Raw genomic sequence first — 68,869 nt, 5'->3', positions numbered from 1 at the left:
CCAGCTGATCTTGGGAAGCAATTAACCGTATATCTAGTTGTTTCTTTGTTACTCTTTCACGGACAAAATGAAAATCTATTTCAATGTGTTTTGCCCTTGCATGAAACACAGGATTAGCTGACAAGTATGTTGCTCCCAAATTATCGAACATAATTACATGAGGAATTTTTATTTGATACAAGTACAACAGGAGGATAATACACCAACCTTGCATAATCTGCATCAAGGGCTATGGCTAGTGAGCAATCTGCAATTGCATCTAAAATTTGACCCATTGCTTGATATGCTGCTGCACGGTTACAAAGGCAAACTGCTAAAAAGCGTAGTGACTCGCCATTGCTCATCAAAGCAGTGGTATAATATTCCACAGCCTCCAAATATTTACCAGATTGAAATGCCTCATTTCCAGCAGCCTGAAATGCAGCAAACAAGAATCTGATGACATGGGTAACATGTACACACATGATGATTCTTGCAAATTTTGTTGAATACCATGGGTAACATGTACATGCATGATGAATAACAACATCACGAGAGCAAAGACAAAGCTGGATTATATGGATAGATAGAGTAGTGGTCCAAAAGAATAGGGTGCCCCTATCATACCATCAGCCAAATTGTAGAAAATAAACAACAAAGCCAACATACGACATACTTGAAGCCGCAATAGCTCAGAGATGGTCATGGAGAATGATGAAATCGATTATGAGAATGCTTCCCATATTGGCACTCCCTCACACACACAACACCCTCTTGCTTGCAGGTGGAGGAGGAAGAAGATGAGAGAAAGAAGGACTCAGGAAGAGCACACGAAGTGGAGCTGCTTAAATCTTGTGAGCTGCAGTTGCTCTCCTCTTTTATAGACACTCTTGGTCAAGGTGAGAATTTACAAGGCATGGCTCTACAGTACATTGCAGCCCCTACCTCCTACTGCTACAGCTATCTACTATTACAAGTCAATGTTGCCAGATAGTAATATGTAGCTACTACTATATGCTACAGCCATCTGCTGCCCAAGTCAAAGGACCAGGCATGGCAAAGCACGGTAGCAGGAGCTCCCACTACTGCTCAAACATGATGACAAGCATGAGCATGGGTAATTATCTATTAATTCTTCCCCTAATTGCACTGCTCTTGTTTGATCTCCTCAACTCCAATCTTGGTCCTCAACTCTGTGAGTCGAATGCGCCCAAGTGGTTTGGTGAGGATGTCCCCGAGCTGTCGAGCTGTCTAGACATACTCGAGCCTGATCTGTCCACCATCGACGCAATCACGAATGAAGTGCTACTTGGTGTCGATGTGCTTGCTTCGGTCGTGGTGGACGGGGTTCTTTGCTAAGGCGATGGCGGACTGGTTGTCCACCATCAGGACGGGTGCCCGAGCTTCTTCTCCGGTGAGCTCTGCCAGCAGCCGCCCAGCCAAACTCCCTGACAACATGCCGTCGCCGCCGCAATGTACTCTGCCTCGCAAGTGCTCAGCGCGACGACCTTCTGTTTCATCGATTGCCAGGAGATCGGGCACGCTCCAAGGAAGAAGAGCACACCAGTCGTACTCCTTCGTCCATCAACGTCGCCCGCCATGTCGCTGTCGCTGAACCCAATCAGCTCCAGCTCTCCTCTGCTCCTCCTTGGGTAGACGAGCCCGTAGTCGCGCGTCCCTGCCACATAGCGGAGCAGATGCTTGACCGCGGCGAGGTGATCCTCCCGCGGCTCCGCCATGAACCGGCTCACGTACCCCACGGCGAACCCAATGTCCGGCCGCGTGTGCGTGAGGTAACGCAGTGCGCCGACGATGCTCCGGTAGCTCGTGGCGTCCACCAAGGGGGCAGTGCTGTCCTTTGACAGCTTCACCTTCTCCTCCTTGGGCGTCTGGCTCGCCCTGCACTCGCCCAATCCGCTCCGCTCCAGCAGCTTCCTCGCGTAGGCGCTCTGGTGGAGTGTGATGGCATTCCCGGTCTGCTCCACCTCAATGCCGAGGTAGTAGGTGAGCAGACCGAGGTTTGACATGCGGAACATCGACTTTATCTTCTCCTTGAACGCGTCGATGTCCCGCTGCTCAGCTCCGGTGACGATGAGGTCGTCGACGTACACGCCGACGATCACCAGGCCTCCCTTCGACCGCCGTGTGTAGAGGGCGTGCTCGGTGGCGCACTTGGTGAAGCCGAGCGACGCGAGGCTGCCGTCGAGCTTGAGGTTCCACGCGCGCGGTGCCTGACGCAGCCCGTCCAGGACCTTGCACAGGCGGAGCACCTGTGCTCCTCGCCGTTAATGACAAATCTCGGCGGCTGCTGCACGTACACCTCCTCGGCGAGTTCTCCGTTGAGGAATGCCGATTTCACGTCCAGGTGATGGACCTTCCAGCACCTCGCCGCCGCCAGTGCCAACAGCAAGCGCACGGACTCCATGCGCGCCACCGGCGCAAAGACTTCCTCGAAGTCGATGCCCTCGCGCTGCACAAATCCCTTGGTGACGAGCCGCGCCTTGTGCCGCACCACCTCGCCGCGCTCGTTCCGCTTCACCTTAAACACCCACTTGAGCCCAATTGACCGGCAACCGGCCGGCGGATCCACCAGCTCCCACGTGCGGTTCTCCTCCACCGCCGCCATCTCCTCCAGCATCGCCGCCCGCCAGCGTGCCACCTGTTCTGCTGCGGCGAAGTTTGGTGGCTCCTCTGCGCTGCCCAGATGCAGCTCGAGGTCGTCCAGCACATGGGCCGCCTGCCCGGACGGACTCCCTATGCCAACGATGTCATCAACCAGACGAAATCGGAGTGGCTCGCCGGAGTAATCGGCGTCGATGTTCGGGGAGGCGTGACGAAGCGAATCGACGAAACGGTGCTCGTTGCGGCGGAGATCGGAGTCCCCTGCCCCGCGGTCGAGGGTGTCCTCTGCGCCTCGCTCGAGGGTGCCCCTTGCGCCTTGCTCGAGGGTGCCCCCTGCGCCTTGCTCGAGAGTGTCCCTTCCGCTTCGCTCGAGGGCGTCACTTCCGCCTCGCTCGAGGGCGTCCCTTCCGCTTCGCTCGAGGGTGTCCCTTCCGCCTCGCTCGAGGGTGTCACCTGTGCCGCTCTCGAGGGTGCCCCCTGCGACTCACTCGAGGGTGCCCCCTGTGTCGCACTCGAGGGTGTCCCCTGCGACTCGCTCGAGGGTGTTGCTTCCCCTTCGTCGTGGGCCAGCTCCCCCGCACCGGAGTACACCATGTACTCGACGGTGAAAGAGCTGCTCAGTCCGCCTGGCATCGCTTCCCCATCGCCGGACTCCCAGCCCCAGCACGCCGCCTTGTCGAAGACGACGTCGCGGGACACGGGGACCTTGCTGCTGGCCGGTTCGTAGAGCCGATAAGCCTTGCTCCCGCGCTCGTACCCTAGGAACACCATGGGAGTGCTCCTGTCTTCCAGCTTGGCGAGGTTGGGCATCGTCTTCTTCACGTGCCCGACGCAGCCGAATGTCCTGAGGAAGGACACGTCCGGCTTCCTCCCATACCAAGCCTCGAATGGCGTCGTGCCCTTCAGGCTCTTGGTGGGCGCGCGGTTCAGGATGAACACCGCCGTGCTCACCGCCTCGCCCCAGAACGCCGCCGGCATCTTCTTGGCCTTCAGCATGCTCCTAGCCATGCCGACCACCGTCTGATTCCTCCTCTCCACGACGCCGTTCTGCTGCGGCGAGTACGGCGCCGTGAGGTGGCGTTCAACACCCTATCCCGCGCAGTAGAGGCCGAACTCGACCGATGTGAACTCGCCACCACGATCTGTCCGCAGCACGCGTAGCTTCTTCCCCGTCTCCGTCTCCACCTGCGCCTGGAACTCTTCGATCGCCGCCGGCGCCTCATCCTTGCTCGACAGGAGGTGCAACCACATGAAGCGGCTGCAATCGTCCACTAGGAGCAGGAAGTAGCGCCGCCCGCCGTGCGTTGCCGGCGTGATTGGCCCGCAGAGGTCGCCGTGGACGAGCTCGTGGGTGTCGCCAGCGCGGTAACTCACCTTCTTGGGGAACGGCAGCCTCCTCTGCTTCCCGGCAAGGCAGCTGTCGCACAGCTCGCCGGCATGCTCGATCAGTGGCAGCCCTCGCACCATGCCTTGCCGCGCCATCCTGGCCAGAGCATCGAATCTCAAATGGCCGAAGCGCGCGTGCCAGCGCCACGCCGCATCGTCGCACCTTGCCGCCAAGCACACCGGGCGCGCAATGCGCAGCGCCAAGGTGTAGAGGCAATTCCTGCCGCGCTCGACCTTGGCGAGCAGCTTCCGCTCGCGGTCCCTGATCCGGAGCACGCCGACGTCGATCAGCACCTGGCAGCCTCGCTCATCGAGCTGGCCCATGCTGACGATGTTGCTCCGGAGCTTGGGGATGTAGTACACATCCGTCAGCGCCTTGTGCTCGCCATTCTTGCACTGGAACACGACCGTGCCGCGCCCCTGGATGTCGACGCCGGAGTTGTCCCCGAACTTCACGGTGCCGACAACTCCGGTGTCGAGCTCGGAGAAGGCCGCGCGGTTTCCGGTCATGTGGTTGCTCGCGCCGGTGTCGAGGTACCACTGCTCCTCTGCCTCCTCCTCTGCTCGCCCGAGGTTGACCCGCGCGCGCGGCTCGTCGAGCTCGACGCACCCGCCGCGGTCCTCTGCCTCGGTGTTGATGGCGCAGACCTGTGCCATGAGCAGCGCAGGCTCTTCCTCGTCATCCTGGGTGAGGTGCGCCCGCTCCTGGCGCCGCGGCTCCTTGCAGTCGCGGGCCCAGTGCCCGATCTTGCCGCAATTGCAGCAACGATCCTTGTCGGCGGCATGATCTCCGTCGTCCATGCCAGCGCCCTCCGCCTTCCGCCGTGGCTTGCCGCGCCGCCTGCCGCGCGTGCCGCCTCTGCCGCCGCTGCGCGAAACAGAGGAGCCCTCCCCTGCTTTCTCTCGCGCAGGCGCGCTGCCCACTGCTCCTCCGTGAGCAGTAGCTGGCCGCCGGCGGTCGTGCGGGCGGGGGCCTCCGCGCGGTCCTCGACCGCCTTGAGCCGCCCGGTGACTTCCTCGATCGAGAGCGTGCTCATGTCGAGCAGTGTCTCGATCGAGAGCGCAATCTGCGCGAATCGCGGCGGCACAACGCGGAGATACTTCGCCACCGCTTCCTCTTCGCCGATGTCGACGCCGACCTGCGCTAGCTGGCTCACCAAAGATGTGAGCCGCAGCGCGAAGTCCTCGATGGCCTCGCCATCGCGGAACGCGATAGCCTCGTACTCCCGCCGGAGCTGCTGCGCCTTCGCCTTGCGCACGTGGTCGCCGCCGAGCCGCATCGTCTCCAGGCTCTCCCACGCCTCCTTGGCGGAGTCCTTGGCGCCGAGCGAGACAACGTACTCGGCCGGCACCGACTTAAGAATGGCCTCCATGGCCGACTGGTCGTCTTCTTCGTCAGCGGTGCCCACAGTCACCGCCGCCCACAGGCGCCTCGCCTTGAGCATCACCTTCATCAGCACCACCCACTCGGCGTAGTTCGTGCGAGTGAGCATGGGGTACTGCGCCGCCGACGTCCCGCACCGTCTTCTTCACGACGTACGTCGTCTGGCGCCCACGGCCACGCTCCTGAGAACGCCCGCGCCCATGCTCACGATCCAGGGAAGCCATGGCCACCAAGCTCGAACACTCAAGCTCTGATACCACTTGTTGGCACTCCCTCACACATACACAACACCCTCTTGCTTGCAGGTGGAGGAAGAAGATGAGAAGAAGAAAAACTCAGGAAGAGCACACGAAATGGAGCTGCTTAAATCTTGTGAGCTGCAGCTGCTCTCCTCTTTTATAGACACTCTTGGTCAAGGTGAGAATTTACAAGACATGGCTCTATAGTACATTGCAGCCCCTATCTCCTACTGCTACAACCATCTACTATTACAAGTCACTGCTGCCATATAGTAATATGCAGCTACTACTATATGCTACAGCCATCTGCCGCCCAAGTCAAAGGACCAGGCATGGCAAAGCACAGTAGCAGGAGCTCCCACTACTGCTCAAACATGATGACAAGTATGAGCATGGGTAATTATCTATCATCCCACACATAATCAGTGTTCTCTCAAAATCAGCAAATCATAAGCAGTGATACATGGATCTTAGAAAAAACCCAAACCAGTACATTGGTAACAAAATATTACCTGCATTCCATGACTTTTACTTGGTCATACTTTTTTAAGAACTTGTGAGCCTCATCAAGCTTTCCAAGGAAGAAATATGACTTAGCAATAAGATATTGACGCCACAACTTCACAGAGCAAGTATTATTGTCCAAGTTACTGCTTTCCGTATTCTCGTCAAGACACAAACATACACTATTCCTTTCTGCAAGATAAAGAGTTTCTTCGCAAAACTGAATTACCTCATCCTGCAACTGTTAAGTCCAACCAAACTAACAGTTAGGACAAAAAAAAATTACTAGCGGAAAGAGGAAAAATAGTAATGATGTGCAGAAGGCAAAATAAGAATAGTGTAAATACAGACCAGTAACAGTGCTTCTGCTTTCATCGCCATCAAGTTATCTGAATAAATACTTATGGACAAAGCATCAGAGATCACTTCTAACTCACTGGGTATCTTGTCAAATGCCTTCTTTATAAGATACTCCTTGGATTGAAGAATAAAACCAGATATTTTCTGCCAAAGAAAACACAGGAACATAATGATTGGGTTATCAATTTCCAATATATAACACCTTATTTTGATACCATGTTTTCTAAGAGATTAAAATGGTTAAGCAGGATGCACAATCAGACAAGCAATATCCAATTAATAAGACATTCAGTAAGAAATAGATTCATTCCAGAGTTGTGGATATCTACATCAACCTGGTACATTGCTCATAAGTAGGTTTTCTTTCATACTTCTGCGAAGTCACAGTTTTCCAACTATAGCACTGAGTGTGACAATGAAAAGTGGGATCAAGCCCCACTTATCATTATCACAGCCAATGGTATGTAGACAAAATTCTTCCAGTCGTTTGCTGACAATCTTCCTGGGTACAGTACTTATGTAGACAATGGAAATAACTGATCAAAGAGTATTTAGTTGAGAACATTTAACCTAGTACATTTGGTACTTAATCTGGCATGATACCGGAAACTTAGTCTGGACGCTACCTGAGTTTTTTGTAAACCATCAGAAGCCTCTTTTACAATTTTACAGTCCAAGCTTGACAGATGGTTAGACTTCAGACACATCTCAAAAGCCTTTTGTGCTTCTTCAACATCCCCCAGGGCAAGTAGGCATCTAGACCCATTAGATAAGCCATAAGCATACAATAAGTTGAAATAATAATATTGTTGAATGTAATGTATAGTAAGGGTGCTCCACATTTACGACAAACTAAATGAATCATTAGTATTAATTATCAAGTGGATCTTATCATAAGATAAAGTTTATGAATTACTTCTGCCATAAAGAGTTTGCAGTAATAGCTCTCTAGATTATGCATAGTTATTGGGACTGGACCAGACATTGAACCGATGAGGCTGTCGGTTCACGGTTTGATTGGTCAGATCGGTTAGACCGCGGGCTCAAAGCGGTCTAATATAATATATATTTCAACTAAAACACAAGCCAACTTGTGGTCTGGTGGTGGGCTAGCAGCTTGCGAAGCCCCAGGGCTGGGGTTCGAATCCCACAGGACAGCCTTTTTGCTTGAATATAAGCAGCGCCAGCTCTTTCCACACGTCATTTGTGTGCGCTACCAGCTCGGGTTCCGGTCTGCGGTGGTTTTTCACCGGTTCCTCTTCCAGTTTTCTTCCGGTTCACGATAAAAACTGCCGGTTCAATCGGTTTTCTCCGGTCTGCTTGCACATCCGATCTTTTAACCTGACCAGACCGGCGCAGGTTCTGGTTTAACCAGTCGGATCTGCCGGTCGGGTGCGGTCCTAATAACTGGGAGATTATGGGCATAAAAGTAGAAAGGGCAGCAACACCTTTCCCAAAGTCAACGGCATGCAGTCATTCATCATGAGCAGGAGTTGGACATGATCGGGCATCATCTGATCTTAAACTCAGTTATAGACTAACAGTTGCATGAAATATTTATTTTCTTTGAGACCTGGATGTTTAGAGCTGTGGAGACGCACATTAGAGTCGAAAGGGTTCAGACTTAGTAGGACCAAGACCGAGTACATGATGTGCGATTTCAGCGTGACTAGGCATGAGGGGGGAGACGTTAGTCTAGATGGGTAAGTGGTGGCCCAGAAGGATACTTTTCGGTATTTAGGATCGGTGCTACAAAAGGATGGCGACATTGATGAAGATGTTAGGCATAGAATTTCAGCTGGCTGTTTGAAATGGCGTCAAGCTTCTGGCATCCTTTGTGACAAGAGGATGCCACAAAAGCTAAATGACAAGTTCTATAGGACATCGATTCGCCCGGCAATGTTATACGGTGCTAAATGTTGGCCTGCAAAAAGGCGACATGTCCAACAACTGAGTGTAGCAGAGATGCGGATGTTGCGGTGGTTTTGCGGGCACACAAGGAGGGATAGAATCCAGAACGAAACTATTCAGGATAGGGTCGGGGTGGCACCAATTGAGGAGAAACTTACCTAACATCGGCTGAGATGGTTTGGACATATCCAACGGAGGCCTCCTGAGGCGCCAGTGCATAGTGGGGTTCTTGAGCGGGTCGATAATGTAAAGAGGGGTAGAGGTAGACCTAAACTGACTTGGAATGAGTCGGTTAAGAGAGACCTTAAGGATTGGAATATTTTTAAAGAGATAGCTTTGGATAGGAGCGCTTGGAGGCTAGCTATCAATATGCCTGAATCATGATCTTTTTTTTTTCTTTTCTTTTGGGTTTCATCTCTAGCCTACCCCAACTTGCTTGGGAAAAAAGGCTATGTTGTTGTTGTTGTCGTCGTCGTCTTTGAGACCTGGATGCGATACTCCTAGTAAACTTGTCAAGAAAGTAGGATGTTTCCCTGATCTTCCAACAAGACAAAAGCATAGTTACATTTAATTTGTTCCACTTGATAGTTATAACATTAATTATGATAAAATTCCAATCTTTTTCCTATTAGTGTGATAGTCCATTGGACTTACTTGGCAGCTCTGACTTGTGCCTTGAGAAAGCTGGAATCAATATCAGTAGCCTTTCGACAATCAGATAGGGCCTCTCTCATCTTACCCAGAGACATCCGAGTAGCTGCACGATTTCTGTAGCACAGCATTAGTGCTTTCTAGAATCTTCATTTGGAGAAAAAGAATCAATCCCATGGGTATAGCATTCCTCAGCCTCAGTTAACCTTCCTTTTGTGTATGCTTGGTTTCCCCTAGAACAAATTAAGCAGCTCAGCTTAAAACATCGAGTATCACAAAGAACATACAGCTCGACCCCAAACAGACAGTAAAATAGTGTGTCTGAATGAACAGAGCGGCTACAGAGCCTTTGCTAGTGTAATGCAAACAGTAAGCCATTCAATCTTCCTCAAACTATGTTTCTCTTTGTATTATTTAATGTTTATTTATAAATACTACTAATGCAATACAACTCATAGAAATCTACATTTTTACCAGCAATCCAGTGAAAGGTTGTGTGATCTATATCCTTGAATTAAACATAAAAAGATATAACTGCTGATAACCAATGTCTAAACTGTAAAACGGTACATATAACATAAACATCCAAATGGCTTTTTAGGGTGTTCTGCCTCTACTTGCATGGTTTGAGTGGTTTCACCCTTTTGGAAATGCATGCTAGCTACATAAGCAGAAGGATGGAACGAGTAGATCATGCAAGTACCTTAAACGCCATGTTTCACAATTGTCCTTCTTAGAAGCTCCCACAGGAGGGACAGGTTGTTGAGGAGGTGCAACCATCTCTCTCTCAAAGAAGAAATCATAGATAAACAAGCCCAGTGAACTTTCAGCCACTGCTGGAACCTGAGTCACATCCCTACAGGCAATTCTCATCCTCACATAATCATTCCTATACCTTGTCTTCTCATCAATTTCCAGAGTTTTTCCCACTAATCCTCCAACTTTGGCAATTGTCCTCAAAGATCTTTGATCTGGTGGGATGCCTGAAACTTTAAACCAAGCATGCTGCAGCTCCCCTTTTGCCCCAATAGGAGACCAAGGACTAATCGTAATCTCAGCTTCAATTGTCTTCATGCTCAGGGCTCTAAAGTGTCCCCAATCTTGCACCATTTTGGCATTGGGAAACCTCATGGAAAACTTGTTTTCAGAGATTTTGGTTAGCCTTCCATATCCATCCCTTATTACTAATCACATTTCTAAACTCATTCTCAATTTGTTTGGCTGTAACAGACCCGCTTACAACAGAGATAATAGCGGTACTGGCTTTTTCCTTAGCAGCTCTACTGTCAACATTCTCTTCAATGTAGAAGAAGCTTTGGTTTTCGACTTGTGCAGCACACAGTTCAGGGGCACAGTTCCACAGAGGCTCTCTTTTACATTGAAACGATATATGGTTGTTCAAACCACACAGCTCACAGTGCATCATTCTACGATTGCAATTCTCAAATGTATGGTTCTTCAGGCCACAGTGCTTGCATCCGCAGCCGGAAGTAGGGTTTTGCTTGCCTGTCAAGTCTACTTGATCAGCTGGCTGGCGAGGTTGCTTCTCTTCTCCCTTGGGGATCTGATCTTGCTGCTGCGGATTCTGCGGGAGCGGGACATCTGGTTCCTCTTCTTTACCATGCTTCCAGTCTGGGCTCATCCCTTCCCGATGCCCCCGAGGAGACCTCTCCGCCGTGGGCTCAAGCTCGTCCCCGCCATTGTCTGCAGCTCGATCCCAACTCGATGAAGAACCCTCACCACCCTCCCCAGTTCCCCTGCCCCTGCCTGCCCCTGCCTCTCCCACCAGGCGCCGCAGCTTCCGATTCACCACCCCTCCCACCAAGGGAGTCACCCTCCCCGCCGCCGCGTCAGCCACCAGCACCCCGATGCCCCACTGGTTGCCAGACGGGTTCCGGCCACCGGGGCCATACCTACCGCCTCCAACCCCACCTCACCTTCCGCCACCACGATCCGGTGCGCCAGGGACCATCCGCACCGGTGCTGGAACGAGAACCGCTTGGAGTAGGATTTCTCCGGGGAACCTTCGCTTCTCTCTCTTGCTTTTTGTAAGACCTCCGACGATTCTTCTTCTCTTTTTCTTCCGCTTCTCTTTTTTTATTGGATCTATACCATTATAATTTTACAACTTCTAAATTATACCACTACAATTCACCTATTCCGAACGATGCCATTACAATTCGTTTGAACCCTCAAACATGCTATTTTATACGTATTTGATTCTCCTGGACCCACGTGCAAGCTCTGGTATTTTCGTATGGACTAAAATGCCCCTGCTGCCTCTCCACCTCCACTCACTTACTTATGGGCCCCACATGTCAGCTTCTTCTTCTTTCCTTTCTTCCCCAGCCGCTGTCGCCGCCCTCCACCCCTAGCGCGCAGCCCCCGGCCCTATGCGCGCGACCCGGCCGCGTCGTCAGAGGTGGAGAAGACGGTGGTGGTGGGGGAGGCGAGGCGCCAACAGGTTGGGTATCGGCGGCCGCGAGATCTGGGGCGGGTCCAATGCCGGCGAGCCCCCGGGGCCGCGCCGTTCGGGGTCCACACCCACGCTCTGCCGCGCCGTTCGGGGTCCATGCCCGAGCTCGGCGTCCTCCATCGTCGGCGCCCCTCCGCCCCGCCGCGCAGAGCTCGCCCATGCGGAGCCCTCCTCCCAGATCCGCCCGCGCTCGCCGGCGCCGCGCCCGCCGCGAGCAGAGGAGGGCGAGTCCGGTGGGCGAGCAGAGGAGGGCGGCGCCGGCGGAGGCGCTCGTGGAGGAGGGAGCAGGCACGCGGAGGGAGGACTCACTGGCGTCGGGGAGGTTGAGGGCACGGACTCGCCGCCCCAGTAGGCAGGTGCAGGCACCGGCGTGGGGATGAAGAAGAGCAGAGAAAGGAGAAGAATGGATGGGGAAGGGGATGACATGTGGGGTCCCGATGTCAGTGAGTGGAGAGAGAGGATTACAACAAGGGCGTTTTGGTCTATACGATAATACGGACGTCTACTTGTGGGCCCAAGGTCGTCGAAGACGTAGAAAATGGCATGTTTGAGGGTTCAAACGAATTGTAATGGCATCATTCGGAATAGGTGAATTATAGTGGTATAACTCAGAAGTTGCATAATTGTAATAGTATGGATCTAATTAACCCTTTTTTGTAAACCCTGCTTCTCCCTCGATACAAGAGGCGAGTCCGCGAGTCAGTCGCCGGGTGGTTTTTAGGCTGTCCGCAGCATAGTTATTCCCCTGCCCCTTCTCGGAGGCCGTCGAGCTCGCCCGCCCGTGGTGGCGTGGAGCTCCCCGCGCCGGGGAGGGCCGAGCAGGAGCGAGGAGGGCGCGCCGCCGGCAGGGGGTCCGTCCCGCCGGCGCCGGCCGAGCTCGGCGAGGGAAGGGGAGGGAGGGAGGTGCCGCCGGGGAGCGCCGCCGGGGAAGGGGGACGCGGGCATGGGAGGGAGTGGCGTCGAGGGGCGGATCTAGCCGCGGCCGTCGGAGCTCGTGCCTCCGCCGCGCCCCGCCATGGCTCGGCCGCCGCTTCGCCTCCGAGAGAGAAGGGAGGAGAGAGACAGAAGGGGTCATAGGTGAGTGGGGTGGGATAAAAAAATAGTGTATGACATGTGAACTCCGTTCGGCTGGTTTGGCTGCGGCTGCTTTTGACTGGTTAAATAGTATTACGTGAGAGGAAAAGAAGCTGAATAAAACCGAAAGAAGCCGAAAGAAGAGAAGCGAACAGAGTATGGATGAGATAGAGTATGAATTGGTACAAAGAAACTGAATATGGAGGAGAAAATTTCACTGACCAGAACGAAATATTTCTTTTAAATAATAAATTTAGAGTATAACAAGTGCGGACGGCCTTACGCCAGGCGACCAGGCGGGCGGGGTGAGCAGCTGAACGCCAGCGTGGCAGTGTCAATCTTGTTGTTTGTTGGTCTGACGACAAACACCGTGTTCGGCTCCAGCCTCCAGCTCCAGCCCTATAGTATTTCTCTCTCATATCGCTCCAGCACTATTCTCCAGTCACCAGCCAGGTAACAGTATTTTTCTCTCGCACTATTCCAGCTCCAGCGTGCCGAACACAGTGAAACATCCTTCGTGCCTCGCCCTCGCAGCAGGTATCTGATAATGGGGAAACTGCCAATTACCGCTACTGAATTCCTCGTTAAGGCCGATCAAAAAATAAAAAAGAATTCCTCGTTCAAGGATTTGCACAATAAACCAAGAATGGAGAATCGACCTTGAAGTTGTTGATGTTATTCTCAAGATCTGAGAACCTTAACCACTCAAGTTCTTTGGAGCAAAAAGTGTGCAACCCAATCGACAGACATGCACAGAAGGCCAGTCGCAATCTTCATTCAAACTGTATAATTTAATTTGTTACTTCCTAATAGTAGGGTGCACGTATGGCATCGCACGTGTCTGAAGAACAATGTTGAAAAAAAAATAAACACATTAAAATTTAGCTGCAAGAAGTATTTTTGAGAAACTATATATGATGAAAACAAACATCGAGATCTCAATTGTGATAAAAATACACAAAATATTGGTAACATGAAAAAAGTATATAATTATAAAAATAGCTAAATGGTATCTATAAGATGGTGTATAATGGTATGTACGAGTATATAATTATAAAAATATATTCGAAATATGATACAGTTACGAAAACGGCTGCTTTTTCAATAATGCATTGCATTCTATTCGCTGCAAACAAATTGAATATAGCTCCAATTAGCTTTAGCCAAGTAGGAAACGAAGTCGTGTTATTCCCTGGGTCCTCGACGCGACGTTTGGTTTGCCGCATGCTTTCCCACCGTCGCTGGCCATGCCTCCCCCATCCGCACCGCTGCTCGCCTCGTATACGCGTCACTGCATGCCTCCTGCATTGTCGAACGTTGTCACCGTCCATGCATGCTGCTCAGTTGCCGTCGTCAATAGTCATAAGCCACCAGCACCGGGCGATCATGTGCAACGATGCAAGTGTAATCAACCATAGCCATGTGCATGTTTATATGCACATGACCAAACAAGACCATCGTCATTTCTTCTGCAAATCTGCCATGCACAATGCCTCTAAGCTCAATACAAGTTGATGTCATGTCTATGCAGTAAACATAACTTTTTCTTTTAGCAAAATAATTATGATGTTCGGTGCATTTCATTATATTCAAATTTTAGAAATCTTGTGATCTTCACTATCTTTGATCCGTAAAATCTTTCTTCTTTTATTTTAACTACAAAATATAATCCTTGCTTTATTTATTTGATTGTTTCTCAATTATATTAACCATGCCTGTGTGCTATATATTGATACGATAATAACTAAAATTTTAATATAATAGAACACTCTTTATTTATATACTCAAACAAATGTATACAAAAATTCAATGCAAAAAATATCCCGCCACTGTGGCTAGATGTCGCATCAGGCATGCCACCCCGGGTAATTTCAATATTCCAGACATGTGTTTCAATAATCTCGGTAAACCAGATTTTATATTTATCTATGTACTCTATGACGCTGCCATTCCTAATCGGGTACTTTGCAAATCATATGTTGGACTAAGCTTGCATGTTCTGGGTCAGATAGATCCATTGTACACATCCCTATATTTAGGGTGATAAGATCTATGAACGCAGCTTAGCAATCAATGCTTTATATAGATGTCTTAAAGGTGCCTCCGATCCATCAACCAAGAATACATGTCCTTTGTTCTTCATGGCATGATAAATATTTCCGCAAAATCTGCCCTTTGCTTCGCTAAGTATGTCTATAATTTTCAAATGCTCTTCATCAAATTCAATATTTTGTTCCCTGTTAAGCTCTCTATAATGGTCTCTTGAGCGTTCATCTATTAATCTATTAGAAAATAAAATAAAGCATATACAATGTCAGCTTGACATGGGTACACAACAAAGGAGAATTGAGACTTTGGAAGGTATATTTGTTTAACATAGTTGAAAATACAATGCCCATACACACCAGCTTCCCATCTGAGTAGGATGTTCTCTAGGCTTCCATAACACTTTAGCCTTGTCCCAAGTGAAGTACTACCACCGTTCTATATTGTAGTTCGTTTGACTTTTATTACCCTAAATTTGACCACTTGTCTTATTCAAAAAAAATTGTACAAAAAATGCCAAATTTAAGTCATTTTTGAAGATCTTGTATTGATAAAGCAACCCACAATACAAGAAGTGATATTTTGCATAAATTTTTTAATAAGACAAGTGGTCAAATTTAGGTCAAAAAAATCAAACGAACTACATTTTGAAATGGAGAGTATTACAGAAACTCTTGTACAAGTATCTGCACAAAGCAAGAAGCCATTCCATTCAGATAGAGAAAGCTCTACCCACATTTACTTTAAAGTTATATTATGTTATCCGAAAAAAAGTTATATTCATACATGCCACGAATAGAAGCACAATAATTTAATAGCCCATCACACATCACTTAGATGGCACATAATATGCAAAACTCACATGAACAAGATCATGAACATCATCATAGATCCACATAGAGCACATGAGTTTATTCACGTGCAATGATTTTTTCAGTACAAGTGCACGTCCAAAACGCACGTGTTAATATCATCATGATGAGTTAGAGAACTCCATCATGATAAAAGCAGCAAAGACAGCTAAACCATATATACATCATAATTCATAAACACAGTGTTTCCAAATGATTGACTTGTCAATATAATTGCAGTGTGTAGCTGAAGATTTACCTGAGTTAAATTTCATAATTAATCCTAATCATCTCCAATCATAATTTAAGAGATGTCGTCATGGGTGATAGTGTCTGCAAGTTAAAATGGATTAGATATGCAATAAACCTATTAGCAATTCATGTCTAGATCACTAATCAGTTGATCATGGAAGCAATCACCTCATCCTCTGACCAATCAAATGAATATATGCTACAATTTCTTGCTGGACAGGAGTGGGAAAAGGAGGCTGAACAAGTGGACAGAGAGTTGGCTTTTTCTTCCAGGAAAAGAGCCCGTCATCGTCGAATAGAAAAACAAGATAACTCAAAAATTCACGAGAAGAAATATCTAGGCTTGGAGGAGGATCGAAATTCTCACACTTAGCGCAACCATCGATGCTGCCTCCGCCACTGATTCCTTGTTCTTGTGGTTGAAGGACCAGACAGCTGCGGCACACAAGCACCACAGAGTGGCCACGCGGAGTCCAATGTTATGGCAAGTGGGCCGGCCACAGGCCCAGGCCCAGGAGCACTGTAGAGCATGAACAGTGCACGCGGTTAGGGTTATCTTATTTGGATTAGATCTGTTTGCAGGCGCCTTATGTCTATAAAAGGCTGCCATGAGTCCTAGGGTTAGGTAGGCAAGAAGTAGAAGAGATTAATCTCAGAGCCTCCAGCGTGAGGGCGAGATCTCGACTACCACCTTGCCGTTCGTGTTTATCATCTAGTAATCAATCCACATCAACTTGGTATTCAGAGCCTCCGATCTTGCGACACCATCCGTTTTCCGCCGCCGCCACCATAAATCCCACCTAGTTCCCACCCCTCAATCTGATCTAGCACCTTGCTAGATTAGATCGGTTCATCGATGGAAACAACCACCGCAGTCGCCAAGATCCGCATTCCGACATTCGATGGCAGTACTGATCCACTGCTCTGGTTGCACCGCTGCAACCAGTGCTTGGACGCATGGGAGACACCGGAGTTCCTGAAGTTACGGACTGTTTCCTTCAAGATGACAGGCCCAGCACTACGGTGGTTCGACGAGATTGAGAAGACCGTCGGCATACCTACGTGGCCGGAGTTCGTTGGCGCGGTCCGCCGACGATTTGCATCGGCTCCGACATCTGCACCCCCGCAGGTTGAATTCACTGCAGTGTCGTTGCCGGCGGCTTCATCTCCCTCCGTCGCCGAGATCCTCGCCAAGCTCGGCTCCGTCTTCACATCTCCATCAGCACCCTCGTCCGCCGTGACAATCAAGGCAACTTCGCCCTCTCCGGCGCCGTCGTCTGCGGCTTCTACTACCCGTCCGGCAACAGCAACAACAAAAGAGCCGCCATCCTCATCTATCATCGCAGTTGAAGATGCCACACATGTCGGGGCTGCTGATGGGCCAGGCGCAGGGGTGGCTGCCGCTGCATCACCCCCGACGTCGACGCCTCCCACGCCGGCGCCCCCCACACCGGTTGCACCGGCCGCCGTCGTTGATCCGCTCGTGGGACGGGATCAGCAGTCCCCGCCCGTCCTGGGTCCATCGCCGCCAGTCGTGGATCCTCATCGGCGACGTCTCCACCCTTCACGGATCGGGCTGGCCTACCCGTCGCGGTGCCGTCCGCGCTCCTCCTCGAGCCGTCCGTCGCGGCGGCCGTCCTCCACCATGGTGGATCCATCCCCGCCCATCGCACCCCCGTCCGCGGCTATCCGCGCTTGTCGCGCGGCGCCCGTCCGCGCACCTCCATCTGTGGCCGGCCGCGCGTCGTTCGCGCACCTCCATCCGCGGCCGCCAGCACGCCGTTCGCGCACGCCTCCGCCCGTCTGCGGCCGCCCGCGCGTTCGTGCGCGCTTCATCCTATGCCTGCAGCTCGTCCAAGCCTTCAGTCGCGCCCAACGCTGCTCCTCGTCGTCGTCCTCTTGTGCCCAGAGCCACCCGCCGTCGGTCTCCAGACGCCGGATTTCCTATTGCCGATGCCAGTCCTATCCAAACAGAGCTTGCTCATCAGGTGGCTAGACGTCATCCGCCTCGTGGACCAGGCTGCCTTGGCCTTTTTCAGTTTCCACGTTTGGGCCGGGCCAGCTGGACCACGATGTATCATGGTGTGGTTTTTCTTGCAGCAGGACGTCTTCCTTCTCCACTGCCATAACATCGTGGGCACCTTCAAGCTGGGGTGCACCTTGCTTCAGGCAACAATGCTCCATCCGTCGCCTTCAAAATCTCATGATTTCCCAGCTCGAGGACGAGCTGTCTTCGAGGGGTGGAGAAGTGTTATGGCAAGTGGGCCGGCCACAGGCCCAGGCCCAGGAGTACTGTAGAGCGTGAACAGTGCACGCGGTTAGGGTTATCTTATTTGGATTAGATCTGTTTGCAGGCGCCTTATGTCTATAAAAGGCTGCCATGAGTCCTAGGGTTAGGTAGGCAAGAAGTAGAAGAGATTAATCTCAGAGCCTCCAGCGTGAGGGCGAGATCTCGACTACCACCTTGCCGTTCGTGTTTATCATCTAGTAATCAATCCACATCAACTTGGTATTCAGAGCCTCCGATCTTGCGACACCATCCGTTTTCCGCCGCCGCCACCATAAATCCCACCTAGTTCCCACCCCTCAATCTGATCTAGCACCTTGCTAGATTAGATCGGTTCATCGATGGAAACAACCACCGCAGTCGCCAAGATCCGCATTCCGACATTCGATGGCAGTACTGATCCACTGCTCTGGTTGCACCGCTGCAACCAGTGCTTGGACGCATGGGAGACACCGGAGTTCCTGAAGTTACGGACTGTTTCCTTCAAGATGACAGGCCCAGCACTACGGTGGTTCGACGAGATTGAGAAGACCGTCGGCATACCTACGTGGCCGGAGTTCGTTGGCGCGGTCCGCCGACGATTTGCATCGGCTCCGACATCTGCACCCCCGCAGGTTGAATTCACTGCAGTGTCGTTGCCGGTGGCTTCATCTCCCTCCGTCGCCGAGATCCTCGCCAAGCTCGGCTCCGTCTTCACATCTCCATCAGCACCCTCGTCCGCCGTGACAATCAAGGCAACTTCGCCCTCTCCGGCGCCGTCGTCTGCGGCTTCTACTACCCGTCCGGCAACAGCAACAACAAAAGAGCCGCCATCCTCATCTATCATCGCAGTTGAAGATGCCACACATGTCGGGGCTGCTGATGGGCCAGGCGCAGGGGTGGCTGCCGCTGCATCACCCCCGACGTCGACGCCTCCCACGCCGGCGCCCCCCACACCGGTTGCACCGGCCGCCGTCGTTGATCCGCTCGTGGGACGGGATCAGCAGTCCCCGCCCGTCCTGGGTCCATCGCCGCCAGTCGTGGATCCTCATCGGCGACGTCTCCACCCTTCACGGATCGGGCTGGCCTACCCGTCGCGGTGCCGTCCGCGCTCCTCCTCGAGCCGTCCGTCGCGGCGGCCGTCCTCCATCATGGTGGATCCATCCCCGCCCATCGCACCCCCGTCCGCGGCTATTCGCGCTTGTCGCGCGGCGCCCGTCCGCGCACCTCCATCTGTGGCCGGCCGCGCGTCGTTCGCGCACCTCCATCCGCGGCCGCCAGCACGCCGTTCGCGCGCGCCTCCGCCCGTCTGCGGCCGCCCGCGCGTTCGTGCGCGCTTCATCCTATGCCTGCAGCTCGTCCAAGCCTTCAGTCGCGCCCAACGCTGCTCCTCGTCGTCGTCCTCTTGTGCCCAGAGCCACCCGCCGTCGGTCTCCAGACGCCGGATTTCCTATTGCCGATGCCAGTCCTATCCAAACAGAGCTTGCTCATCAGGTGGCTAGACGTCATCCGCCTCGTGGACCAGGCTGCCTTGGCCTTTTTCAGTTTCCACGTTTGGGCCGGGCCAGCTGGACCACGATGTATCATGGTGTGGTTTTTCTTGCAGCAGGACGTCTTCCTTCTCCACTGCCATAACATCGTGGGCACCTTCAAGCTGGGGTGCACCTTGCTTCAGGCAACAATGCTCCATCCGTCGCCTTCAAAATCTCATGATTTCCCAGCTCGAGGACGAGCTGTCTTCGAGGGGTGGAGAAGTGTTATGGCAAGTGGGCCGGCCACAGGCCCAGGCCCAGGAGTACTGTAGAGCGTGAACAGTGCACGCGGTTAGGGTTATCTTATTTGGATTAGATCTGTTTGCAGGCGCCTTATGTCTATAAAAGGCTGCCATGAGTCCTAGGGTTAGGTAGGCAAGAAGTAGAAGAGATTAATCTCAAAGCCTCCAGCGTGAGGGCGAGATCTCGACTACCACCTTGCCGTTCGTGTTTATCATCTAGTAATCAATCCACATCAACTTGGTATTCAGAGCCTCCGATCTTGCGACACCATCCGTTTTCCGCCGCCGCCACCATAAATCCCACCTAGTTCCCACCCCTCAATCTGATCTAGCACCTTGCTAGATTAGATCGGTTCATCGATGGAAACAACCACCGCAGTCGCCAAGATCCGCATTCCGACATTCGATGGCAGTACTGATCCACTGCTCTGGTTGCACCGCTGCAACCAGTGCTTGGACGCATGGGAGACACCGGAGTTCCTGAAGTTACGGACTGTTTCCTTCAAGATGACAGGCCCAGCACTACGGTGGTTCGACGAGATTGAGAAGACCGTCGGCATACCTACGTGGCCGGAGTTCGTTGGCGCGGTCCGCCGACGATTTGCATCGGCTCCGACATCTGCACCCCCGCAGGTTGAATTCACTGCAGTGTCGTTGCCGGTGGCTTCATCTCCCTCCGTCGCCGAGATCCTCGCCAAGCTCGGCTCCGTCTTCACATCTCCATCAGCACCCTCGTCCGCCGTGACAATCAAGGCAACTTCGCCCTCTCCGGCGCCGTCGTCTGCGGCTTCTACTACCCGTCCGGCAACAGCAACAACAAAAGAGCCGCCATCCTCATCTATCATCGCAGTTGAAGATGCCACACATGTCGGGGCTGCTGATGGGCCAGGCGCAGGGGTGGCTGCCGCTGCATCACCCCCGACGTCGACGCGGAGAAATAGAAAAACAAGATAACTCAAAAATTCACGAGAAGAAATATCTAGGCTTGGAGGAGGATCGAAATTCTCACACTTAGCGCAACCATCGATGCTGCCTCCGCCACTGATTCCTTGTTCTTGTGGTTGAAGGACCAGACAGCTGCGGCACACAAGCACCATAGAGTGGCCACGCGGAGCCCAATGTTATGGCAAGTGGGCCGGCCACACGCCCAGGCCAGGAGTACTGTAGAGCGTGAACAGTGCACGCGGTTAGGGTTATCTTATTTGGATTAGATCTGTTTGCAGGCGCCTTATGTCTATAAAAGGCTGCCATGAGTCCTAGGGTTAGGTAGGCAAGAAGTAGAAGAGATTAATCTCAGAGCCTCCAGCGTGAGGGCGAGATCTCGACTACCACCTTGCCGTTCGTGTTTATCATCTAGTAATCAATCCACATCACCCAACAACCTCTTCCCATTATCTGCAATATGGTAGCTGAAATTAGAACATCATATTATATATAGTTGGTTGAAGCACATGATAAAATTCCAGATAGACGACGAGCCATCATAATATATAACGACACGAAAAAATACTGCTACTCAGATTTAGTCACACAGCACTATCATTATTCCATATCATATTTTATTGCTAAATAACTAAGCTTACACAGTGGGTTGCAATGGAAACCCAAAAAACTGATGACATTACGATATTTAAGCCTAATTATTTTCAATAAAAATAGCTGGTCCCTTAAAACAAGCATATATCTAGTGTATTAACAAGGAAAATTTGGTTCTCAGATTTCAAGGAAGTAATTTAAAGTAGTGTTTCACAGACCATGACCAAATTTTACTGATAGCTAGCAAGCCAAATTAAAGAGAATTAATGGAGATGCTTTTGACTCATAAATTGATTTCTCTCTTTTGTACTCCACGAGCATACAAAAAATATCTGAGTTTAGATAAGATATCATATCGAAACCCATGCTATCTCTGGATGTACATCTATATCTGAAATTATCATTCCTTGGCCAGAAACAGATTACACAAATAAGAGTTGAAGTCCATGTTATTAGATAGTTTAGAGCAGTCAATATGCAAAGTAAAATGAAAGGAAAAAAAATTTGATTCATCTATAGTGGGTAAAATCTCTATTCCTTGCCTGCATGGCTGCATCTAAATTTAATTTTGATTCATCTATAGTGGGTAAAATCTCTATTCCTTGCCTGCATGGCTGCATCTAAATTAAATAAGCATACATACCTGATAGAAAACCTTCGAGTCCAAATCATTCGGCCTATATTTCTCTTGTACGATATGAAGGGAAGAAAGCAATTTGGAATGAATCAGAGAAAATCAAACATACCAGATAGTGTCTGGGCACTATCTGATATGCTTAACAATAAAATGAGCATTCATGCTCCACTTCAATCAGATGTAATCATAGGCAACTGATGGCAAAAGTTTTAACTAAAATGACAAATAAGCATTTAGTTTTTGACTTGACAACTCAAGCCTGGTTAGGATTCAGAAATCATTGCAGCTCTCATCAAAGATTCTTTTTTAAATCATCACTGGCACAAAAACAAAAGGCTTTGCTGTTGTTGTGATGACACAAAAAAATAGCATTACCAATGGTAGACTGAACATCATACACCCAAATCAGTAAAAATTATTGCTTCAAAAATAAAAGTTCACATTTCAGGCTTTTAGCTGGCATGGTATTAGCCAATCAAAGTACCTCAAATTTAGTACTTTTTGGTTCTCTTAGTCAGTGAAGGCAAATGAGGCCATAGCTAGAGGCTTGGGAAAGGAAAGTCTTGATCAGAATTGCAACAAAATAAAACCACCAACACCAAAGAATAAAAACTTGAGTGGTGCTATATTATTATTTTTTTCGAATGCGCAGGAGAACTGCACATCAATATATTAAGAAGAACGAAAAGGGGGGTAAAGAGCCCCCAAAAACAAAACTGACATCTAATAAGTGAACAATGGGACATATTCCAAATTGATCCTCTTAAGTTTTGAATATCAGTAAGAATGAATAATATCTGATTCACAAACCATGGCAACATACAGGATTTGCAACTTCTTGGTGAAAGTGAAAGCCTTGCTTGCCACCATCTGCCACCTACAGCAAATGCAAGCAAACAACAGCCTGTGCAAGTTACAATTGTAGCTGCTCATTTTGCTTCTACGTGTATGTACTAATTTCCCTTCAACACCATATCAATAAGAAAAATCAAGCAACTAATTGATGTTCCAGAGATTTGAGAAAAAACTCATTGTCAATGCGCCCAGGTGGCGGCGAAACAACTCACCAACAACATCAAATCAGTAAAAAGAAAAGGTTGAGATGCACTGCCATGCTGGGAATCAGGGCAGCTCTCATTTTCCAGAAAAAAGAGGTACAAAAATAGGTTTCCAACTACTCAGCTACTAATACCATAACCCTAAATGATGATGATATCCTCTAGATTTTAACCTTGGAGCATCACTATAGATCAACAGAAATCCTAACGTATGCAAAAGATAATTCTCTAATGCTTCTGGTGGCAGATAAAAAGGGACACTTGAAATTTTCAATACAAGGCAGTGAGCATCAAAAGACAATGATTAGGGAAATAATCCTTTTTATTTTGCAATCCTTGAGAAAAAGGCTCACAATATGATTGCAGTAAAAGAGAAGACAAAACAACATGCAAAACCATAGGATTATTTCAATCTTTTCAAGAAAAGTTGTATACCTCAGATTATTCCATCCTTAACGTACATTCCAGGATTGATCAATCAATGGGTAAAAGCCCTTCTCTGTGCAGCTGAGAGGCCCCAGCTAAATTATGCCACAAAAGAAATAGAGAATCACTTACAAAATTTGCTCTACGTCCCATCGACGCCTCGCGGGTCGACGGCCGGCCCCACCTTGTATCGATGCTGCACGGAGCAATGGCAGCCCACCTTTCGGAGTGGCCGCGCGACGTAGAGCAAATTTCACATCATTTTCATCAAAATAGTTCGGTATGAAAAATGACTCATGTAAGAATTGTCAATAGTTGGAATTAAGGTCACATTAGGAAACGTCTTAATCCCAAAATCTGAATGAAATAACATATGTTTCTTCCCTGACTCCTAATAGTAAGTTCCATACAATCAGCAGGAACATATATAAAAGAATATCAAAATATATTAAGTTTGTACAAGATATGTCCTAGTTTTGCTAATATTTTTGCCTCTGGAAATTTAAGATAAATGTTTGCTGGCAACCAAGCATTACATATATTACTTTCAACTGCTACAGACTATTTTTATAGCCTGGTGTTCTTGAGTTAGGCTGTAACATAGATCATGTTAGGCAAATAAGTTGAGTTATTCAGAAACTTTTCCAATGACTGAATGCATGTGTTGAGAGATCCATGGAGGATTTTCATCAGCAAGTACATATAGGTATAAAATTTTGTAGGCATAAAAATGGGAGAACAATTCTCCAAGAAACACACTGATGAAATTGCTCTTACCTCTGCATGAACCTGAGAGCTGCATCCAGGATCTAAATGTAGATCATCCCCACAAGCGAAAACATCAGAATACATATATTCACCAGCACCATTGGTTGCTCCTACTACCACGAGATTAGTTGTGCAGAATGGGTGTAATGTCTTACTCTTCATTGGTACAAGAGTTAGTTATCCCAGGTGGGTACTCCTATTGAAAATTCATTTCAGGAATGGGGAACCATTTTCTCTATAAACGAACTGAAGGAAGCAAAACCATAAATACCTGGGAGGGCAAAGCTGGGACGGCCGTGCTGTTTACAGTCCGGAATCCATAAGTCCAATATATGCATACTGCCCTATGCGATGCGACCGAGCTTCGCTTCAGAAAGCAGCACCAATGCACTCTCTTTGTCCTTGGTCATCCATTTACACGACTCTCCCACGCACAACACACGATGGTTAATCATCTGACCTGATAGAGCATCCAATTTCGACACCAGTGACCCGATGAGGAACGTCGTGTTGACGCCAGTGTCCGGGCCAAACTCTGCTTCCTCCACGTACTTTAGGAGCCACCATGCCCACGCAATCCTATCAGGCAAGCCAAATCGGTGAAAAATCTGATGAGAAGCAATAGCTGCGTTTGTCGAAATCGATGCAATGACGGCCAGCCTCCAAAAATTACCGGTCCAATCGAGAGACTTGGAGAAAAAAAGCAGTATATAGTTTCTTAGGCTAAACGGGTAGCTCACCTGATCGAGGGCGGCGGACACATCGAAGCATGAGAGGTCGAGGCCATAAAAAAACAATAAGATGGTGCAGGCATTCTTTTACATTATCAATTGCCAAATGAATAAAGAAAGCATAGTGAAACCTCTCCACCAAACAGCAAGGAACCAAAGAATAAATATTAATATTTTATAGTAGCAAAAATGCATCAATTGCTTCCTGTTCTAGATCCACCCACCACAGCATATGTTCAAACCTAACCATCTGATCAATTGCATAAGCTTGTGTTGATTATTCTTTGCCTTTCTCCTACAATTAATAACGACCTCAAGTATAGCCTATTATGATCATCATCTCACTAATTAAAAATGTGCACTTCTCTTGCTCAGTTATGATTGATGGCTTCTTGAGAAGTAATTATTTTTTGCACTCTCTAAGGAAAAGAGACTAAGCAAAAAAATGAAGCCCGACTCCTGCAGTTTCACATGAAGGCTAAGATTCTTTTTGTATACATGTGCTGAAGTCAACCTCCAACCTCTCAAGAAGTGAGCTTCAGCAAGAAGCATCACACTGGATGCTCCAAATAGCTCCAAATATGACTATCAAACTGAAATGATCGGGTTGGCAGCAATCAAGTATTTACCTCGATTGTATGAATGTTGTTTATATACATTTATTTGAATCGTTGCTTTCTTGAGTTCCGGATTTGCACTCTTCACCACATCATAATGCAAATGCTCCTGAAAGAGGAAAAATGAAGTATTTTTAACATGTGGTCACACTTTAACGCCAAAAGCAGATAATAGAAAAGCACCTTGTACTCCAATGCATTTATTCCCTTGCAGACGAAGTCAAACAACGTCTTTAAGTTCTCTGGACTTGGAGCGGTGACAAATATATTTAAATACCTAAGAAATCAAATGGTTAGAACTAATAATATAGCGCATTGAACTAAACAATGGATTTCAACAGGTTAACTTTACCTGCTATAGCTCCAGCAATGGCAAGACCAAGGGCTGCTGATTTACCACATCCACGAGGAGCAAGCAAGGCAACTGTACTCCTCAGGGTCTTATCCAGAATAGAGCTAAGGAAGTTGATGACAGCGTTACTCTGCAAGTGAATTTAAGTTTCAACTTATGACACAAGAAAATTTTGTACTACAGTAATGGAAGAGATACCAAAAAGGTACCAACATCCTGACGACGGTGCTTAATCAAACCCCGATAACGTTCAAAATTAACAAATTCCTCTAAATCTTCCTCTTCTTCAGACTTTTCTTGGACTCGAAAAGGACGAGAGCTCGGGTCTCGGATGAAATCAAGTAGAGCACGACCATCAAATCTTCTCATTAAGACAAAGGATATTAATTTCATTTTCATGTTTTTACAAATGATATATTATAATCAGGAAAAGTTGGTTACCTGTCAATCAAAACATCTTGCTTTCCATTCCATGGTATCCTACAAGAAAGCATGGTCAATCAGTATTATCAGTCAAGTCATGCCAACAAACTATCCTTCTGCAGTCTGCACCATCACTATATTGATTAACTGACAATGCCATGGTTTCAAGGTTCATGAATCAAATAAAAAATCTACACTAAGTACACAGAGCTAATCAGGATATCCATGAAACAGTAAACACAAAGCACGGCGCCGCGATCTGCATCAGTTACACCGAACTTTCAATTCGTCAGAGGCCATACAATAAGATTAACCCAGCCTCCGCTACGACCAAGCATCACACGCCACCGAGAGAGAGAGAGAGAGAGAGAGAGAGAGAGAGAGAGAGAGAGAGAGAGAGAGAGAGGCACGCACAATCCTTGCTGGCCCTCGGTGGCTTGGTACAGGGCGTCGTCGCAATAGAAGCTGCATCGCAAGCCGGCGCGGCGACCGATGGCGACGGCGAGGACGAGCCCGCGGGGCGGGGCGGGGCGCGGCGCGGCGGCCATCGGCTTCGGCGACGACAACGGCGAGGAGGACCCCGAGGACGTCGCGGTGGCGGCGGCAACGGCATCAGCGTCGAGGAGGACCCGCGGGGCACGGCGCGACGGGGAAGGAAAGAGGAGGGGCGCCGGGGAGGGGAAGTGGGGGAGGAGCGTCGGGGTGGGGAGGTGCCGGGCGTCATCGTCCTCCTCGCAGAGGGGCACGGGGTGGGGAGGCAGGGGGTAGCAGCAGCGCCGACGGCCGCGCTGGCGCCGAGTGGGGGCCGGATGGGAGGCGACAGGATGCACCATACCGGCGGCAGGCGTCACGACGCTGCGAGGATGCCTATGCGTGATTGCAGGGAGCCATGGAGGAATCACGGAGTGGCAGAGGAGAAACCCGCCCTTCCTGTCAAATTTTTTTAGCTTACATGTGAGTCTCAAAATAGTGGTTTGTAAGATGAGTATGAAAGCTAATCTTAGTGAAAATTGTTTTAATTCTTATGAATCCTTATAGTATAGATAGATACATATGAGTCTCAAAATGGTGGTTTGTGAGGTGAATATGAAGACTAATCTTGGTAAAAATTATTTCAATTCTCATGAATTCTTATAGTATAGATAGATATGAATCTATAGTACACAAACAACATATCAAAAAGCATGTGTTTATACCAGAGGGGCTATATTTTCAAAAAAACTAACATGCTTCCACCACAATCACTCTCAAACTGCACGATATTAAAGTAGACAAATCAATAATTTCATTATTTATGTCATGGGTTTTGTCCAGTCCTGGCCCTACCCGGCCATACCCAGATCAAGACCAAAGTTCGAAGTGGCCTGGTCCATCCCATTGTCCCTGCACGGCTGCACCTTTGCGTTCTTCGTCCCGTTCTGATTTGCTGGCACATTTTGGGGAAGAGAGCAACTTGGTTAAGTCCAAGAGTTGAAATTCACCAATCAGCACGCCTATTGGGGCAGCCGGTCAAGGGCAGTACCGGTTGAAATAGTAAGGTTCAAGGAAACGCTTGTGCTTTGCATTGGCTATCCAGTTATATGTGCTCTATGGCCAGCTAATGAATGGCAGCTACTCACCAATACACAAACGCATGTCGCCACTAAACTTACAAAAATGTCTCTACTTGTTAAAAAGAACACTATATCAAATTTGATCTTTTGAGTTCTGACACGACACCGCCGTCTTCCTGGATTTTCTCGTTGTATATCACCTGTAGAACATGGAGATTACTATTAGTTATTAAATCAGGTGGTTTCTTTTGATTCGCTCTTAGATTGTTTACCTTGTCAATGATGCCATATTCCACAGCTTCACTGGGGCTGAAGTATTTAGGCCGTCTGATATCCCGAGCGATCTCTTCTGCTGGTTTACCAATGTGCCTTGCCAGCAGCTTAACCTGAACACAAAGTCAGGCAGTAAATTCTACACTCGAAGAAACAGCTTGCCTCCTCAGCTCTTCATGGGGAACTATCACAAAATAACTTAGTTTAATGCAAGGAAACAAATAAGCCACAGGATTGAGATTTTCTTTCCAGTGCAAGGCATCCAAGGCTGTATATCAAGACTAGATGTGAAGGTCCAAGTTTGTACTGACATTAGGGTTGAGAAGTGGTTCTGGTTTACATAACATTAGACACATGTACTGTTCTCCATGATTATGGTCACTACTCACTACATAGGAAGGGCTTGGCATAAGATAACTTCCAGGTAAGCAAATTTCACAAGCGAATTGTGGTTGATAGCTAAAAGCCTAAAAATGAAAAATACTGCAAGTGAAATGCAGTGAAAACTAGTGTTTTTGTTTTGGTGTGAACTGCCTACATTAGGAAACTGAAAGGAGTTACTTCAAGACTTGAAAGTTTGATCACCATATTAACAATAGTGGCATGGTTATTTTCTTTTTCCGCAATAGATCTTATGATCACCACTGAACGGAAGAAATAGTTTGGGATTGCACAACTCTGTATGTTCCTATCCTACATTAATGAACTGGAGCAGTAAACACTAGAAACAAGAAAGATAAGCTAATTCTGATCACTTTAAAATCATCGTATGCACTCCGTTCGACTGCACCACTTTAGGCTGCTGGACGGCTGCCTTGGGCTGCTGGACTGCTGCCTCTGGCTTGATCAGCTTCAGCCGAGAGCAGCCTAAAGTATGCCAGCCCAAATGGTCATCAATTCATTATCTCTACAAGAGATGGAAAAATACCATTTCTATCTTGACATTTCTGATCTCTTTTCTTGCAATGTCAACATCTGTTGCCTGACCTTGAAAACGACCAATCGGCTGCACATTACAAATCACAGTGGTAAGATAATCTAGTCTATCATTTTTAACAAGTAAATGTCAATGATATTGGACACAGTTTTGTATGTTCGTAAACAAAGAAGTATGTGCAAGTGCAGCATGGTCTGGGAGTAAGTGTAAGATCGTAAGACATTCTGTTAACGAATCTTATCAGTTGTGTACCATGTGCATTAGATTCATTTAACAAAGAAATTAGAATGTATAAACATCAATAGAAAAGGAAATGACCTGTTTTATCATTATCGTCGAGGATGGAAGTGCAGCGCGGTTACCTTTAGCACCAGCAGCTAAGAGCAAAGCAGCTTCTCCCCATGCATTACCGACACAGAGAGTGAAAATTGGAACTTTTACATACCTACACTAGGATAGGGAGATTAGTGCTCCATGGAATGAGAACTGGCATTAGCAATGGAACATTTGTGCATCCATAAATGAGAAATTAGCAGATTAAAAGTAAATAATGAATGTTAAGAATTAGTTGAGAAGGCACACTGACTAGACGCAAGGGGATATTTGCACAGATTCCACATGTTCACTTTCCAATTGCATGTATAACATTAAAAAGAAAACAGAGATAGCATCATTGCCAATGCCCACTGGTTTGCTAACATGGCAGTTGAGAATACCACTGGCTTGAGATGGGGTACTAACACCATCCAAATTTAACAAAAAGACAACACTGCAAGTTGATAGTGAAATTGTGTCAACACTGCCCTTCTCTTCAACTCTGCTGGCCTCTCTCATGCAAGCCTTGCGGCCAGATCCTAGTGTCATGGGGGAGGCCAGTGACAAGTGACATGGCATTGACAATGTGTGAGAGAGAGGCATGACGGCTGGAGGAAGATAAGGAGGACTCGCCAGCCAGAGCGGATATTGGCTTCGGAGGAGCCTGTTGCACTGATGATCTAGGAGGACTCACCAGCCAGAGCGGATATTGGCTTCGGAGGAGCCTGTTGCACTGATGATCTCGAATAAAACCAGGAGTACAAGAAAGCAGGAGAGATCAGGAGGGCATTTCTGACTTTACATTTTTCTCTCTCATTTTTCAATTATTTTAATTTTCCCAACATGACTGCAGCTCATAGAATGCCAAAGCGGTGGTAGACAGCAGTTCGATCTCATATTTATCAATGGCATTGATGCCAACTCGATTTTTCTTTAGTAGCATACACAAATTAGGGGCTACGAATAGTGGCACACATTCAATTTTCCCATGTTATAACTTGGCTAATATAACAGAAGAAATTTAATAACCTGAATCATCAACCATGGATCTTTGTGTATGGTCCCAATGGGATAATATCAGAGGGCTGAAACATACTTGTTTATGGGCAAAGTAAGTTATATGCATACATCAACACGAACTTGGCGAAGTGTTCTACTGTTTGAGCAGAGACTGGTTTCTAGTGGGGCCAGTTGGTAAGTAGGCATGGCCGCATGGGATGTGAAAATAGGTAGTGGTGTGGACTTAGATATCTGTCGTTGGCTCATAGTAAAGAGCAACGATTGACATGGAAGATAAAATGTTTGAATGGTCTCAACGTTTTACAGGCCATCTGCTTGCAGCCACAAAAATATGCATATTTCTTATAATGAGCTAACTATCATATATAAGTTCACATCAGAGAACATGTGCAAAGCATCAGCCAAGTGAAAAATATGCATATTTCTTATAATGAGCTAACTATCATATATAAGTTCACATCAGAGAACATGTGCAAAGCATCAGCCAAGTGAAATCATTTCAAGGGGGATTAGGGGTAGTCATAGGTTTGCAAGGAAAAGAAAAGAGAATAAGTACATATGTCAAAGCTGACCTCATAGCATCATATACTGCAAGAGCTTCTGTCTCATAACCTAACTTCTCACCATTCTGAATAAGGAGGAAGATACACACATTAGAATGGTATGAAGATTGAAACTAGAGCAAGAATTATAATCTGTAATTGTTAGAGAGAAGATTGTACAACAAAATTTAGACAACTCGTGTATAAATAGATTTCCATAGCTGAACAAAACTCTCATCTAGCTAAGGGCTGAAGAACAGAAACTCCACAAGCTAAACTAAATTGGCATGCCCAATTTAAGCCTAGAGGAAAGTTTTTGGAGCCACAAGTCTGCACTCATTCTCTATAAACAAGTAACAATCGACATGCTACGAGGAAATCAAAGGGAAGGTGACCCAGCAGCAGCTTCGAACCTTGGTGGTGCCAGTGGAGTTGATGTACAGGTAGATGGGCTTCTCGGCGTCGTCGTACTGGAGGTAGAGGAACTCGGCGAGCATGAGCTCCGTGACCGACGGCACGAGGCACATCCCCAGGTACACGATCCGGTTCTTGTACAGGAACGACGCCAAATCCGGCGGCGGCTGCTCCCACGCGGTCCCCCTCAGGAACGGCACCACCTGCAGGCGACAGCAGAGACACCATTTTAGGCGTCAGCCCACTCCAGGCGCACCGAAATCCGCTCGCCGGCGCTCGGGCACGCGCAGCGTGGGCCGTACCATCGCGACGACATCCCTGGCGCCGCGGCCGCCGTCGGCGGCGGGGTCTCGGTGGGGGCTCAGGAACCGCGGCCTGGCGGCGGCGAGCGCGCGCGGGCGGGCGGCGAGGCGGAGCTGCGATGAGGGCGAGGCGGGGAGGGAGCGGGGAGGGGAGAAGAGCGCGCGCGCGTCGAGGGCTACGCGGGGAGGGGACAAGGCGGCGGCGGCGGCGGCCTCCATGGCGAGGCGGCACGGCAGTGCGGGAGCCTGGAGGGGAGCGAGCTGAGCTGAGGGGGCGCGGCACGGTCGGAGTGCGGATAAGCCCCCGCCGCGGTCGGGTTTTGGTTTGGTTCGGCACGATGCCTGGGCCGGCCGATACTCCATCCAAAAAAAAAAAACTAGCTGCTCGAAAAGTCAAATATTTTAAATTTGATTAAATTTATATAAAATAATATTAATATTTATGTTATAAAATATATACTATTACATTAATCATGTTATATATGTTCATACTAAATATTTATTTGGTAACATATATGTTAGTAAATTTTTGTATAGATTTGGTCAAACTTGAAATTATTTGATTTCTCGAGAAGCGAGAGTTGTGTTTTTTTTTTGGGACGAAAGAAGTACCCCTCAGCGGTGGTAGGGGGTTTGGTTTGGTTCGACACGTTTGTGTAACTGATTGTTTAACTGGAATCGCACACTGTATCAATATATCCCCACAAATATGTTGCTCGGATTTTTAAAATATAGTTTCAATAATAGAACCAAAATAAAGGTATACCAAATTTAAGATTTAATAGATCAATCATATTTTATTGCAACACTAGCGGAGATGCACGTATTTAATTTCCTTTCCATCGAGCAATAATGTCAATTTTTTATTCCAAAAATAATACATGTCTTTCTTTTTCTTCCATAAAACAATGATGTCAATTATTATCCTTCCAAAATAAATAACAACACGAATTATGGGTGAGTGCATGAAAAGGAAAGTAGAGTGTGTGACAAAGAAAATTAATATGCGGATACAAGAGATGGGTAGATAAATGCTTGGTGTAAAAAGTGTTAGAATTTTGGTGAAAACATTTTTCTTCTATCAGTTTCGTGGGTCTACACCCTTTTTTGTCAAACCTTTGGCCTGACAAGTGGGACCTCCGTGAGGGGTACGGTGAGCCTAATCTTGGTGAGAAAAAATTTCAATTGTTTCAACTTTTATAGTATAGAGATAGAGAAGAGATATAGTGTCTACCATGATCTATTACAAGATGTTTTTTCCTATAAAATGGCCATTAATTTCTCCCTTTAAAAATCTTTATTTTTTTGAAACAGAGTCTAGATCCAGATGCTCATATCAACATACGCACATTTGCTTTTATCGGTATATGCACAGAACACTACCCCTATTAGCACTTCTAAAACGTTGAGTATACAGATCTTGCGATTAACGAAGTCACCATATGTTTCTTGGTGTTGATGACCAAATTGCCTACCATTGAAAAAATAGTGTGGTTAAATTTTTAAATAGATTAAAAAAATAGATGGAATTAGAAAAATACAAATAATATTGCCGAGTCAAGAACTCGAACCCGAACAGACAGGTCCCGACACAAGAAGTCTTACAAACTAAGCTATACTCAGTTTAGTGCTCTTTAACTAAATGAAAAATCTAAATCCAGAGGGCTCTCAATTTTTTACCTTTCATTCACAAGAGCCCTCCCGATACTATATTAGAAAAATGAGTGGATATAGAAAGACAAAAATGGAAAAAGAACAGAGAAGAACCAAATCTAAGAAAAAATAACAAATCACATTGGCAACTTCAGTGAATTCTTCTCTGTTGATGACTCCAACTCTGCTGATCTCTTCTTCTCCGGCGACGAACCCAACTCTAACGAGCTCCAATCGGGTTAGGTTTTCAGGTTGGGTTTGGATTAGGGCTGGAAAAAAAGCTCGTTAAGCTGGCTCGGTGGCTCGTTTCAAAATTGCTCCGATTACGTTCGTTCTTTTTTTAAAATAAAGATTAGTTGATTTGGAACAAAAGTCAATTTTGGCAGGCTCGGCTCGGCTCGGCTCGTTATGCTCGATTTGAAGTTGCATATCAAACAATGCGGGAGACTATAATAAATACGAATATATTGATTTCGAAGAAAGCTCGAAAACGGTCGAGGCTCGGCTCGATTCCACCCCTAGTTTGGATTATGATTACAGGTTGGAGAAGAGATTAATAGATATCGGTTATAAAGGGAATGTCGGGAAGCCGCCTGCCTAGCAGCTGTGGTGGGTTGTGGGTGGAACAGTGGACGGATATGGTGCCACCCATCATAGTGGTGGAGGAGGCCAGTTGGGAGGGTTGGAAGTGGGGGAGCTCGTTCAGATAGGATAGTGCAGGCGTGGAGGCGGGAGGATGGAGGCCGATGGTAGAACGGAGCGGGAGAGGTGGGTTCATGAAGATGAGGGATTTTTGTCGCAAAAAGGATAAGGGAGTTGGGGCAAATGGATAAGGGATTCACTGGATGTCTAACGTGAGAGCGCTCTTCAAGTAGATGTCTCATTTAGCTAAATTGACGACACTTCTCTTTTTATGCTAGTGCCTGAAACTCTTAAAACATACTATGCTTGTGAAATTGTGTCTGGTGTGAACTATCATTTTTAATAAAGTTTTTGCCACTTGATCTCACCACCAATTATTGACACCAAGTAAAAAAATTAGATTAATTTTATTCAAAATATAGTCGAGATTAAAATTGTTTAGGGTCCTAGGATACAACTTTAAAAGTAGTCCCTTTCTTCTAGTACATTTCTAGATATTTAGATATAGGTTATATCTATATGTTACAAAATCTATAAATTTTAAAAATTAAAATAATCTACCATTTGGAACGAATGAACTACAAGTCTTAGATTTCATTATAGATTAATAAAGTTACTCATATTTTATGAAATTGCTTAAATGTGCAAATTAGTAACCTTTAGGTGCACATTCAATCCTCTATAGTGTAGATATTTGTGTTAATTTTTTTAAATAAAATATTATTTTAGAGAAGCGGTACAAACATTTAAACTAAAAAGAATTAAAAGTGCACATATGGTCACCAACTTACATCCTTAGAATTGCTGTTTGAGTACGAATTGTCCAACTGTATGGATCTGAAATCACTTCAATATCCACTTATTAGAAGTTATATACTAACTTTTAAAAAACGAGTTTGGAATCCTTGGCGAAAAGGAGTTCTGAATTTGTTGGAACTGACGATGCCGGTCGTCTGTTCAATTATCCCGGCCGTCGTTCGGGCGCATCAATTATCCCGGCCGTCCACGCCAAGGCCCTGGGGTTTTGCCGTCCTTCGTCTTCCTCCTTCCGCCGCACCCGTCGCAAGATTCACGGCACGCTCCGCCTTTATTCATCCTCCCGTCCTCCGAGAGCTGGAAGGCGAGCCAAACCCAGCGCGCCGCAGCGATGGCCACCCCGGACGCGGAGCAGCCGGCGCCGATGGAGCCCGCGCGGTGGCGTAACCTGGACATGCTCCTCTCCCGCCCCGGGAACCTCGTCGCGGCATCCTTCGACCCTAGCCCCACCGTGAGTGGCCCTGGCCCCCCGCCGCCGATTCCTCCGCTGTTTTCTCGTGTTCTACTCGTAGGTGGCTGATTTTATCGCTTGATCCGTGCGCGCAGCTCCGGGACCTGCTGGGGAGCCTCGTGGAGGTGCTGGTGGTGGGCGCCGGCGGGCTCGGCTGCGAGCTCCTCAAGGATCTCGCCCTCTCCGGCTTCAAGAAGCTGCACGTCATTGACATGGACACCATCGACGTCTCCAACCTCAACCGCCAGTTCCTCTTCAGGTCCGTACGGCCGTCGCGCCCACCCGTTCCTCATTGTGCCTCCGCGAGTGGATTGTCATTTGTTGATTATCCGCGAGGGAAATTTTGCCACCTGACTCAAAACTGCAGTTTTTGCTGAAGACGCAAAAAATTGAACTGATCTTTTCAGCAGGACACTATAAATTTGTGTGTATTTGCAACTAGACTCGATTTAGTGTCCTCCAGCCAGTGTTTAAGAATTTCATCTAATCTAGAAGACACTATATTGTCTTAGTGAGTTGGGAAAGAAAAGGTCTTTGTTCGCTCTAAATTCAGGTTGAGTCTAAAATTTGGCTTGGTCACATTAAGCTGATGCCTGACTTGACTTAGCCCTGCTAATGGGCAAGAATCCAACCCATTCCCACCCCGATCCAAAGTAAATATGTTTTTTCTTACTCCACCCCACCCCATTCCAAATCAAATTATCCCCAGCCCAACCCACCCCACCATGTCTTGGGTTGCCATGGGGTTGCTCCCGTGGGGTTGCCATGAATAATTATACAATAATTATCCAATATTATCCCACCACCTCGCCGGCGGCGCGCTCCCGCATCACGCGATGCGCGACCTCGCGCGGCGCCTCAGCCCGCTCATGCTGCTCCGCCTCCGTGAGCTCCCGGTCCTCGTCGCCTCGTCGGCCGACGCGGCGCGCGAGATCATGCGGGCCAACGACCTCGCCTTCGCGACGCGGCCCATGAGCCCCACGGGCAAGATCCTGCTCGGCGAGGGCAGCTATGGCCTCGTCTTCGCGCCCTACGGCGACGGGTGGCGGCAGCTCAGCATGGAGCTCTTCAGCGCGCGCCCGCGCGCCGGGTCCGGTCCTTCCGCGCCGTGCGCGAGGAGGAGGTCCGCCGCCTCCTCCGGTCCGTGGCGTCGTCGTCGGGGTCGGCCTCCTCGCCGGTGAACCTGAGCGAGATGGTGTCGGCATACGTGGCCGACGCGTCAGTGCCCGCCATCATCGGTATTAGCAAAGGCGGCCGCCCGCGTGGTCCACTTCATCGATCTCCTCTGCTGCACACTCACAGCTCCAGTATCATCGCCCAAGGCTTGCCTCCTCATCAACACCAACGACATTGTTGGTCGGCTGCTTGTTTGGCGAGTCGGGAGCGATGACTGGCAGCACGCGAGGACGGCTCATGCCGGGATAGGAGCCATCGACCAGATCGTGGTGTTCGGGGACAAGATCATCGCCTTGGACTTCGACCTGAGCCTCTTCACCGTGCACTTGGGCGACGATGAGCTTGGCAGGAGCATCCGACCCCTACTCATCGTGGAGGAGGACGATGACGGCATGGTCAACAGGGAGGCGCTTCTGAACGCGCGGCTGGTGGTGGTGTGTGGAGACAAGCTCGCCTTGGTTGGCTCGCCGAGTCCTGATGACTGGGACACCCTTGTTTTCTTCCACCTCAACGGCCTCGGCTCGCCAACGGAACCGCCAAGGTGGTCGCCGGTGCCGGAGCTGGAAGGCGCGCTCTTCATCAGCGGCGGTCAAGGGGTGTCCTGTAAACCCGTTCCAACCCAACCCAACCCGATTTGCTAGCAAACCCATTCCATACCAACCCATTTGTCCTGTAAACCCATTAACTCCCATCCAAACAATTCCAAATAACAACCCAACCCAAAAACTCCAAATATTATCCGACCCATTAGCAGGCCTAACTTGACTATGGCCTCAACTACATGATGTTTTCATATTATCTTTCCTTTTTTATATGTATAAATTTACTAGCCATATTTCATTGTCTCAATGGGAGTTGGATGCCCTCTTGTACAGAGTTCAGGATGTTGGGAAGTCCAAGGCTGAAGTGGCGGCGAAGAGGGTTATGGAGAGAGTTAGTGGGGTGAACATTGTGCCTCATTTTTGCAGGATTGAAGATAAAGAGATAGAGTTCTACAGTCAGTTTCACATAATTGTCCTCGGCCTGGATTCAATTGAAGCTCGAAGCTATATCAATTCCGTGGCATGTGGCTTCTTGGGTATGTTTTTTCCATGTCACATTTTATGTAGATATATATTCTATGACATAGGAAAATGAGCTTTAAATGGAGACTGCAGCCCTGGGTCTACAACACGTCCTTGTTCCTTGTTATAATTGCATCTCTTACATTCCACCTGGGAAATTGCGGTAAACTCGTTTGCTGTTCATTCACCATATTTATGAATTAATATTAACAAAGTTCGACAAAAAAAAATGTGATAAAGATTAATGGCAATCACTTTTGTTCTGTCTCCGCTTTAACCCATAAATAATCACTAGTCAACTTTCCAAGCTGCTTATAATTGTTCAAAAATGTTATTTTCATGCTAAGTGATACTTAAGGTGCTGTGCAGATAAACTCAAGGTTTTAGTTATGAGTTCACTTGTTTGTCCTCAGTGCAGATTATCTCTGCCCATTATTGTTGATTCTGACCTTTGTAATATTGTTTGTTTACGTTTCCGTTGCTATGTTGTTGCTTACACTGTATAAATCAAAATATGTTGTGCATGCATGGCATAATGATGCGCCATATATTCATTTGCACTGCAGAGTATGATGCAAATGACAATCCACTTGAGGAGACAGTCAAACCTATGGTAGATGGTGGAACTGAAGGCTTTAAGGGTCATGCAAGGGTCATAATACCTGGAACAACACCTTGCTTCGAATGCAATATATGGCTTTTTCCTCCCCAGGTCAAGTTCCCCTTATGTACCCTCGCTGAGACACCAAGAACTGCAGCTCACTGCATTGAGTATGCTCATCTGATCAAATGGGATGAGGTACTATTCTTTTCTCTACATGATTTCTCTTTCAGAACCCAACCCCCTCCCCCACCACCACCCAACACTGCTAACAATTAAATTTACCTTTGTAGGTTCATCCTGGAAAACCTTTTGATGCTGATGACGCAGAGCATATGCAGTGGATTTATTCAGAGGTATCTATGCTGCAAAGTCATGTAGTTCATTTTGTCAGTATTGAGCTTGTCAATCATTTGACATCTATACTTATACAGGCTTTAAAGAGAGCAGAGCTTTTCGGTATTTCTGGTGTTACATATTCTTTAACTCAGGTTTCTTTCTTTCTATTGACCAAGCATTACCTATGATTTAGTCTATGATCTCAAAATCTTTGCTTCTCCAATAGTATGTGTTTGTCAATTTTGGCGATGATGGACAAGGTCTCGTCCAACTTTTTATTTTTCTGAAATTATGATTCATGTCATTTAATCTTTATTGTATGTACATATGTTAAACAATCCAACTTTGTTTTGCAAAAACAAAATCTCTATTAAATTTTATGTTGAAAGAGGCTACTAATGCAGGGCTGGGTATGTAAGAAAATTCCACTCTTGAACTCACTGTCTATGGCTGCTTGATTGATATAAAAGCCAAGGACTGAGAATAAGAACTGTTCCAAATTATGGGCATAGCTTCTCTAAGTTCAGTTAAGTCATGGATTTACTTATATTTCAAATAATTTTAAGTGTGGTTTGGTAATGACTGGTTAACTGCATGTGCCATACCCTGATTTTGAATGAAGTTTCTACTGATTATTAGTTTATCTTTGATTGTGCTATCACAATTGTGTTTCTCTGTTACTGTGTAAAAAAAACACCATCTAGTTAATTAGGGCATTGGTTATTATGTCCATGGAATGACATGTTCCAATTTGATATTGGCACAGAAATAATAATCCTTTCCATGGTTACTAGTATCTGGAATCCTAATCTTTATTTTATCAGTTGCATACTCTTGCCAATTTTCTTCTATATTCATTATGTCTGCTAGTTTGAATTCTACATTAATTGGACATCAGAACTCAGCTTTTAATGTGATGCATAGTTGTCTACTTCTTGAAAGGTCTAGGACAGTGACATTCATAGTATTGGCTTTGTTTTATGAATTTCAGGGTGTTGTCAAGAATATAATCCCAGCCATTGCTTCAACGAATGCAATTATATCTGCTGCTTGTGCACTGGAAGCCTTCAAGCTTATTTCTGGGTGCAGCAAAAATGTCTCAAACTATCTCACGTGAGTTTCATTGCTTCATAACTTATTCTTACTGAAAAAGTTGGTTTCCTCAAGTTTAAGGACTAAATGAGTTTTTTAAATATATCATTACAAATGTTTTTGTTCTATCTTTTAACCAAATCTAGCGCTACCTGAAAACTTAACTAACTGCACAATCTTGGTTCTCCAAACGATTTTTTTACTATGCATATCTGACCATTAAGGAATACTAGTATCCTATGTGTTATCTCTTGGAATTTTTTATTGATAAACTCTTGTACATTTTTATTTAATAAACAATTGGTAAAACACTTTTGATTTGGGCAATAAGCTGATAGAGCAATTCAATATAATTCCAATTACATCTGGCGATAAGTAATGCACATGCAAATTTTCAAAGAAGCAATGGTCCTTAACTAGATAGATGTATTATCCGATAGATCATCAATCTTCAATAATTTGGTTGCACATATTCTGATACCTCAGCATAACATTAAACACCAATCTGTGAGCAAAATTGAAATAGATTCGACATGCAGTTTAAATAGGAAAAGAATCAACAAGAAAAGGTTCAAATGAGCAACAAAATACATGAATTTAAATGAACTTTAAATTTATCTTGGATGCTATAATGTAATCATTGTAACAGTTTTGTCAACCTATGTTTCTGCGTATATGCTACTACTCAACGCTACAATCTGCATGCTGATGACGAGACTTGGACTGAACTGATCAAATGCATGCAAGCTCGTGCAACCTGTGAATGCAAGTAGAATCTGAGCTCTATGCGGATTGTAGCGTTGAGTAGTGGGATGAGTAATTGAGTAGTTAGCTTGGACTCTTAGGTGCTATATCATCAGTGTTGTTGAGGCTTTGCTATTTAATTGGTCTGGGGGCTGTCAGAGTTAATGGAAGATTGTCAAGGATGAAACTGCATTCAGACATTTCAACCGTTGTCATAGTATGTCGAGTGTTTTTTTTTGTAACCAAAGCTAATGTATATTTGATGAATCTGTGGCGTGTTCTTGTGTTTAAAGAACTTGAGTGATTCCGGATTCCCTAGGCTGAGAGAGGAATAAGTTTAAAGTAATTCAGCTCCAGGGTAGAGGTCTTAATATACGTTGGTCTGTGGTGCTGAGGTTTTCCCCATTGCCACTATGTATGCTTAATATTTGACCTGATTCGGTGGAAATTTGCTGGTATCTTCTTTCGCTATATTTCTACAAACCACATGTATTGTTATCCTGCTAGGTGCAACTGCTGTTAACTTTTCCAACAACTATATCTGAATTTGATGCATTTCTTAATAGGGCTACAAAAATGCAACACAGCTCAGTTTGTGAATGAGTGAGTATTATGTGTATTTACAGGTACAACGGTCTGGAAGGAACTCATATTAAAGTAACTGAGTTTGTCAGAGACAAAGATTGCCTTGTATGTGGGCCTGGTACCCTTATTGAGCTGGATACATCATCTACTCTTGCGGAGGTGAGTATTGCAAACCCATCTCAGGCAGAGGAAAATTCTGATTGTTGGAGCAATTTTCTTTTCCTAGGATTGCCTTACTAAAATTCCTGCATATTCGGTGCCACGTCATTTGTGTATGTTAATCTGTTTTAGATTGACTCATATATTTCTAGTACATGTTATGGATGAAGTTGTGAAAAGGGCATATATATGAAATATTTAAAGTATGAAAAGTTACAGTTCTATCTAGATTGCACACACATGCGTTGTACTGTTTTTTGATCATATAACAACCACATCAATATGACAATCACATGGCTGGGTCCTAAAACTGATCATAGCTGGCTTATACTGTTTGCTAATTTAGCCTGCATTGTTATTTTTTTCTTCTCAAGGGCAACTCTAAATGGTAGGTTCCATACATGTACGCAGACCTTTCTCCATTGCCACTTTATTTACCAGCCGTTTGATCTAATGTGGCAGTTCATCAAGATGCTCGAGGAGCACCCCAAGCTGCGGATATCCAAGGCTAGTGTGACGCACGAAGGCAACAACCTTTACATGCAGTCACCTGAGGTGCTGGAGCAGATGACGCGGCCAAACCTGAGCGTCCCCATGTTTGAGCTCCTCAAAGAGGCCCCGTACGCGACTGTCCACGCCACGGGCATGGCGGAGAACAACGGGAAGAGAGTGTCGTCGCTGAGGAAGCTGCGCGTCGCCTTCAAGGGCGTCGAGGCCTCGAAGATGGACGTCTCCGAGAGCTCGTAGGCCTCCCTGAGGAAGGTGAGGACGCTTTTGAGACGATCAAAGTCAATCAAGTGCATTTTGATCGAAATTGAGATGTACCCTTGATGATAACTTTGTCTAAGAAGAAAATAGGCACTTGGTCCAAACTGAGTCATGCGCAATGCAACTCTTACAGCCTAGGAGCACAGGGGCGGAGACAGACAGGGGGGGGGGGGGGGGGGGGGGCAGGGGCCTGGCCCCCCTATGGTTCCCAAATTTATATTGAACATTTGAATTTTGATTAATTTTTTATATAAATTAGCATGGTTGCCCCCTAATAATGAAAAAAACAAATTCCTGGCTCCGCCCCTGTAGGAGCAACTCCAACCCAACACACCTCCGGTACCCTGGTTTTCGAGAGTGAGCTTGAGATGTTCGACCGTTGGGTGTACTTCGATCGATCCGCTTGCGGCTTGCCCCCTCTGCTTGTCCGGCCACCTGCAGCGCCTCCCTCCGCCGCCGCCCGCTTATCACATCCCTCTCCGTAGGATTGTCACATTCCATTTTGAAAAAAAAATGCTGCTTAACGCGAATCTACCGATGAAAGAAGCAAATATGAAGCCGGGAAATTCAAACATGAATGAAAATTTTGGAGCAGATGATAGTTGTACATGGTCACAGATCAAGAAAGTTCAGAGCAGACCGCAAAACCAGGTAAATGACCGATGAAGCTATCCATGGTGAAATGGTAAAGTCTGCAGTGTCATCCATGGAGATATAGCACCTAACATTTGTAGAGAAGAATAATAGCATATAACACATCAAATAAGTAAATTATAAAAATATTTGATAATGGATCTAATTATTCTCATTTGGCATTCAAAATATTATCACTCTTTTTTTTATATAAACTTGGTTGCACTTAGAATAGTTTGACTTAGGATAGAACAAACCAAAATGTCTTACATTTCATGATGGATGGAGTACTTGTCCAGCCTGGAGATTGGAAATATTTCTCCTTTCCTCCTCCAGGATTTTTAACATTTCCTTGCAGCTGCTTTTGTTGATCAAATGACTCTTCAAGATTTGAGACAACGATCCTTTTGTGCGCCTCAGCATGAACCATAAGTGCGTGTTTCAGCACATTTATGCAAATATATATTTTGTATTTGTGCTATATTGTTCTATTTGTGTATTTCTTTTACCTCATTGTTGTTTAACTCATTTTCACCGTTAGCTCAACTTACATAGTGAAAAGTTAAAATAGTTAAACTTGGAAATAAACGATATGTCGATAAGCCTTTTTGGAATGGCTCAACTGACCACGATTTGGGCCTCACAACGCGGGCCATACATCGCGGGCCTTCTCCAGCCCACAGCCACCCTCCCACGCGGAGTCCCAATCCCAACCCAAAGAACTGAAAACCCTAGCCGGCGGCGGCGGCGGCGGCGTAGCAGCAGAGGCTCCGGAGCAGAAAGAGGAGGTTCCAGCGGGATCCCCAGCAGCAGAGCCGACACAGGCCCGGGGCGTGCGACCGGAGGCGAGGGAGATGACGCAGAAGCAGACCCTGTTCAAGGGGCAGAGCAAGAAGAAGACCGTCCCTCCCAACCGCCACGGCAAGGCGCCCCACGTTCGCAAAGGTACGCGTGCCGGAACCGACTGCGGCCCCCCCCCCCCGCTCCTCCTAGATTGGGATTGGCTTTGCGTTGTTTGCTTTTCAGTGTCGATGCCGTCGATTGCTCGCTTGGATGATTGGTTTGCTACTTGGTGTTGCAGGGAAGAGGGTCGTGAAGCCGACCAAGTTCACAAAGGACATGGACGCCGACAAGGTATGACTTGGGAGTACGAGTGCAGCGTAGCGTAGCATTTTACCAGACGCCTGTGCCAATCGACAATTGCCTTGCTCAATTACAGCACAAGATTAGTCGAATTCATTGCTCTGGTTTGTATTGGTTTATTGAAGGGAGAAACTAGGTGTTGGATATGACGGGACGTCAGCTCAATTTGGTCCCCACGATTCTGTTCTGTTTCTTAGCAATTAGCATGCTTTCGTCTTGGTGTCGATTGTTAGGAGGGTACTAATTTTCAATCACACGTCGATTCCTTAAGAGGTTATGGATTTTCAATCATACATAGTATAGGCTGCAGAATTTCGTAGAACTGGATTATTGTTTATGTTCGTGGATAACTTAGAAATAAACCTTGTTTTGCATTTCCTCCCTTGTTTCATGTAAATATCACTTGTGATGGTATTTTGGTTGAATGTCAACCAATGTTTTCCGTAGTATCATGTCTCTGAGCTTTCTACAAAGTTGTGCGGTAATTCTGTCCTGAATCCTTGAAAGCTAGGACATACATTTTGATCAATATAATCACATCTATTAGTATCTTGTACGCTACTCCCACCATCATGAAATATAGGTCACCATGGGGTACATGTGGTCAACCTTTTAAGATTTAATATTTCCTGGAGTTTAGTACTAATGTACTATCATATGCCAGTACAGTAATTAATGTGAATTCTATTAGCCTGCAAGGGCCTTTGGCAGATAATGATCTAATCTTTCAGAAATTGCTGCACTCTTTGTTGGAATGCCAAGTTATTAATCAGATATGATTTAGTTTTGTTGTATTCTTGCAGTGATAAATAGCTTAAAAATTGGAATATTGAATAAAAAATGATTTTACTATGAATTATATTTAAATTTATATTCTGAATTTCCTGTGAGTTCCCCCAGCCTTTTATCTGGTTAGATTAGTTTACTTTTTTCCCGTTGAATTATCTGTATTTTGTATCATGTTCTTACTTTCATTTACAGAAAATCAGAAACCCAGTATTTTGCTTTGTGGGTTTTCTGTAGTGCCTTCATGTGTAGTAATTTACAATTTACCGCATTTTTTTAGAACATAAACACAATTTGATATACTGCAGCTTGCATGCCAACCCCAAAGTTTTGGTTGAAAGACACTATTAGAGTCAGGAAAGTTATGGAACATATTTAGCCTCCTTTTGCCTGTCCTTATTTCATTTTTTTTTTGTGCTCTTAGCTCAATCTCTGAAAACTTTGCATTGCAGGAACTCACCAAGTTCATCAACCAGTGCAACGAAATAAAGGCTGCTAATCTTGCTAGCAAAGAAGGCGGAGACCTCAACATAGTGAAGGCGGACGGTGATCAATCTAAATCAAAGAAGTAGGAAGCAAGAAGGTGATAAAAAACTGAAGATGATTGGGTGCAGTGTGATCTGTGGTAATGCCATGCATGCTGGGTTCTTGAAGAAATTTAGTGCCATGTGGCTGGGTAGATGGGCATGTTTATTACAAAGCTTTGTTCTGTGGTGTAACTTGCAACATGGCATACCAGTTTTGTTCTTTAGCAGACTTTAAATTATGTTGAAAATGTTGGTATGTAATTATCCGATCCGTTGCAACATACTCTTTTTTTTTTTGGGCCGTGGGTCAATGCGAGCGCCGTTGCAGGCTGTCAGTGTAAAAGCAGTACCTTGCAATCGTCGCAAGCTTGTTTTATGCATGCCGTTGCAATCATGCCTTTCTTGCTTTTCGCTTTGTTCAAGGAGTATCTTTTGAAGCAAATCGAGCTGTGTTCTTGCTTGCAAGCAACAACCTCGTCCTGCCATTCGTTTCTATAGAAGCCCGTTCGACTCGCACTGCATTCTAAATTGTACTTCAGCTGTGATTCCATTTTCAATATTTTTGTGAGTTTTTTCAATGTACCTATTATGCTGTGATAAAAAAAAAGAGAACCAAGGTCATAGGTAAATGCTACTAAGTCCAGCTATTGTTTTTGTTGTGAGAAAGTAAATCCGCCTATTGTTTGTGTAATTGTCGGTTATGAAATTGAGCCTTAAAGGTTGCTACATCACTTGGATGGTTGATTACTTATTAAGTTATGAATGAAAGGGTACAGATTTTCGGGAAAAAGATATAGAGAATGAGTTCAAATCACCTGGTTACAATAAACCCTGTACAGATAAGACATTGTCATAATGTATTTTCCTCTATATAATTGGATTGGAAAAAAGTACTTTGAAACATACCATAACGACCATTTGTCTGATATTTACCAATCCGTGCAAGTCTATGTTACGGATGAAGTGATTTCACAAAAGTAACCATGTTCGTCTAAACAGTCGTTTAGCTTATTAACATACTATTTAAAAGTTACACAATGGTACGTGTTTCTGTTTAGTCGGTTGTTTTGACCATTTAAACGGCTGTTTTGTCCATTTAAATATTTGTTTTGCCCGAGTAATAGACTAGAGAGCAGGTGACTGACTGTTCACCGTTTAGCTTCTAGGATAACACAGAAAGCAAGTGCACAGAACATAGCTAGAGTACTACTTATATTTACTATATTTGTATTTTAATTTAACAACCTATTTAATTTAGTGATATACAACGTGCCGTGGACTTGGAGTCTCAACAGCTATATGTACAAAATTTGGAAAGTTAAAAAGCAGTTTGTTTCTCATATGAATGCGTGCTAGATCATTTGCAAACCCATCTCGAATAGGTAAATCAGCTCACTGAAACAAACAAAGTCAGCGGCCATGATTTTCGAAAAGAAAAGAAAAGAAAAAAAGCGGGAGAAGTCTTCGATAATGCAGAGGATCCTGCTGCACCGCTTCGATAATGCAGCGGCGTCAAAGCTCAAGAGGGGGCGCCGTTTGCTCGAGCCATTGACCAGATGGCTCCCACGCCGGCCCCACGCCAGGGCGCCTGGCACAAACGGGCCCACCTGTCAGCGAGCGTCGCCGTCGCCGCCTCGCCGGCAAGCTTCCGCCACACTTCGCCGCAATTTTCTTTGGAGGATTCCACGTCATTAATTCTTGGAATTGCGGGCGCTGCCATTTGTGTTAATGAATTATATTCCTCGGTTCCCTCCCAACCCGAACTCGCACGCCAAGAATTCCAGAATCTCCCTCTCCCTCCCTCTCCTTCTGGAGAGAGAGAGAGAGAGAGAGAGGGAGAGACCGAGAGAGGCCGGAGAGATGAACGCGGCGGCGCGAAAGGCCGCTGCCGCCGGCGGCGGCGGCATGGGGCGCGCGCCGGCGCTTGTGCTGGCGCTGGTGGCGGCGGGGGCGTTCCTGATCTCCTACAACTTCTTCGCCATGCTGCTCCGCGGCGGCGGAGCCGGCGCCGGCGCGGCCGCGGGGGCGAGGGACCCGGTGGTGGCGATGCCGGCGTGGATGCGCGAGGCGGCCGGCCGCGAGGCGCGGCGGCGCCCGTTCCACGTGGCGCTCACGGCCACGGACGCGGCCTACAGCCGGTGGCAGTGCCGGGTCATGTACTACTGGTACAAGCGGATGCAGGCGCAGCCGGGAGGGGAGGCCATGGGCGGCTTCACGCGCGTGCTGCACTCGGGGAAGCCCGACGGGCTCATGGACGAGATCCCCACCTTCGTCGTCGACCCGCTGCCCGCCGGCAAGGACCACGTACGCAAACCGTAGACAACAAAGCCGCCTCTTTCTTTCTCCTTCGCCGTCGGTTTGTTTGTTCGCTCCTGCTCATCAACGTGGGGCAATGTGGGGCTACAGAAGAAAAAATATGCATTTTTTTATATAAAATTTGCTGCTGCCATTCAACTTGCAGTGATAAACTGAGGGTAAACACAAAACGTTATTTTTCGGACTATGATTTGGCAAAAAGAACTTGCTCGCGGAATCAAAGATCACGGTAGCATGTGCAATCTGTCGGTGTCTCTTGATTCATTTGTCTGACATTTTGTCTTGTCCCCTGATATTTCAATGTTCTTTTGCAGGGATATGTGGTCCTGAATAGGCCATGGGCATTTGTGCAGTGGCTTCAGAAAGCAAAAATTGAAGAAGAGTGAGTTCAGATCATCAGATGGGCTTATGTTTTTGTTTTGTTTCTTTATGCTTAGTTGCAAGTTTAACCTTCCAACCAAATCTCGTGATTTAGAATCCAGCCAGGCATGACTTTAAAATAGCAAGTATTCAAATAGTTTTCTTTCTCCATGCTTAAATAACAAGTATTTGTAATCTAATGTGTATATGACTGTTCTGCTTTGATGAAAATGACAGGTATATACTAATGGCAGAACCAGATCATATATTTGTCAAACCTTTACCAAATTTGGCCAATGACAACGAGCCAGCGGCATTCCCCTTCTTTTACATTACACCATCAGAACATGAAAAAATTATCAGGAAATACTATCCTAAAGAAAGAGGTCCTGTCACAGATATCGATCCTATTGGGAATTCTCCTGTAATCATTAAGAAGGTAATTTCTCATTGCAGATATAACATTGTACCTGCAAGTCATGAATTTGATAAACTTCTAATTGATGCATTTCTTGGCACATTCTTTTACTTTTTTTGTTTGGAGTTTGCAACTTCAACAGACCTGATTTATCTGAATCTCTTATCATCCGAGGGAACTTTTTAGACGCTGCTTGAGAAGATTGCCCCAACATGGATGAATGTGTCGATACAAATGAAAGAGGATGAGGAGACAGATAAAACATTTGGTTGGGTCTTGGAAATGTAAGAATTACCTTGTCTTGTATACAAACTGTACAAGTTCACTTATATCTGCTTACTTGTTACTTTGTTATGATATGATTCCAGCTTTTCGTTTTTGTTTTTCTTTGACATTTAGGTACGCATATGCTGTTGCCAGCGCATTGCATGGGGTTCAGCATATCCTTCGCAAAGACTTCATGATTCAGGTACCCCTCTTGCTCAAGTTCTTACGGTCATAGTGTTATTCATTTCGAATGTTGTGTTTGAGTGACATGATGAAAAACAATAAATGCAGCCGCCGTTTGACACGAAGCTTGGAAACACATTTATCATCCATTTCACTTATGGATGTGATTATTCACTCAAGGTATTAGAATCCCAAATTGCAGGATTTCTTCTATATATCTCTTTTCTATACAAAATTGTTTTGTTCTGAGTGCATATAGTAAATATGTTACTGTTCCTCTTATTCTACTGGCATAAAGTATTCGACAATAATAATCTTTCAGGGTGAACTGACCTATGGAAAAATTGGTGAATGGCGATTTGACAAACGGTCATTCCAAAATGGGCCACCACCAAGGAATCTGACGTTGCCCCCTCCTGGAGTCCCAGAAAGTGTGGTACGTAAATTGGAAAAATGCACAGCATATTCGTTATGATACAATAATTGTATTATTAGTTGAGGTGTTTTTTATTTGCTCACCATGTAATTTTCTTGCGACTGCTCCTGGATTTGGCAATCTACTCTGGCCTTCCCTAATATTTTCTCATTGCAGGTTACACTAGTAAAAAAGGTCAATGAAGCTAGCGCAAACCTTCCTCGCTGGGATGATGGAATATAAGCTGTGTCCGATGTCAAAATATGTCCCTTGTTTTGGGAAAATGCCAAAGTATCAGGTGCAGTCAGCCATTGGGGCTTAATCAGTTTGCACCCAAAATAGCTGCCTGCACTAGCATAGTTAGATCATACATTATAGAAGATATATAATTTTCTCCTTATACAATAGAAAAGAAAAGTTAGCACTCATAGTTTCCATTTAACTATCGTTGTAAGTGCTACAGGCTGCGGAAATACAAATTTTTGTGCGAGTGCGATTGTGCTTGCATTTTTGTGAGAATGTAATAGGTGATTTGGTTGTTCATATGGGGCTCCCCCTTCCATTCCGAATTTCAAGCTGTAAAATTCTGTGTTCAGTTGTAAGGAAATGTGTAATCTCGTCAACCAAAGAAATTTGCTAGAACATATCCCCAAAAAACAAGAACTTGTGAGTTCTGAATTTAGATCAACCATTTTTTTATTAGAATTCGAATTGGCTCATAGATTGGTGTCAGGTGATGCTGTTTGTTGGCTACAGGACCATGACGCCACAGTGGAAATTCTTGTGGAGTTATATTGGTCTTAAATTCAAATATTCCTCTCCCAAAAGCTTCCGAATCCATATGGTGATCGGCAACATGGCCGGTCATTACTAGGGGTGGTAATGGATCGTAACCCTAATGCTCTCTTCACAATCCAACTTAGCCTTTATATATTTTTAGCTTAAAATTATATAAGATAGCCTGACTCCTTTTAAGGCACTTAGAATATTTAGGTTAAAATTTATTGCTATTTACCACCCCTTTAAGCCCGGCCTTTAGATTATTTATGTTAAAATTTAATGCTATTTACCACCCCTAGACATAATATATGATTTTCCCTCCCGAGAGCCAAAAGTTGGCAACCCATGGACAAATCTATTTTATGCCATTGATAGGAACTATAAGGCTATAGCCTATAATCCACCGACTGTCATTGCTAAGAGAAGATATTTTTCCTTAATGATATGCTTGTTCTCCTTTTCTTTATCACCCCTTCTTTTTCAACTGAACAATCTCTGTCAGTTTTTTTTAGGGCAACAATCTCTGTCAGTTGACTCTTCCATTTTATCCCAGACAAAAATCCATTACAACCGCCAGGACCAGCAGACTAACGAAATCGATTGTTATCTAAGAAAACGTGTATCAAATTTCACTGTGTTCCATCAATGACATGGGAGAAGTCATCTCCATTGCTTTACTCCATCCTTGTGCTAGAAAATTGAGAAGAAGAAAAAAAAAACTACCGTAATAGGTGATTCAATCTGTTGAAGTTCACCGCGGACGTTCCTCGTGCGCTCGCCGGCCAACGACAGGAATTTTTTTATTTTAATCATTTTTAATCTAATATTTTAATAATAGCCCGTCTAGATCTAAATATCCAAAAATTAGCCCTTTTGATCGCGCCAAGTTCCGTGGCGTGACTCCCTGAAGAGTTGCGCCACATGCTTTGGCGCAACCAAACTGCCACGCTGTACAAGGCTGAGTCGCGTCATGCGCCGTGGCGCCACTCAGCCCATTACAAGCCTACCCACCGGACGGCATCTTCCTCCAGCTCTCTTTCTTTTTTCCTTCACTCCCCACCGGACCTGAGCTCCATGGCGCCGCCCGTCCGTCCCCCCTCTAGATCCACTCGATCTTCCACCGGATTGAAAGGGGAAACGAAGGGAAATCAATCCTTGAAGGTAGCTCCTCCACTCTATCCGATTGGTTTTCCTCCATTTCGTGGATTTGGTAGGGTTTGAGTTGGCTAGAGTTTAGGTAGGGTTTGAGTGGAAATGGAGGATTGAGTACGAATCAGGTAGGATTAGTTGTGGTGTATCGTGCAATTGAACGATGGCGACACTTTTGTATCGTGTAATAATTGTTGCATGTATCAATTTGGAGGTGATATTGTTGTTTAGATTTTTTTTAGTATGAAGAGCTATAAAGTGTGAATAATCCTCATAGTAGCAAATCTATTTTTGTGTATTTTGGTAAAAATTCTTATGTTATGCTATATATAGTTATATTATCTTCTTCATGTATGAAGTAATGAAGTGTGTTGTAGTTATAATAGTAAATTTTTGTCTTAGTCATTTTGTGTATATATATGTGTGTAAATGGATCGTTTACTTCGTTTATTTTCTGGTGGGACGGTTAAAGAAAATGGAGAGTTTGCAAGAATGAGGCAAGAAGTAGCAAGATTCAATGTGGCACCTTCATTCGATGATATAATGTGTCGAGTAAATTCACTATTCAAAGTAGAAAATGAGCGAATGGAGTTAAGACTTTGTGGTAGGTTTGATGCTGGAAAGGGAAGGTCTCACTATGTGGTGATGCCAATTGGTAGTGAGAATGATTGGTTGTTTTACAAAGAGTTGGTCAGAAGTTCGCAAGTGGGTTGTGCGGAGATAGTGGTTGATGTGTGTAATCGTAGTATGGATGTCCCTACTGAAGATGGTGACGATTATCCCATTGAACATGTTACTCAAGAAGCCATTTTACCGGATCGTTGTTCCGATGCACCGGAGGAGGAAGATAAAAGTTGTGGTGATGATCTTTCTCATGACTCAGATGATGATGACAGTGGTGATGAAATTGGGTTTGACACATGCCGTGTAAACAATAATTTTGATGAAGGCGGCTTTGAGAATGAGGAGGTCGACGATGATGACATATCTCAGGGCTCGGAAGAAAATGAGGGTGGTGAAGACGACAATGATATGGCACCTTCAGAAACTGATACGACACATATTGGGCAACAAACACATGTGCTACCGTCGGTTAGGGTGTGCCAAGCATCTGCATTTGTTCCAAGAAGAACTGGAGCAACTCCGTTCGTGGCACCAACACCAATGGGAGATGAAATGCCAGAAGAGATAGTTAGAGAACATAGACCAACATTTTTTGGAAGACGTATACCTCAATTGACTACAGTTGAGTTGAGGCAATTGAAGGCTGTGCATGTTGATGTTCCAGAGGTCCCTATTTTTCATTCTATTCCGAAGGAGGGTTTTTGTGATTCGGGTCTGCGTCATGCATGTCTTGAGCCCGATAGTGGTGAGCAGCTGATAGAGAAGGGAATGATCTTTGATAGCCTTGAGGACCTTAATTTTTTTTGAGGGACTACTCTGTGCGGCACCATAGACCGTATGACGTGGTGCATTCCTTGGCTAAATTGAGGTACACAGTTCGTTGCCAGCAGGGGTGTCCTTGGAAGGTTTGGGCACATCTTGTCGCTGATGATAGGATGAAATGGAGGATTAGTAATATTAAACAACCTCACACATGTGGGATATCTGAGGTTTCTCAAGAGCACTCCCAATGTACTGCACGTTACATTGGGAGACGCATTGCCGCAATGGTTCATGCTGACCCTGATGTTTTTGTGGCGGCTATTATTGAAGCTATTCATGGTTTTACAAATTATCGGATAAAATATGGAAAGGCTTGGAGGGCCAAGCAGCATGCTATAGCAATGTTATGGGGCGATTGGAAGGAAGCTTATGGAAGGGTTCCAAGAATATTAAGTGCAATTGCACACTTCAACCCGGGGACAAAGTGGTGCACTCATACCACTGGCAGGCAGGAGATGCACAAGGGTTCCATGAAGCCCGTAATGAAACGTGCATATTGGTGCTTCCCGCAATGTGTACAGGTATTCAGACATTGCAAACCTGTTGTAAGTGTGGATGGTACGTTTTTTACCAGGAAGTACCAAGGGGCATTGTTGATTGCAACAGGCATGGACGGCGAGGATCGTTTGATCCCCCTGGCATTTTTGTTGGTTGAGGGTGAAAACAACGACAGCTGGTCATGGTTCTTGCATTTGGTGCGTAGAGATGTTGTTGGACTGGATCATAAGGTGTGCATTATTTCAGACCGTCATCAAGGAATTCTTAATGCAGTTGAGGACCACATGGAAGGCTACGTACCAGTCGTGCATAGGTGGTGTATGAGACACTTCGCCGCTAATATATGACAAAGACAGAAGAGTAAAAATGTCATAAAGCAGCTAAAGTTATTATGTGCATCAAAGGCGGAGAAGACATTTGAAACTAGGCTTGCAAAACTTAGGGGTATGATGAACGAATCGGCAACGCTGTGGTTGGAGGACCAAATGGAAAATAAGTTTAAGTGGGCTCTTGCCTTTGATGATGGTTCTAGATATGGTGTATGTAACACAAATATCTCAGAAGTGTTGAATAAGGTTCTTAAAGGGGTACGTGCTATGTCCGTTTCTGCCATTGTGGAGTACACCTTCTACAAGGTAAATTCATACTTTATGCATAGATGGGAGAAAACAAGGCAACAAATAGCTTCTAGGCCCAACCAAGATCTATGGGGGAAAGGTGCCAAGAAGCTCCTAACCAAAGCAGGTAAGGCAGCAACAAGCATGTCAGCTGAGCTGTTTGATCCGACAGCGTATGTGTATTCAGTTAGGACAACAACCGCATTGACTGTAGGAGGAGAGATGATTGGCGGCCACATGTACAAAGTGGACCTCACAAGCGTCACTTGCACCTGTTGTGTTCCGCAGCTGTTGCATGTACTATGCTCGCATATGATTGCAGCATGCCGCGTTAGAGGTATGTCCCACCTATCACCAGCATACATGTCACAGTTATATTCTAAGAATACTGTAATGAAGACATGGGAATCTAGATTTGAATCGATTCTTGATCCGGCACATTGGCCCGAGTATAATAGTGCTGAGTACATTCCAGATCGTAGATTGCTCAAAGATAAGGTAGGAAGAAGGAAGAAAAAATGGCTATGTAATGAGATGGATCAAATTAGTGGTTACGGTGATGATATCTATGGTTATGGTGATTTCAACCAAGAAAGTTCAAAGGTTCGTTGTAGCATATGTCATAAAGAGGGTCACCGAATGGAAAAGCACAAGGAGGGCCCAAAAAATCTGCCCAAGAACAAAAGAAATAGTGTCGAGAAATAGTTCGGCTGTGGTAAGAAAATCGTTGTACATAATAAGGTGTTTTGAATTTTTTTCAAACTTTTATTAATGCTTCGTACCGTGTGAACCACTATAATTTTATATTATTTATGTTGAAATAGTAGGCTTCTGATTATTTCCTACCTTTTTGCAGGATGTTGCCTTCACGAAAGCGTAAAATTGTGTACTCCGAACATGATGAGGATGCCCCCGTGCCTTCCCCGTTGCCAATCCCGAATTGTGAATGTGGAATTCCAGCAGAGGTCAAGCAATCAGGGCATCCGAGAACAGCTGCAAGAGCTTACTACACGTGCTCTCGAGAGTGGAGTTTGACCATGTGTTTTGGGTGTCCGATCACGTGTAACCCATGCGACTTCTTTCAATGGATTGACGGACCTGAGAAGTTTGACCCTAGAATTCGTTTATTCCCGTATCATGAGAATGAAACTAAGCCATACCATGAGTTCAAGCGATGGGTGCCTCCTCCACCAAATCCTCCTTTGATGATGCCAGAAGAGAAGGCAGAGGCTGCAAGCATCCGTGTTAGGAACCGGCCACTGTGCCACTGTGGAGTCCCTTGCAAGCTACAAAGACCCAATCTTGAACTACCTGTTAAGTTCACACCGTTCTTCTGTTGCAAACTAACAACACATGTAAGATTTGTCCGCTACCTGAGTCATTACCATGCTGTCGTATTTCTTCACAAATTTGCGTTAATAATATTTACTCCGCTCTAGGACGGTTGGCCACTATGTGATTTCCAATAGTACATCTACGGTCCGAAAAGTCATTGGCCAACCGAAGAGGAAGTGCAGGCATTCGAGAGCGGGAAAGAGAAGTGGCCATGCGAGAGGACTCCTCCGCATCGGTGCAAGTGTGGCATATTGGCTCGTAGGGGTGCGGTCCCGACGGAGCTTGGCTATGGCTGGTTTTGTGGAAACTCGTACTGAGACTATTGGGTAAGAAACTTGTACTATTCCTATTGTTATTTTCGGGAAATTTTTTTGATATTGTGTATACTTTTGATACAACATCATTTTCATGCTGCAGGAGGGGAGGACTTGTGATTGGGAGACCTTTTCGGGTAGAGAAGAGTTGAGGATACAGTTGGCCCGATGCTCGGAGCCATTGAAGCTAGAAGAAACAATAAAGAAGAAAGAGGCAATAAGGTCCAAGTACGATGTTCCAATTCCAGACCATAACACTGTGGGCCCCGTATTTACAGACATGATCTCTCAACAAGGATCTCATAGGTTCCACACAACAGGCGTGGCGTTTGAGGAAGAACTCATTACCTATTGGAGGAAGAATCGAAGCAAGTACCCTAAAGCCCTCACAAAGCAGGAGAGGCAACAAGAGCGATTGAAGGAGGAGGAGCGGAGGAAGCAAGAGGCAGAAAGATTGAGGTCCATGGAAGTTCGTCAGCCTTATCAATTTGATCCTACCAAGGTGTATCATAGAGGCTCATGGGAGGAATACTTTCAGTTGAAGGAGGCAAGAGAAAGGGGGATTGATTTGGAAAGTGCTCGTAGAATGGCAAAAGAAGCACAAATGGAAGCAATGCATGCAATAGTTGCTGACTTGCCTGATGATATATGTCATGCTGCAGCCACAAAGTTAGGCTCTTTTCAAGCTAACATCAGTCCAAAATTGGCGAATGATGAGGTGGCAACTGAGGCTCAGCCGGTCGAAGTGGAAAAGAAAGGTAGAGAAGTGGCTACAGATGATAAAGGAAAGGGGGTCGCCATTGACATCAGCACTGATGATGATGATGATGACTGGGGTGATGACGAGTTGCTTTATGACGGCATTTCCGACTAGATGATGACAATGTCTTTTGGTGCATGTGAATAATGGGTGCAATATTGTAATCTTAACTACTTGTACCTGACTCGTAATGTGCATTTTCAAGGCATGAAATGTTACTACTACTATTAGACATTTGGACGATGTTATAATGCACTATGAACTTTGTGATGCATTATCAACTATTCTGCGATGTCCTACCAACTATGCTGTTGTATCTTTCAAACTATCCTGCAATGTACTATGGTTGCCAAATCTGGTCCCATTTTTCTTGGCGTGACTCTTCATTGAGTCGCGCCAAATCTCTCGGCGCGACTCTATGAAGAGTCACGCCAAGCTGCCAGCCAAACTAGATTTGCTGGGGGTAAAATGTGACTGTAGTAGTCGCGCCAAGAGTCCTGGCGTGACTCATCACTTAGTCACGCCACGGTGCCCGCCTTACCAGATTGTCCCTTGGCCAAATCTGGTGCAAATGGTCGCGCCAACAGTCCTGGCGTGACTCAGTAGGGAATCACGCCACGCTGCCAGCCACACCAGATTCTCCCTGGGCTAAATCTGGTGCAAACGGTCGCGCCAATACTCCTGGCGTGACTAAGTACTCGCGCCAAGCTGCCAGCTAGACCAGTTTGCACTCCTCTCCCACAACAAGCCACAACAAAACCACAACACACAGCATAAAATACGATTACAAGATCTCAGAAGATCATACAAGATATAAATTGTCCACAATTACTAGTGCAATATTAATAGACCGACTACAGTGCACATGAAGAGCCCATTACATGACCATAAAACAAGCACATATCCTGAGAACCTTTACATGTGCAGACTTGATGAAATGAAACTACTTCTAGACTATGTCTTGGCATGGGAGGAATGGGGGGTGTAAGGTTTCTTTTTACGATGGGGACGGCCCGGCTTAGTGGGCAGGACATTCACGCTCCTGACATCAGTGCGATCACGTGCTCGCGCCTGCCTCTTTGCTGGTGGAGAACGTTGCGAGGATGTTGGAGCGCCCGAAAGCTGTGAGTGTCCAATCTCATCAGGGCCGTAGGGTGGATCGCCATCATCTGATCTTGATGTCTCCTTGGACTCATCGGTGACGTTGTCCTCAGACTCCTCGCTGACATTGTTCCGAGGTGGTGTCTCCTTGCCCCTCCTACTTGGTATTGACATATTGACATCTCCTAGTTGGCTGCGACGTCCTCCTACAAAACAGTATGTATTCAACATTTTATAACTACTCACAAAACAAGAAGTACCACAAATGGAAATCATTTTAGAAATACGGAACGGAACCTGTAGATGATGTGGCCAAATCTTGTGTTAAACTCATGCTCCTTCCACCACGTTGGCGTGATCCGGAAGGTTCTTCATGATCCGTCGGTCCTTGTCCTTGTGCTGATAAGCACTTTAGTTTGAAGGCCATTTTCCGGCATCCCCGTCTAAACCTCTACATTACATTAGGCAACAAAATCCGTAAGAGGAAATAAATTTGCATTACAATAGGCAAGAAAAACCATTTAAGAGTACTATTTCTCCACCAAAGACTAATTGCCAGTTCAAAACGAAATCTAGATATTTACCTGCAAAAATGTCCTAAGCACGGTGGCCTCATCCGGAGAGCCTATTGGCACGCTCAACTCTTGTCCCGCCTCATTAGCAAAACGACCAATTTGATGACCCTGCAAGTGCATAGGCCATATACACACTAGGTCACAATCTATTGCATGATTCGTTGTATTCAAGTAGTGTAAATTATGACTTACAATGTAATCTTCAAAGGGTCCTCTCTCGGGCTGCCTACCCATTCTTGTGTGAGCATCATACTCATCGAAGACATCTTCGGGGTCCGAAGGCAAATCCTCGATGTTGGTAGCATCCATTGCAATCTTTAGCTTCAGCCTTGTATGTCTTGAACTGGGACTCACGCTGAACAGGTCCGCCAAAAACAATGTTGTTTGCCCGGAGATTCCAAGCATTGACATGCGCAACATGCTTCTCCTCCCAGTTTTTCGTACCCCTTTGCTTGCGACGATCGATTCTACATGTAAATATTGCAAGCATTAATGCAGTTCCAATTTATAGCAAAACATGCAAATAATTTCCATAACATGATATTGCATAAAAAAACTTACGCATGCAGCTCTTGGCTAGTACTGAGATGCTCGGGAGGACATGTCTGAAGTATTCCAAATTGGCGCATCACGCGATTTGGAAGGTGAAACTCCACAATATAGTAGCAAATAAGAAGACAGACGGCGCGCCAATATTGAGTATCCATGGTGCATTGCGGATTAAGCTCCATGTTTTGCACCTCTTCGCGATTGTATGGTTGACATTCAACCTAAGACAACATATTCAATATGATTACAACAATGATATGGCTACATTACATGATTTGCGGTAGGGAAGTCGTAGTAGACTTACGTGTGCAGCGCTGAGGCAGTCAAGAGCATTGTTGTAATCTACGTACCGTCTTCCTGGATTCCCGTGCACGATTTCACTATTGTTCCACAGCCAACCCACAGTACCCACCGCCTCTTCCTCGTATGATGGAACAACCTTATTGAAGACAATAAGTAATAAGGTTATCCAATATTCAAGATTATATGAAGCAGACAACAATAGTGCCAAACAACTGCACAAATCAGGTCCTTACCCCAATACTATGCCTCTCGGGCCTGCCAATAGGAATGCGCTCCCACATCCACAATTGCAAAAGGTAAGCACAACCCCCAAGATTTGTATTATCTCCGCTCCGCCTACACGCATCACACATCTGACGGTACAACCATCCAAGTGCTGCATTTCCTTAATTGAAACTGCAAATGTTGTCCCAATCCTAACCAATTATTTCTATCCACATCCATGAGATTGTGTTCCCGCTCGAATCCAGGAATAGAAACCCTGCGACCAATTGCCATAGCCACGCTCGGGCGAACCTAACAACCACCCCTTCAGGAGCATGAGCTGGAGGTGGCGTACCAAAATGATCCGACAACCATGCTGACGTCACTCCTGTAGGCTTCTTGACCTTCTTGTCTTCTGGTGGTTCAGGTGGGTGCACTCCAAACAACAACTCCACTCTATCTCTCCATCCATTTGGACATATGCTCCCGGTCACAGCTCTGCCATCTATATGAAGTCCAAAGAGCATAGCCACATCTTGTAGTGTAATGGTCATCTCACCGGCAGGAAGATGGAATGTGTGCCTCTCAGGCCTCCATCGGTCAACAAGTGCTGTCAGAGCTGCATTATCCATCCCGGGGAGCCCATCCTTGACCAACCACGCCAACGGGAGGAATCCAGCCCGTTTAAGGTACGGTGCGTACCTATCGTCCCAAGTGTGAGTCTTGTGAAGGCGGGGACGTAGAGGCCTCAAAACCTACAAACATATCAGTGAACATTGTAATAAACTAAAGTCGAATTAGTAATTTCACAAAAAAAATCAATCACAAGTTCACCTCCGTACGCTCCTCTAGTATCTTGCCACGGTGCAGCTCATCATAAACCATTTGTAGGAGGGGATACCGCGGGTGCTGTGCCATCTACATTCAAAAACCAAGAAATCAAGAACAACCAAGTGATAAATCACTTTAAGGTCATATTTCATATGCAGCCATTAAATATTTCATTTGTAGCTTTGTTGGTATCTCAGTGTGTTAGTCAGCCTAACTCAGTAATGCTGATCCAGATTACCACTAGACGAATTTACGTTTCACTTTTGTTTCAAAAAAAACAAGCCCTAATCAATAGCTATAGTCAACTACTGCAAGTCCATCTTCTCAGTTCTGAGCATATAGGGTGTGATTGGTTGCTAGGCTTAGCTTCAGCCTAGCTTATAATTTTTCAGCTTTCAACTTCAATTTTCGTTAACAATATTCACTACAACGAGCCTGCACATGTTTTTTTTCTAAACCAAGAACAGAGATATAACTAGCGCACATGACAAATTTCTTATTTCACTAATATCACTGAAAATGCTAATCAATTAACTAGTTCACTGAATACCATCTTTCAAATATAAATGAATTCTGGTTATTGTTAGTGAGTAACACCCAATTCCAATTGTTATTTACTATTCACAAATGGTATTAAGAAAGGAACAATCATGGCTGAAACAAATCATACCCACCAACTACTATACATACACAGTAGGAATATTGATTTCTAAATTTCTTCGTGAATAACTCAATCGAAAAATCAGAGGAGAGAAGGAAGATATGTACCTGCTCATTGAAAGGAGGGGGTCTGGGAGGAGGTGAGGCGCTGGTGGGGGAGGGGCGGATGGCGGCGGGCCAAGGACCGGCGGCCGCCGCTGGCGGCGGGGCCAAGGACTGGCGGCCTCCGCGGGGGGCAAGGACGGGCCGCCTCTGGCGGTGGGCTAGGGACCGGCGGCCAACGCGGGGGGCAAGGCCGGACCCCCGCTCGCGGCAGGCCAGGGGCCGGCGGCCTCCGCGGGAGGCAAGGCCGGGCCGGCGGTGGGTAAGGGACCGGGGCCCTCCGCGGCCTCTGCAGTGCGGCGGGACCGGTGCTGCCTCGAGGTGGTGGCGGCGACCGGCCAAAGGCCGGATGGCGGCAGCCCAGTGGAGGCATTGGTGGTGGTGCCACCAGGCGCCGCCGGCCGGGGGGTCTCCGCACCGCGACGCAAAAAAAATGGCGGCGGCCGATGCCTGGAAGAGGATGGAAGAGAAGGAAGAAAGAAAAAGGTGGGCTAGGGTTACTTGCTGGGCCGCCTTGTAATGGCCTGAGTCGCGCCACGGCGCATGGTGCGACTCAGTCGCGCCAAAGCATGTGGCGCGACTCAGCTTTACTACGTCAGCTGTCTGGCTGCGGCCGTTCCAGCGTGGCAGTTTGGTCGCGCCAAACCATATGGCGCGACTCTTTAGGGAGTCACGCCACGGAACTTGACGCAACCAAAAAAGCTAGTTTTTAAAAATTTAAATCTAGACAGACTATTCTATACCTATTTCTAAAGCACGGAAGGAATTCTTCATGCGTTCTGCCTTCTCCAATTTTTTTCGTCCGTTCGTCCGTGGACAACCCGATCGATCCTGCTGCCATAAGCCAGACCGAGCCGGACTCTCGCTGCAGCGGTCGAGCTATTAACATACACGCCAAGGGACTTTGCCCGTGCGGCTATAAAACTGAGAGTTCACGCTTCCCTGCCTAGCGTCATTAAATCACTGCTGGCCACCCGCAGTACCCGCCAGCGCCATCTATCGACGCAATCGTCGCCTCTTCGTCCTCTGAAGAACTCAATAGTGAGCATAGCATTGAGGTGAAGAAGCTTCCCATGGACCCACGTATTCTCTGTCACTTAGCAGTAGCCGCGCCATAAGCCCATAACACCGAAGCCATCAACGAGCTCATCGCCATTGCTGCAGCTTCCACACGTTGGACCACCGGCGAGCGATCGCCGAAGAAATTGATGACGCCGTTGGGCACGCCTCCATGAAGAAGGGAATCAATCCAGCTTTACTCTCCAACGCAGTCGGCTAGATGCCCCTACCCTCTGGATCGAGTAAAATAAAAAAATGAGCTAACCTACCTCCTGGTCCTGGTACGTCGATGTCCGTTTGCTCGTCAGTCGCCTGAGCGCCGCGATTTCCGCCGCCCCTCACGCCGTGTCCCTCCATGCCCAGATCCACGCGGCCGGCTAGGTTGTGCGAGCTGCCGGCCGCTGTGCCATGTCCCTCCTTGCCATATCGTTCTACTCCCTTGCGCTGCGCCTCTCCACATCCATCTTCCGGCAGAAGCAAGACGAAAGAGAGGAAATACAGAGAGATGAGAGACGAGTCACGGGAGAAGCCGTGCCAAGCTGGGAGTCAGAGTCGTGGGAGAGATTATTTTCCCCTTCGCATTTTTACAGTGCAGCGCTTCCCATATATGTTCTTACAGAAAGGTTCTTTCAGTAAGCAATAAGGACATAAAACAAAATATCTGATAGGATTATGAACTATGAAACACGGATACTTCGTAAAACTCACGTACTCGTGTCGGATACCGTATCGGATACGACCGGATACGTATCTGAGACGTATCCAATGAAAATACAATTTTAAAATAATAAAAAAAGTCGGATACTTCCCCGATACCTTCCCGGCACATGTGGGATACCTCCCAACCCAAAATCACTCATTCACAGCAGCACAACACGCCGGTCTACTGCTCTGTGTAGACCTCCATGGCCCTGTGCTCGAACCGCCGCCGCCGCCGGACCTCCATGGCCCAACCTCGAGCCGCCGCCGCCGTGACCTCGTCCTCGCAGATCCGTGCGCCCCGCCAGCAAAGGGAGGGGCCGGCCGGGAGGGAGGAGCCGCCGCGCCCCGCGCGGATCCGGCCGGGAGGGAGCTCCGGGGCCACGTCCAAGCGCCCTCGAGTCCTCCGCCGCAATGGCCCCGTGCGGACCCGGCCGTTCGCCCCCCTGGCCCCGCGGCGGAGCTCGAGCCGGGCCGCCGCGTCGAATCGAGGGCGAAGGGAGAAGACGTGAGGGCGGCGCGGGCCCGCGGCTCCGCTCGGCCGGCGAGCTCGAGGCCGGATGCGCCGAAGGGAGGAGGGAAGAGGGAGGATGAGCCGCGGGCCCGCGGAGGGAGGAGGGAGGGAGGGGCGCCGGCGAGAGAGTGGTTGAGAGGAGGGGCGCCGGCGAGGCGAGGAGGCGAGGAGAGGTGGAGAGGGCGACGAGGGGCGCCGGCACGCTCGGTGCGGAGGGAGAGAGAGAATGGGGTGGGAGGGAGGGCAGGGGTGGTGCGGAGAGAAAGAGAGAGAATGGGGTGGGAGGGAGGGCAGGGGTGTAAAAAAAAGAAAAAATATATATTGGCGTATCCCCGTATCTTTGTTTTTGGAAAACTAGCGTATCAGAGTATCGCTGTATCGCGTACCGATATCCGTATCCACGTATCCGGGCTACATAGATTATGAACACACAACGCATTCTATCGCAAAATCTGTTTCTATCCCTTCCTTTTATTTTTTTTAATTCTAAACCACGGAACAAATTCTTCATGAATTCTGCCCGTTCGCTTCATCATTCTGGTGATCCGTTCCTCCGTTGTCTTCGTATAGGCATCAGTTTATAACTCTTTTACTCCGGCGGTAAATCCTATCCTATTCATATTACGAGACGACCTGGTGCTTAGCCTATATTTCCACATATATATATATACATATATACATATATACATATATATATATACATATATATATATATATATATAAGAACTCACAAAGGTCCTGAGAACATAAAGTTTGAATATAAATTAATTCTTCTAATCAAATATGTCGGTACCTTGCAACTGGGGTACCCACTCCTACTGTGCCAAGAATCGCGTAGTTATCCGTAACTACGCCCTAAGGAGCTGAGCAGCCGGACCCCTAGGGTCCGACTCCATCTCACCGGACCAACGGTCCCGGACCCGCTTCTCGCTCGGGGACGGGTCCGGTGTCACCACGTGTCCTAGAGGTGGAAATGCTCAGTACCTGTGGCCGCGGACCCGGACCCCCGCAGGTGGGTCCGGGGCCTCCACGTGCAATCCGGACCCCCGCAGGTGGGTCCGGGACCTCCACGTGCCATCCGGACTCCCGCAGATGGGTCCTGAACCTCCACGTGCCTATCCGGACCCCGTGAGCTCTCGGCTCAGCTAGCTGCTCGGGAGGGGTCTGGAGCCGCCACGTGTCACGCAGACGTGGGCGTGGGCGCAAGCCTTCCGCTGGAAGCTCCCTCACCCACCCGCATTAAGTGCGAGTGGTTGAGGCGGGCTTTGCTGCCTCTGGGCACGGGGCAGCTTTTGTCAGTCCACACTATGGATCGCCAGTTACCGAGGCGGCTCGTCGTTTACCAAGATAAGCATTAAAGACTCAGCGCCGTGTGCATGGGCGACGAGTCATGATGACCAGTTACTGACTGGAGCAACAGTGCACACTGCTACAGTGACTGAGTCAGTAGTTCGGCGCTTCATCATGACCTCAACGCGCGGCTGCAGAGGCTAGACTCTACTCTGACAGGACAGCTCAAGACCATCCCTGGTCAGAGGCTACGCACGGAAGCCGACGACAAGATCTCCGGATATGAGGCATTGAAGGCCAAAGTGTAGTTTATAATACATCGCCGGGTCCACATGTTGGGGCCCCGCTCAGTGTACGTGCTCCCCTTGGACATATAAAAGGGAGAGCACGCCCGCTAGAACACAGATCCTCGGACTCTCTCCAGACAGACAAGCTCTCGCGAACCCTCTCTCGAGGGAAGGCAATACAACACACAGAGGACGTAGGGCATTACGCTTCGGCGGCCCGAACCACTCTAATCCCGCTGTGTTCATCGTGTTCTTGAGAGAGATCTAACTAGGACTATCTAACCCCCCGAGTACACACCCTCTGGGCTAGGGCGGGTGCCTTCCGCCACCCGGCTGTGGTTTGCAGCACCACGACATTTGGCGCGCCAGATAGGGGGCTTTAGCTAGTTTTAGCTCATCTCTTGCCTATCTCCATGGCTCGGGTGGTTCAGCACTCCCACCACGATGACGACGTGGAGATGACGGAGGGTGTGGCGTCATCCGCGCCACATGCCTCTCGCCTTCCTGCGCCAGGGGCAACAGTCCCCGTGGAGCAGCCACCGTCGGCAGCGGCGCGCGCTGCACGTCGGCAAGAGTCAGGGCGCCCGCCAAGAATCCCCTCACAAGCTGCGAGCGGCGGAGCGACAAATCCCAGCTCGCAGCATACCTCACTCATGTGAGGAAGCCCGCTCCGGCGGAAAGCCGACTCCGGTCGCACCAAGCCCGCTCCGGCGGAAAGCCGACTCCGGTCGCACCAAGCCCGCTCCGGCGGAAAGCCGACTCCGTTCGCACCCCCGACTCTACATCTCTGTAAGTCCTACCCTTAGAGGCCCAGCAGGGAATAAAGCATTTTCCTTTGAAACTAGGTAGTACTTCCGTGTGGTCCAGTCCGGTGAGCCTCCCCCGTGGAGGGGTCCGGACCTCTGCGAACCAGGTTCAGGGAAGCATATTCACCCTCCGGGGAGGTCCGGAGCCGTGTAGCCGCTTAGCCTGGTTTCGTACCCTAAGCCTGCATGCTCTACCTCCCTAGGGCGAGTACCGTAGTACCTAAAACTGTGGGCCCGGAGGTCCGGACAGCTCCGGCCTCATAAACCCGTGTTCTGGCTTACATCGCACATCTCATGTACATCTAGTTATAAAGAAAAAGTTTATTCTCAGTTCGTCTCTAAGGATATTACATTCCAATTTCAATCTACGCATTCTGTTTGCGCTAACCCTCACGTGGCTTCTTACTCTTGTGCGGTGATTGTGGTCCGAATTGAGTTGGCTAGTTAGTGACTTAGCTCGAGACCCCTCATGGAAGAGAGGGGTTCGGACCCCTGGGAACCTGCAGGTTCAGGGAAGCGCACTCATTCTCCGGGGAGGTCCGGAGCCGTGTAGCCGCTTAGCCTGATTCCGTACCCTAAGCCTGCACGCACCATCTCCTGTGAATGAGTGCCGTAGTACCTATGACTGGGAACCTGGAGGTCCGGACTTTCTCTTAACCAAAAGGCCGGCCCCTTGAGCTCCGTTCACTAAATCTAGCTGTCTATCTCAAAGAATTACAGCCAACAGGATTTGGGATCCGTGGGCACGCTACTAAGCATCTACCTTGAGTCATCTGCAGGTCCAAATGTGATGATGCAGCAGGTGACCCAAAGGATGGACGACGCAGGACAAGACCCTTGCGGCGCGCACCGCTGGGCGCCAGAAGCAGCCAAGTTGCTCACAGTAGTGGCCCCACCTACGGGTTCGTTGCCTCTCCCGAGGCGGGCCCGGGAGCCTCTGTCGGTACCCTGCAACTGGGGTACCCACTCCTACTGTGCCAAGACTCGCGTAGTTATCCGTAACTACGCCCTAAGGAGCTGAGCAGCCGGACCCCTGGGGTCCGACTCCATCTCACCGGACCAACGGTCCCGGACCCGCTTCCCGCTCGGGGACGGGTCCGGTGTCACCACATGTCCTAGAGGTGGAAATGCTCAGTACCTGTGGCCGCGGACCCTGACCCCCGTAGGTGGGTCCGGGACCTCCACGTGCCATCCGGACCCCCGCAGGTGGGTCCGGGACCTCCACGTGCCATCCGGACCCCCGCAGATGGGTCCTGGACCTCCACGTGCCTATCCGGACCCCCGTGAGCTCTCGGCTCAGCTAGCTGCTCGGGAGGGGTCCGGAGCCGCCACGTGTCACGCAGACGCGGGCGTGGGCGCAAGCCTTCCGCTGGAAGCTCCCTCACCCACCCGCATTAAGTGCGAGTGGTTGAGGCGGGCTCTGCTGCCTCTGGGTACGGGGCAGCTTTTGTCAGTCCACACTATGGATCGCCAGTTACCGAGGCGGCTCGTCATTTACCAAGATAAGCATTAAAGACTCAGCGTCGTGCGCATGGGCGACGAGTCATGATGACCAGCTACTGACTGGAGCAACAGTGCACAATGCTACAGTGGACTGAGTCAGTAGTTCGGCGCTTCATCATGACCTCAACGCGCGGCTGCAGAGGCTAGACTCTTCTCTGACAGGACAGCTCAAGACCATCCCTGGTCAGAAGCTACGCACAGAAGCCGACGACAAGATCTCCGGATCCGAGGCATTGAAGGCCAAAGTGTAGTTTATAATACATCGCCGGGTCCACATGTTGGGGCCCCGCTCAGTGTACGTGCTCCCCTTGGACATATAAAAGGGAGAGCACGCCCGCTAGAACACAGATCCTCGGACTCTCTCCAGACAGACAAGCTCTCGCGAACCCTCTCTCGAGGGAAGGCAATACAACACACAGTGGACGTAGGATATTACGCTCCGGCGGCCCGAACCACTCTAATCCCGCTGTGTTCATCGTGTTCTTAAGAGAGATCTAACTATGATTAGCTAACCCCCGAATACACACCCTCTGGGCTAGGGCGGGTGCCTTCCGCCACCCGGCTGTGGTTTGCAGCACCACGACATCCGGCGGCGCCAAATGTCGTGGGCTTTTGGGGGTACCCACAGCCGGGTGGCGGAACACACCCGCCTATTCCCCGAGGGGGAGTACTCGGGGAAGTGCTAAGCTATTAGGCCGATCTAGCTTGGAGGCAAGAACGCAAGAACACACGGATTTAGAGTGGTTCGGGCCGCCGGAGCGTAATACCCTACGTCTACTAAGTGGTGTATTGCACTAGGTATGAATGAGACTATCCTCTGCCCCGTTGCGGGCTTGAGTTCTTTCCTAACGGGCGTCTCCTTTTTATAGAGCAAGGGGACGCGTACACAGTCGTTAGACCTCGACAGGTGGGTCTAACGTGGATGTATAGTATACTGCACAGGAAGCTTTAATGGAGCTACAGCGGGTGAGGATCTCTTCTCGGATATGCTTCATCGCTCTGTAGATTCTCTGACCGAGGGGAGTCCCTATTGTCCCATCGACAAGGCGCCCATTGGGGTGATGTAGCTTGCGGCGTAGGCTGCTGGGCCTACCGTGTAGGCGTCATAACGGGTGAAGCCAAGCCGTTGTGTCCAACTGGCATAGTAGTCTGACATACGCGGCGTGGACAGTGCCAGCGACTGTACTACGCGCCTTGATAACACGCGATCAACAGTGCAACCTGGCAAAAGCCGCCTCGGGCTCTGCTGTGGCAAGACGCACTTCCGTCTACCGCATTGAATGCGGTAGGTAGGCGAGTCTTCCAGTGGAAGCCAAGCGGTACCGCGCGCGCCCGTTCCTGTGGACACGTGGCGGCTCCGGACCCAGGCGGTGTGTCGGTTCCACCCACTGAGGGGTCCGGATAGTATATGGGGGTCCGGGACCCGGCTGGGGTCCGGGACCCCCAGCGGTTTCGGCGGAGGGCTACCTCCTTTCTGGACACGTGGCGTCACCGGACCTTCCCCGAGCGGGAAGCGGGTCCGGGGCCATTTGCCGGGAGAGTAGGGCTCCGGACCACAGGGGTCCGGCTGCTCGGCCGTCAGGTCGTAGCTAAGGATAACTACGAGACACTTGTCTAGACATAGCAAGAGGGGGTACCCCACTCCTGGGGTACCGACAAAATATGTGCGGTTGGCTTGCAGCGCCCTCTCTCCTTGTTCAGAAGCATTGCTATTACTTATTCTCCCTACATTACATGGACGTGCAGTTGCTTGGTTTATTTAATCTATAAAAGTCCTGCCAAGCGCCCTCTCTCCTTGTTCAGAAGCATTGCTACGTAAATTCAATTCTCCCTACATCACATGGACGTGCAGTTGCTTGGTTTATTTAATCTATAAAAGTCGTGACAATAAGATAGCTTCTTATCGTTTTTTTTCATCCATTAGTTCACATATTGTGCCCCTATATGGAATTTCCAAACAACTTTTCGACATGAATCTATTCACAGTTTTGGTGAATCTAATAGTTATATGGAATTTGAACTAGAACTGACAAATATTTCTTGCATATGACTTCTTCAAACGGATACCAGAAACACACTCCACTGAATGACCAAAGCAGCACCACCAACACAAGTAATACTGATCAATTATTATCTACAAATGTTTATTCCACCTCATACTATGCAACTAAAAATAAATAATACTATTTTTTTAGATGACAACAACATCAACAATGATAGTGGGCCCATCATATCCGGTGACCAACAACCACTCACAGATCCTAAAGAACATAAGAAGAAGCGAGAAAGAGATCGGTATGCACAACTATCTGACAAGCAAAAGGATGAATTACTAAAAAACGCCGTGAAGCTCGTCAGCAAAAGAAAGTTTTGCAAGGAGAACAACAATGCACATCCAAGCAAATTGAAGCAAGACGCACAAATGCTAGAGCATGTTATGCAAATTTAACACCCGAGCAGAGACAGACAATACATGATCGTCAGAGATTGATCTATGCAAATATGACTTCTGAGCAAAAACAAGCAAAGAGAAACCATGAAAAAACATGTCGTGCGAAAAGACAGAATACTCTGAGTAAAAAATCTATCGCCATGATAAATCCTTTGTACAACTCATCATCAGATTCAGATTAAAAGATTTTTGTAGAAAATATGTTCATTTTTAGAACA

The 68,869-nt window shown here is 47.3% G+C and overlaps 7 protein-coding genes and 1 long non-coding RNA gene across 9 annotated transcripts; 3 read left to right on the top strand and 5 right to left on the bottom strand.

Moving 5' to 3' along the window:
• Nucleotides 1–9,040: 9,040 nt before the first annotated feature.
• On the bottom strand, nucleotides 9,041–11,111 carry LOC120706513. Its single transcript, XM_039991188.1, has 2 exons — nucleotides 9,740–11,111; nucleotides 9,041–9,269 (listed from the first exon to the last, which is right to left on the bottom strand). Exons 1-2 carry the CDS (start codon nucleotides 10,165–10,167, stop codon nucleotides 9,167–9,169), a joined length of 531 nt encoding a protein of 176 aa, XP_039847122.1. The 5' UTR covers nucleotides 10,168–11,111; the 3' UTR covers nucleotides 9,041–9,166.
• A 14,789-nt stretch (nucleotides 11,112–25,900) lies between these two features.
• Nucleotides 25,901–27,286, bottom strand: LOC120706512 (splicing factor, suppressor of white-apricot homolog). The gene is made up of 4 exons (XM_039991187.1): nucleotides 26,738–27,286; nucleotides 26,342–26,380; nucleotides 26,110–26,261; nucleotides 25,901–26,030 (listed from the first exon to the last, which is right to left on the bottom strand). The coding sequence occupies exons 1-4, from the start codon at nucleotides 27,154–27,156 to the stop codon at nucleotides 26,026–26,028; spliced, it is 615 nt and encodes a 204-aa protein (XP_039847121.1). The 5' UTR covers nucleotides 27,157–27,286; the 3' UTR covers nucleotides 25,901–26,025.
• A 299-nt stretch (nucleotides 27,287–27,585) lies between these two features.
• Nucleotides 27,586–31,997, bottom strand: LOC120706511 (ATP-dependent Clp protease proteolytic subunit-related protein 4, chloroplastic-like). The gene is made up of 7 exons (XM_039991186.1): nucleotides 31,680–31,997; nucleotides 31,377–31,580; nucleotides 30,994–31,049; nucleotides 29,405–29,531; nucleotides 29,078–29,155; nucleotides 28,149–28,262; nucleotides 27,586–28,076 (listed from the first exon to the last, which is right to left on the bottom strand). Exons 1-7 carry the CDS (start codon nucleotides 31,896–31,898, stop codon nucleotides 28,005–28,007), a joined length of 870 nt encoding a protein of 289 aa, XP_039847120.1. The 5' UTR covers nucleotides 31,899–31,997; the 3' UTR covers nucleotides 27,586–28,004.
• Nucleotides 31,998–34,918: 2,921 nt separating this feature from the next.
• LOC120706510 (NEDD8-activating enzyme E1 catalytic subunit-like) lies at nucleotides 34,919–41,877 on the top strand. Its single transcript, XM_039991185.1, has 9 exons — nucleotides 34,919–35,241; nucleotides 35,337–35,500; nucleotides 37,293–37,495; nucleotides 38,048–38,280; nucleotides 38,376–38,438; nucleotides 38,517–38,573; nucleotides 39,413–39,534; nucleotides 40,884–41,001; nucleotides 41,464–41,877. Exons 1-9 carry the CDS (start codon nucleotides 35,122–35,124, stop codon nucleotides 41,746–41,748), a joined length of 1,365 nt encoding a protein of 454 aa, XP_039847119.1. The 5' UTR covers nucleotides 34,919–35,121; the 3' UTR covers nucleotides 41,749–41,877.
• A 1,198-nt stretch (nucleotides 41,878–43,075) lies between these two features.
• On the top strand, nucleotides 43,076–45,201 carry LOC120706509. The gene is made up of 3 exons (XM_039991184.1): nucleotides 43,076–43,347; nucleotides 43,484–43,536; nucleotides 44,784–45,201. The coding sequence occupies exons 1-3, from the start codon at nucleotides 43,257–43,259 to the stop codon at nucleotides 44,901–44,903; spliced, it is 264 nt and encodes an 87-aa protein (XP_039847118.1). The 5' UTR covers nucleotides 43,076–43,256; the 3' UTR covers nucleotides 44,904–45,201.
• A 1,388-nt stretch (nucleotides 45,202–46,589) lies between these two features.
• Nucleotides 46,590–49,459, top strand: LOC120706508 (hydroxyproline O-arabinosyltransferase RDN2-like). The gene is made up of 8 exons (XM_039991183.1): nucleotides 46,590–47,162; nucleotides 47,489–47,556; nucleotides 47,772–47,973; nucleotides 48,139–48,236; nucleotides 48,352–48,421; nucleotides 48,511–48,582; nucleotides 48,725–48,838; nucleotides 48,995–49,459. The coding sequence occupies exons 1-8, from the start codon at nucleotides 46,719–46,721 to the stop codon at nucleotides 49,058–49,060; spliced, it is 1,134 nt and encodes a 377-aa protein (XP_039847117.1). The 5' UTR covers nucleotides 46,590–46,718; the 3' UTR covers nucleotides 49,061–49,459.
• A 7,675-nt stretch (nucleotides 49,460–57,134) lies between these two features.
• LOC120710540 lies at nucleotides 57,135–57,687 on the bottom strand. Its single transcript, XR_005689923.1, has 3 exons — nucleotides 57,585–57,687; nucleotides 57,402–57,500; nucleotides 57,135–57,268 (listed from the first exon to the last, which is right to left on the bottom strand). It is a non-coding gene; the product is annotated as an uncharacterized LOC120710540 (long non-coding RNA).
• Nucleotides 57,688–58,250: 563 nt separating this feature from the next.
• LOC120710539 (serine/threonine-protein phosphatase 7 long form homolog) lies at nucleotides 58,251–59,360 on the bottom strand. 2 transcript variants are annotated; one of them, XR_005689922.1, is made up of 3 exons: nucleotides 59,283–59,360; nucleotides 58,478–59,203; nucleotides 58,251–58,380 (listed from the first exon to the last, which is right to left on the bottom strand). XR_005689922.1 is itself a non-coding variant. In XM_039996200.1 (2 exons), the coding sequence occupies exons 1-2, from the start codon at nucleotides 59,331–59,333 to the stop codon at nucleotides 58,661–58,663; spliced, it is 594 nt and encodes a 197-aa protein (XP_039852134.1). In that variant the 5' UTR covers nucleotides 59,334–59,354; the 3' UTR covers nucleotides 58,399–58,660. The 2 variants fall into 2 exon arrangements, 1 of the variants encoding a protein (XP_039852134.1); XM_039996200.1 differs by lacking the exon at nucleotides 58,251–58,380 and having other exon boundaries at nucleotides 58,399–59,203; nucleotides 59,283–59,354.
• Nucleotides 59,361–68,869: the final 9,509 nt, after the last annotated feature.

This window comes from Panicum virgatum, chromosome 5K (genome assembly GCF_016808335.1).
Source record: "Panicum virgatum strain AP13 chromosome 5K, P.virgatum_v5, whole genome shotgun sequence".
In the NCBI taxonomy this organism is placed as follows: Eukaryota; Viridiplantae; Streptophyta; class Magnoliopsida; order Poales; family Poaceae; genus Panicum; species Panicum virgatum.
The sequence above is the reverse complement of the archived record's forward strand: the minus strand, read 5'-3'. Positions and strand labels throughout refer to the sequence as shown.

Coding starts and splice junctions, on each gene's coding strand:
- LOC120706513 (XM_039991188.1), bottom strand. CDS start 10,167: ATGAGGTTTCCCAATGCCAAAATGGTGCAAGATTGGGGACACTTTAGA. Junction 9,270..9,739: donor TGTGAAACATGGCGTTTAAG/GTACTTGCATGA, acceptor AATTTGTTCTAG/GGGAAACCAAGCATACACAA.
- LOC120706512 (XM_039991187.1), bottom strand. CDS start 27,156: ATGGTGCATCCTGTCGCCTCCCATCCGGCCCCCACTCGGCGCCAGCGC. Junction 26,381..26,737: donor ACCGAGGGCCAGCAAGGATT/GTGCGTGCCTCT, acceptor GCTTTCTTGTAG/GATACCATGGAATGGAAAGC. Junction 26,262..26,341: donor CAAGATGTTTTGATTGACAG/GTAACCAACTTT, acceptor CTTAATGAGAAG/ATTTGATGGTCGTGCTCTAC.
- LOC120706511 (XM_039991186.1), bottom strand. CDS start 31,898: ATGGAGGCCGCCGCCGCCGCCGCCTTGTCCCCTCCCCGCGTAGCCCTC. Junction 31,050..31,376: donor ACTCCACTGGCACCACCAAG/GTTCGAAGCTGC, acceptor CTCCTTATTCAG/AATGGTGAGAAGTTAGGTTA. Junction 28,077..28,148: donor AATATGGCATCATTGACAAG/GTAAACAATCTA, acceptor CATGTTCTACAG/GTGATATACAACGAGAAAAT.
- LOC120706510 (XM_039991185.1), top strand. CDS start 35,122: ATGGCCACCCCGGACGCGGAGCAGCCGGCGCCGATGGAGCCCGCGCGG. Junction 37,496..38,047: donor CGTGGCATGTGGCTTCTTGG/GTATGTTTTTTC, acceptor TTTGCACTGCAG/AGTATGATGCAAATGACAAT. Junction 38,281..38,375: donor ATCTGATCAAATGGGATGAG/GTACTATTCTTT, acceptor TTACCTTTGTAG/GTTCATCCTGGAAAACCTTT.
- LOC120706509 (XM_039991184.1), top strand. CDS start 43,257: ATGACGCAGAAGCAGACCCTGTTCAAGGGGCAGAGCAAGAAGAAGACC. Junction 43,348..43,483: donor GGCGCCCCACGTTCGCAAAG/GTACGCGTGCCG, acceptor TTGGTGTTGCAG/GGAAGAGGGTCGTGAAGCCG. Junction 43,537..44,783: donor AGGACATGGACGCCGACAAG/GTATGACTTGGG, acceptor TTTGCATTGCAG/GAACTCACCAAGTTCATCAA.
- LOC120706508 (XM_039991183.1), top strand. CDS start 46,719: ATGAACGCGGCGGCGCGAAAGGCCGCTGCCGCCGGCGGCGGCGGCATG. Junction 47,163..47,488: donor TGCCCGCCGGCAAGGACCAC/GTACGCAAACCG, acceptor GTTCTTTTGCAG/GGATATGTGGTCCTGAATAG. Junction 48,422..48,510: donor GCAAAGACTTCATGATTCAG/GTACCCCTCTTG, acceptor CAATAAATGCAG/CCGCCGTTTGACACGAAGCT.
- LOC120710539 (XM_039996200.1), bottom strand. CDS start 59,333: ATGGTTTATGATGAGCTGCACCGTGGCAAGATACTAGAGGAGCGTACG. Junction 59,204..59,282: donor TACTAGAGGAGCGTACGGAG/GTGAACTTGTGA, acceptor ATATGTTTGTAG/GTTTTGAGGCCTCTACGTCC.